Source organism: Juglans microcarpa x Juglans regia, chromosome 5S (genome assembly GCF_004785595.1).
Source record: "Juglans microcarpa x Juglans regia isolate MS1-56 chromosome 5S, Jm3101_v1.0, whole genome shotgun sequence".
NCBI classification, from domain to species: Eukaryota; Viridiplantae; Streptophyta; class Magnoliopsida; order Fagales; family Juglandaceae; genus Juglans; species Juglans microcarpa x Juglans regia.
The window spans coordinates 28401633-28459601 of NC_054603.1; the positions used below are offsets into that span (position 1 = coordinate 28401633).

General features: G+C 38.7%; 4 protein-coding genes, 1 long non-coding RNA gene and 1 pseudogene across 8 annotated transcripts; 1 reads left to right on the top strand and 5 right to left on the bottom strand.

Annotated features, from left to right (window-relative positions):
• Positions 1-4821: 4821 nt before the first annotated feature.
• LOC121267279 lies at positions 4822-6092 on the bottom strand (annotated as a pseudogene).
• Positions 6093-13829: 7737 nt separating this feature from the next.
• LOC121266970 (heat shock cognate 70 kDa protein 2-like) lies at positions 13830-17079 on the top strand. Its single transcript, XM_041170843.1, has 2 exons — positions 13830-14261; positions 15127-17079. The coding sequence occupies exons 1-2, from the start codon at positions 14048-14050 to the stop codon at positions 16866-16868; spliced, it is 1956 nt and encodes a 651-aa protein (XP_041026777.1). The 5' UTR covers positions 13830-14047; the 3' UTR covers positions 16869-17079.
• A 641-nt stretch (positions 17080-17720) lies between these two features.
• On the bottom strand, positions 17721-18343 carry LOC121266984. The gene is made up of 2 exons (XR_005940954.1): positions 18260-18343; positions 17721-18035 (listed from the first exon to the last, which is right to left on the bottom strand). It is a non-coding gene; the product is annotated as an uncharacterized LOC121266984 (long non-coding RNA).
• Positions 18344-18456: 113 nt separating this feature from the next.
• LOC121266971 lies at positions 18457-20913 on the bottom strand. Of its 3 annotated transcripts, none has more exons than XM_041170846.1 (2): positions 20740-20913; positions 18457-20243 (listed from the first exon to the last, which is right to left on the bottom strand). In XM_041170846.1, exon 2 carries the CDS (start codon positions 20206-20208, stop codon positions 18694-18696), a length of 1515 nt encoding a protein of 504 aa, XP_041026780.1. In that variant the 5' UTR covers positions 20209-20243; positions 20740-20913; the 3' UTR covers positions 18457-18693. The 3 variants fall into 3 exon arrangements, with proteins under 3 accessions (XP_041026780.1, XP_041026779.1, XP_041026778.1); XM_041170845.1 differs by having other exon boundaries at positions 18457-20333; positions 20740-20912; XM_041170844.1 differs by having other exon boundaries at positions 18457-20347; positions 20740-20912.
• A 15941-nt stretch (positions 20914-36854) lies between these two features.
• On the bottom strand, positions 36855-37428 carry LOC121266980 (histone H4). The gene has a single exon (XM_041170859.1). The coding sequence runs from the start codon at positions 37321-37323 to the stop codon at positions 37012-37014; it is 312 nt and encodes a 103-aa protein (XP_041026793.1). The 5' UTR covers positions 37324-37428; the 3' UTR covers positions 36855-37011.
• Positions 37429-47992: 10564 nt separating this feature from the next.
• On the bottom strand, positions 47993-53053 carry LOC121266972. Of its 2 annotated transcripts, XM_041170848.1 has the most exons (10): positions 52818-53053; positions 52627-52712; positions 52305-52449; positions 51618-51753; positions 50579-51496; positions 50097-50155; positions 49820-49874; positions 48915-49009; positions 48726-48794; positions 47993-48189 (listed from the first exon to the last, which is right to left on the bottom strand). In XM_041170848.1, the coding sequence occupies exons 1-8, from the start codon at positions 52887-52889 to the stop codon at positions 48972-48974; spliced, it is 1509 nt and encodes a 502-aa protein (XP_041026782.1). In that variant the 5' UTR covers positions 52890-53053; the 3' UTR covers positions 47993-48189; positions 48726-48794; positions 48915-48971. The 2 variants fall into 2 exon arrangements, with proteins under 2 accessions (XP_041026782.1, XP_041026781.1); XM_041170847.1 differs by lacking the exon at positions 48726-48794.
• Between the last annotated feature and the right edge of the window lie 4916 nt (positions 53054-57969).

Below are 57969 nucleotides of genomic sequence, written 5' to 3' on the forward strand. Positions count from 1 at the left end.
AGTCTACCATTCTTTCTGGCGACTGCGAGCATCATCATGTGTGCCGAACCATGACAACGTGTCTCTCGAGATATTAGGTAACTTCTAAGGCACGCCCAGTATTTTAAATGTACTGAAAATATTTATATGAGGTATTTCCAGTATCGTTGAGTTAAACTTGTTTTTAAATGAGACAATTATAATATTTTAAAGAGCTCCAAAATATTATAATTGTCAAAAATCATTTTAATATTAATTATTAAAATGATTCCCGTCATTTGAAATATTATGAGATTTAAATTATGTTGAAGACTTTAATTAATTTAAAGGTTTTATTCTCTTAAAGATATTAAATAAGACTTCATCGTTTTATTAATGATGAAGAAATATTATTTTATAAACTAAAGTTAGTTTAAAATAATATTTACCTTAATTCCTCTGAGTGCTTTTAATTAAGTTAATGTTTACGCATTTTCAAATCAGTATTTTAATATCTTACGTTAGATCGTTTTGTAGACCCAAAGACGAAAGGACTGGGTTAAATACCCAGACCATTCTCTCTTTCCCTCACTTTTTCCCAGCTCTCTCTCTCCTCCCTCCCCTCAAGCGTACGCTGTACGCAGCTCTTCCCACGCCGTAGCTTCCATCGCACAGCCCGTGCCGCCGTGCGCCGCCAGCTCTCACTGCCGGCACCGTCGCACTCCTCTCCCTCCGGCGAGACTCCCCGTGGCAACCTTTCTCCCTCACGCTCTCTCCTTCTCTCCGCTGGAAGTGCAAAGCCCGAATGGGCTTGATGCACGTAGCGCCGCCGTGCGCCGCCCAACGGCGCCACCACTCCCACGATAGCTTCCTCTGCCACCGGCCATCATCCTCCACCGAAGCCAGCCCCTGTTACGCAGCCCTCCTTCTCCTTCCACGGCAAGTACCCGAAATGGGTTTTAACCCATTTCTCCACCGTGCGCCACCGTGCGCCACCGTGCGCGACTCCCACGGCCACAAGGCACCACCGTGGACCTCCCTCTACCTCCCCCTTCCTCTTCCACGTCAACCATGGCCAGTAGCCTCTCCTCCATGCATGGGTTTCCCCCTCACATATGCACGACCTCCCTCACGCACACACAGGTTGCACCTCCTCCACCGTCGTGCACCACCACCCACGGTGGGTAACCACCGTCATTAGCCTCCTCAGGCCACCACCAAGCCAACCCAACCTCCCATGGCCCCGATCTGTCACTCATGCACGCACACTCTCTCTCACTCTCCCACGGCCTCTCACTCACTGTGCGGCCAGATCTGCCGCCGTGAGCCACCTCGATGCCACCACGAGATCCACCGCACCTCCCTTAGCCGAGCCCTAGGGTCAAACCACCACTTTACCTGGTGGGTAATCACTGCACAAGATGGACAGTTACTGAGTGTGACTGACCGCCACTATACACGGTTAGGTACGCTGTGTACCGCCCTTCATAGCCACCATCACGAGGCCTTCACGAGCCCTCCTAAGACCACACTTAGCTATCCAAACGCCCAAACAGTCAACGTATGTGGGTTAGCCGCCACATACGATCTCTCCGACGTCATCGGCTGTGACGATCAGCGAGCAACGCACGGGTTATCCCGTCGATGGTATAACTCTCTATCCCTCGTTAATTATGTTAGATATTGATTAGTTGATTAGGTTGTGGACTGTGTTGTTAGTATTAGGAGAATGACTGTGTTGTATTGAGATGCGCTGTGTAGTGTGCTGTGAAGTGTTGGGCATATCTGTGTAGTGTGGTGATGTGATGTGCCGTGTATGTGAAGTGTTGGGCATTATGTGTTGTGAAGTGTGCAGTGATGTATGATTGTGGAGTTTGTGATGTAATTATGGCGTGGTTGTGCCGTGTAATGCGGTTGTGGAGTATGTGCGGTATTGGTGACGTGACATATTGTGGAATGGGAATAGTACACGCTGAGTGTACTCTGTGCGTGGTGTAGTGTGGGATAAGAAGAGTATGTGTAGAATATACTCTCATGGCGTATGCGGAGTGGGAATAGTACACGCTGAGTGTACTTTGTGTGTGGCGTAGTGTGACATAAAGAGAGTATATGTAGAATATACCCTCCTGGCGTATTGTGGAACGGGATGAGTACTTGTGAAATGTACTCCATATGGTGGAGTAATGCACCATGTGGCGGATATGTCATGATGGTGATATGGCATATGTGAAGGGAGTATACGTGGAGTGTACTCCATAAGGCAGCGACACTCCGTGTGGCGTGTCATAGAGATAAGGATGGTTGTGCAGTTGATGGGCGTAGAACGTGATGAATAGTGTCAGAAATTGTGAAACAATGTCCTGAAGTAGTTATGGTGCAGCCTGTAGTCTGAGGTGACAAGTGTCACCGTGATTGACTTACGGCTGGAAGTATGCGTGAAGTAGCAGAATAAGTGTAAGAGTACGCAGCGGAAGTATGATTGGGCAACGTCACGAAGTGACGTGGTTATTGACAGTCGTGCTTATGATAGATAAGGAGTTAGCTTTGGAATGGCGTAACGGGAACGTGACGAGATGTCACGATGTGACGGGAGTACGTGAGGAACCGTACTCGTGATGAGTAAGAAGTTGGCATAGAAGTGACGTAACAGGATATCAGGTGACGTGACAAAGTCACGGTACAGCTTGAGAGTAGTCTCGAGCTATGTGACGTGACATAAGGCGTAATGGTGAATGGAGTCTTGTCATGTTAAGTGTTGGGATGAACTGTCGATGGGACGGCTAGCATGAAGAGTCGTGCTGGCCGGGTTAAGAGAATGTTGGTATCAGAATATGGCCCTCATCCCTACGAGCAAGTGATCGACATGTTATATGTTGATCTTAGGTGATAAAGGGGTAAGGTACATGTGTAGTCTGGTGAGACACGTGTACCAGACGGATTCACCATATGTAATGGGTAATCTGTCCTGAGCACAGTTACACAGTGTTTAAGCCTCAGAGTTGGCTTAAAGCCATATGGCTTGTATGGATGGGAATGAGGATTAGTATGGGCTAAGATGTATGAAGATAGTGACGAGTGTACTGTCTAAGGAAGGGATGCGTGACTTAGTTGGTCTGAGTCATGCGTCGGAACGTGGTTAATGAGAAGAATGAGACAGAGGTCTTAGTATCTTAATCCTAAGGTGAATCATGGGTTCACTTTAGTGAATGAGCACTCGAGGCAAGACCTGAGTTGGAAGATGCAGTGACCGCAATGGGTCTCCGAAGGTTTTAACGTAGTTAAGGGCACGTAAGTGCATGAGATAGAAGAAGAGTGTTCCAAGTATAGCGTAGTTCTATTTATAGTTAAGTTGCTTATGCACTAGATAGAGAATGACGTTAAGGTTATGTATGCATGTAGGTTGCCAGCTGACACGCGCATGAATGGACTGCATGATATGCAAATAGCATGGAGTCCAGGTAAGTATTACGTTCATGCCCTTCTGGAGTTTTCTAGAAATTACGAAAAGAAAACAAAAAGCTCTTCTCTTTAAGAAAATGTTCACGAAAGAAGATGCCATGCTTTCAAACGTATAAGTACGTACGACCCTTCCATGAAAGCCCCTTTTTACGCACCCAAAGTTATTAATTGTACGCATGCGAGTGAATGACTATAAGATATATCTATTGTATGTATTTTCAAAGAAAACGAACTGATGTAAATGCACGAAAGACGAGCTTGAGCCGACGCCTTCACGGATCCTACGGACCGACGCTGTCGCCAGCGCCGCGAGGTGATGCTCGCGGACGCCGCGAATGCCGACATTCAAGGTGATGCTTACGGATGCCGCAAAAGGTGAAGTTTGAGCCCGTGCTTTATGTTTTATGGACGATACGAACTGATACTTTTGTGAATGCCGCGAGGTGATGCTCGTGGACGTCATGAAAGAGGACGTTCGAGCCCATCCTCACGAAATAATGTTTTCTCACGAAAAGAAATGTTTTCTCATGTTAAATGAAAGAAAGAAATGAATGAAAGCTCCAACTCTTCAGAGCTGGCATGAATGAATGAATGAAAGCATGAAATGTATGAAGATACGTAACGGCCACATGAATAATGAAAGGATACCAATGAATGGGCAGATTGCAATATCGGGTAAGTAGTACTGGTAGTACACCCAATGCTACCCCCTATGATATGGGATTCCCAACCTGTGGCCACGGGCGAAATCTAGGTCAAAGGGCCCTAACCCTAATACATGGGGCGTAACAGTATGTACCGGCCTATGAAAGTGAAAAGAAAGAATGTATATATGTACGTATGTACGCATGCACGAACGCACCTTAAGAAATGAAGGCACTGCACTCTTGCAGAAATGAAGGCACTGACGGGTGAAACGTTTTACGAAAAGAAAGGAAAATCCCGTCCAGTGAAGTTTTCAAATGAACGCACGTACGCACGCATGCATGTATGTATAGTATGTAATGATGAATGCATGAATGAAAACCTACATTGTTATATTTTAACTGCATGAAGTAATGCTTACGAGTCTTCGACTCATTTTAATTTTTATGCATGTCCCTCCCCTCCCCCCCCCCCCCACAGGGAAGGAAATGAAGTATCCGTCGGGACGGACACGGCCCATGGGGAAGAGCACGAAAGTCTAGGCACGAGGTTCAAATGTAAGAGAGGCATTTTATTATTAAAATTGATGTCTTCAGCTGTAAACCTCTTTTATTACAAAAGCACATTCTTATTTTATAAACGTAGAGTCTTGCATCCTGGAAAGAAGCAAAAAGTTTTAAATCGGACGATAATTCTCGTCGTTCTTTCTCAAAATATTTTATAAAATGACCTACCATAAGGACAGGCGTTACACTTGTACTCGGTGTGCACAACTACCTTAGACACTGGAGCCTCCTCTACGTGGGCAAGATCATGGTTTTGAATGATTAGTATTGAAGACACGACGTCATTGCCTGACGAGGCCAGTATGTCTCCAATAGGCCCCAACTCTACATGCTCAGCTTGGCACTTTGCTAATCTAGATTCCATAATTGATGGGAACCGACCTTTGCCTACAATTATCAGATTATATTCCCCACTTTGCCCTATTTTCAAAATTCCCTCAACAATGTTGTCAGCCACCTTCTCAAAATGCTCTACCGTCCCATCCCACTTGCTTTGAAACTCGGCAACAACAATTTCATCTAGCTCCTGTTTTATATAGAAAGTAATTTTATTGCATGTTATAGAATTAATTTGCTATTAAAAATATGACAGTCTTATAGCAAAAAGATAAAAGGAAATTAATTTACCCCTTCCCTCTCATGGTTTATCTCAGCAGTGGAGAAACTATAGTTATGTTCACCACACTTGCTAGTTGATGAGAGTTGCAACATCATGTCAATACTCATCTTCTCATCTTTCTCTACAAACCTTACAACGGTCAATTTAACTGTAGGATGCTCCGCCATCCTACCACCAAACTCCAAGGCCTCACGATCATCAGATCCACCAAAGAAGATTACACAAACTCGTTGCTACGCGATGGCCGTAGGCCCTAGAGTTTGGGACCCACTACCTAATCCACGGTCCACAAGGATAGCCACTTAGCACCGTGCATTATTTATTACCCTCTGATTTACTCCTCTCCAACCATGTCCCACACTCTCCTCTATCTCATTATGCTCACCTCTCCATTGTTTGTGGAATGGTAGGATGATCATCGTCACCCTTTTATCCTCTAACACATGTCAAATATCCTCATGCATTGTAGACAATGTTGAGATTGCCTTTGTTGGTCGAACCCTGACACAACCCAACAGACTATAAGCTTGGAATGCCCCAACTACTCGATCATAACACTCACATTGGCGCATGCGATTGAAGAATGGAAAGCCATTCCTCCGAGCACGTAGGACCATTATAATCGAAGAGGATCATTCTGTAAGTTCAACAAGATGCATAACAAAAAGTTTTATTAGGGACTTCTTAGTTGATCCTCGAGTTAACTCAATAAGGCTAATGAGGGAGGGTACATTTTCGAGACCATGAACACAAGCAAGAACATGTAGCTCATCCTTGAGATTCTGTATGGAGGTCAAGTCACGCAATTTGCAGTGCATGCAGATGGGGATGCCCGTCGACTCCATGATCCACATTAGGCGGTTCCCGAGCCCATCGACTCGTTCCTAAAGGAAACTCACGTGATGCGGTTGTGGAGCTAGGTGGCTCATTCCCGAAGGTAACCTGCTAGCAGTTGTTGTGGCATGAGCATAAACAGAAGATGTTGTGCTTGTATTGTTGTCCGTGTGAAAGACATCGGGTAGTCCAGAGAGCTGCCTGCCTGTTAGGCGACTAGGAGGTTGGGCAGTCCTTGACCTTTCCCGCCTGTTTGCATATAACAATGGAGGTCGGGCAATCCGCGGTCCTTGACCTTTCCCTTTTTCGTGGGCACCATGAGTCTTTGGACTCGTCATTGGTGTTTAAGGGTCACTTAGTCTATTGACCTCAGTGCCCTTTTTTCTTAGCACCGCGAGTCTTTGTACTCGTCTTAAGAGTCGTGTGGTCTATTATCCTCTACGGCCTTTTTTTCTTGGCATCGCGAGTCTTTGTACTCGTCATTGGTGTTTAAGGGTCACGTGGTCTGTCAACCTCCGCGCTCTTTTTCCTCAGCACCACGAGTCTTTGTACTTGTCATTGGTGTTTAAAGGTCGCGTGGTCTATTGACCTTCACGCTCTTTTTCCTTAGCAGCGCTTGTCTTTGTACTCGTCATTAGAGTTTGGGGGATACTCGACCGTACTGTTGTGGCAAGAGGTTGAGTTCGACCGCCTTAAGAGGTTTTCACCAAAAACTAAATAGGTTAGTGTGATACAAGTTACAAGTTTGAGATTTGTAAACCTAAGCCATTCCGCTAGAGTGTCATGAAGGCTGGCGACACATGGGTAATGACCGTGCATAACCATGCTTTAGCATTGATAAAGGCTCAAGATGCCCGTAATACCAAGTGGTCTATTCTGATGCAAACAGATTAAGATGTATGCATGGCACCTAGGAGGGACTTTGTAGCCGGTGTTCCTTGTCATGCTGGCGATTTCCCGTGAAATATATTTGCCAAGTGTGTAGCCACTTAGATTCTCGTGGAACCTCGAGGAGTTTTGGTGGGAGAAATCTCCAAAAATTGAATTTGTTAGTAGAAAAATGAAATTCAAATAGCAAGTTTGAGAGAGACAAACCAGAGCATTTTTCCCCCTACTTTCCATTTTTGCTAACTGGGATTGTTTGCTAATGAATGATTTTTGTACGAAGAAATTGTCAGTCTTTGAGCTCTTTTGTGACGTTGATAATTGTCCATCCATTTCGGAATGAATTGTTTTCTTTTTTTTTTCCGCGTATCCTTTTTGCTCTGCTTGTCTGAATTAGGACTCATGGGTAAGCCTAGACCCCTGGGCAATTAATGTGCACTTTCACCTACTCCTTTCTCTCCATGATCAGTTGCCCGCCATGCTAGGGTTTTTCCCCATGATCAGTTGCCCGTCATGCATCATCGCCCACCATGGGCTATGAACTGCTTGGCGAGATTGTTGCCCGCCACAAGGTGCTTCACGTTAGTTGCCATAGCTTAGCAAGGCAATGCACGGGGTGAGGTTGGAGAGCTATTGATTGCCATGAGGGTGGCAAGGTTGTGCACGTTGGTCGCCAAAGCTTGGTGTGGTGTTGCCAATGCGGCTCCTCTCGGCTATGGAAGAGTCCCAATGCTCACAGTGCACACCCTGCTTTTTTTAAGACAGTCTCATAAGTTGGAGAATCATCCTACTCCCCTTTCTGTTCCAAGAATAAAAATTCGATCCCACAGACAGTGCCAACTGTTAATGCTTTAATTTGCACAACAGACTGGAGGAGGGAAAATAATCATCCCTGGCCCATGATAATGATTCAGGCTTCGATTAGGTGTTCTTCGTGTTCATCCATAATATAAATACTAAATAAGCGAATAAGAGTAAACAAAGAGAGACACAGGGTGTTACGTGATTCGACATAATGTCTACGTCCATGGGTTGTTTGGAGGAGAAATCCATTATAATTGGTGATTTTAAAACCTCTCATGACCTCACATATCTCACAATACAATAGAAAAATTCAGGAAAAATCATTTGGAGTCGCTATGTGTGGTGGAGTTTGGCGCATGAAGCTTCTATGGAGATATTTTGTATAAAGAGCTTGTCGAGAGTTCGTCCGATTTGAGGATCTCCTCCCTATAAAAAATAAAAAAATAAAAAAATAAAAAAATAAAAGAAAGAAGAAGATTTGAGGATCTCCTCCTTATATAGAAGTCTATTTCGTTTGAGTGATTGAGTCCAACTTGTCTTGTGAATCTCTTTCCTTTTAGGAATATGAGTTTCTTTCTTTTTAGGAATCTGAGTTAGTTTATCCTATCTTTTATTGACTTTATCTCTAATTTAAATTATAGGTTGTTAATTCGACCTCTACACTAATAATTAGGGGTGAATAGGAACTGGCCTAACCAACCGTCGCTGATAGAGACCGACCATCGGAGTCAAGAACCGATCGAAATCAGTAGAGAATTGGTCGGCCGGCAGTAGAAAATAACCAGAACTGACGTCAGCCGATTCAATCCTGCCGAACCGGCCGATATAATATATATATATATATATATATATTTATAATACAAAACGACGCCGTTTCACTTGAAACGGCGTCGTCTTTTGACTAGGGTCAAGGATTGAATGAATCCTTCCTCCTCCCCCCTTCTTCTTCTTCTTCTTCTTCTTCTTCTTCTGCTGACTACATTCCTCTCTCAAACTCTTTCCATCTCTAGCAACATCACTCCTCTCTCGTCAGCGAACCCCCACGCCCCACGACAGCTGTGTCACAGCCAAGGCCCAATGCCTCTCTCCTCTTTCAGGCTCTCAGTGGCAGGCCATAGTTCTCAACTTCTCTCTAGCTCAACGCCTCTCTCCTCTCTCATCATCTCTTTCCCTCTCCGACGTCTCTCACGCCGCATGACATCTCCGTCTGGTGAGTGGTGACCTATTTTTTTATGCAAGGTTGAATGATGAATAGTTGATTATCATTTAAGTATCTTTCTTTTCTTTTATTTTCTTTTTGCATTTTATGATTCTTGTGTTGCTGTGAATCGTGATTGTTGTTGTTGGTGACCAGTGATGAAAAACCGATTTCTCAAACCACTGAACCGATCGGTACCGACCATCAAATTTAGACCTATTCTCTTTCTCCCTCACAGCCGGTTTCAATCAAGAATAGGAAATTTTCTCCTTATCGGTGCAGTTTCAATTTTGGATCAAAACTGCACCGATACCTTCGATTTTCAACCATACTAATAATAACTTTAAAGAGATAAATCTATGAGACTGAATAACAGCATCATATTCTTTTCATCCAAGAATGTAAAAAGCACCATATCCTCATTGAATATAAATTATACTAATTTTATTCTTTGTTATTTATAAAAAAAAAAAAAAGAGAGAGCAAGGAACGAGGTCTCTCCACTAGTTTCGTTAAAACTCGAGGGGACCATATTCGTAAAGAATAAGTACGTACGGTTAATCGCTTATAGGTCATTGTCCAACTCCACGGATTCTTCGCCGCCCACCTGTGGCCAGCGAAGTCTTCGGCTCGGCGTGCTTCTTATAAAAATCTTCGCCAATTCGAACTCGTAATTATGCATTTGTGAGCAAACGCCAGACGTGACATATAAAATGACATGGCCACTTTGGATTTTTTCTCTCTTTGCACCCTAAAGTGAACAGAAAGCGTGATGGTAACTTTTTATTATTTTGAGGGAATTTCTATTTTACTAATCAAATTATAATATCATCCTAATATATCAAAACGATTTTTATATATTGACAAAACTTTCGTAGTTTGAGATGCCCATTAAAAAATCATGATAATTCATATAAATATATATATATATATATGTTTAAGGCACTATTTGGATATAAAAATGATTTTATCTTATCATTACAATTTTTTTAAATTCGTACACAAAATATAATAAACAATTCAACTTTTCAAAATTTTAAAACAATAATAATTTTAAAAAATAATATTTAAAAAATATTTTATTTAACTTTTAACTTTCATTTAAAACTATCTCATTTCATGTCACTATACAAACCTAAATTGTTATTAATGTACTCACTAATGTTGTGATATTTCTCGAATTAACTTTTTGATAAAATAATTTTAGTAATAAGAAGAAACTAGGCAATAATGATACGCTAACAAGTTTTTTTTTCCCCTCTAAAAGAGGTCACGATGAATTCAATTTTTAATTAAGGAATTCGGCACTAGAGTCTAGACGGATTAGCATCTTCTTCCCCAATTTCATATATATATAAATATATGCATATATATATATATATATATATATATATATATATATATATATATATCTTCTCTTGTTATATAGAGCAATAAGGAGGTAGAAAGCTTGCATATTACATCATTTATAGTGCATTTAACCCCAAGTTCTATAGCATAGCTTGCAGTGTCAAACAACGTTAAATTTTAATATTCTCTAAAGTTTTTTTTTTTTTTTTTGTATTTTCTTTATTTCAACAAGTAATGAAAGCACGAAACTCAAAATTTTTCTTTTAATTGTAAAATAAATTTTATGCATCAGTACTATTAACGTCATGTTTCGCATATCTTTGAGCTAATACTCGACAACTCAAGTATTCAAAAAGGTCCCTGCGTAAGATAGAAAAGAGTGTGACTTTGAGAGAGCAAACTCGGGGCCCAGTAACCTCCAATACCAAAATTAATAAATATTCTTGAAGTGTAGTAAATAGTAAGAAAGTCTAAGAATCAGAGATATATTATCGTACTTGAGATCTGTTATTTATACTACAAGCATGGAGAGCAAACAACGCCTGCTACCACGACGTCTGTGTTCCCTGTACTATTCATTGTGTCAAAGTTTTTAAATGCGTCGTGGCTCTGCGACACCATTATTAATGTGGTGTGGCTCTACGACGCCATCATTTAAGGTGGCATGTTATCTGGGTGGTAAGCCATTAATGCGGCGTGGTTATCCGATTTTATTCTCTCAGTCTATCTCCCTTATGGTTTGTTCATGTTTTTTCTATCAATAGATCAACGGTTCTCCGTATATCATGTCTGTTATGTGAGCGAGCACAAGACACTACTCGAGAGGCCATCAGATCGATGAGTCTCATCGTCTACAGTACCATCCCTCCACCAGGTCATGTACAGAGGAGCCTTCTAGTGAGCCGGGTTAATGGCTTTTTGCTCTGGGCCGGACTTAATTGGGCATCTTGGGCCTTGAGGGGAAAATCACCTTACAAGTACTATAGGCTGTGATTTGTAATTTTCCTTTTTATAATTCTTTTATTGACCTAACATTTCTCTTTCGACTTTAGATTAGATGTGTGATTAAATTGATACTTATCCAAAAAAACCCAAGTGTTTGGACTTTGGACAAGGGGTTGACATAAAAGGTGGAAAAAAGTATATAAACCTCCTTAAACCGTTATCCAATTTGAAGTCACTTCAAAATTGTCAAGTTCGGCATCCACTCTCTAAAGCTACCGTGATTTAATCTATAAAAATTATATGTGCAGTTATTTTTATATATTCTTTATACATTATTAATGTGATTGACTACGTCATTTTTTTAATATAAAATAACTATTTTGACCAATTATATCAGTAGAGTGTACAAAAAGTACGTAAAAGTGACTCTATATAGCATAACTCTTTAATCTCTCTCTTCCATTAAAATTTTACATAAGAGAAAGTCTACTTTGCCTTTCTAATTTGACACCTCTATTTGACACATAGTCAAAATTTATTTTTTTATTTTATTTTTTTTTTACTTAATAGTTAAGGAAGTGATTTTAAGTGTATTGGTATATTTTTTTAATTTTTTAAATATATTTAAATATGTTAAAAAAATGTGAAAAAAAAAAGAAAAAAAAAAATTATGCTGGACGGTATGCCCAGCGGTCAAAATGGGGCGGCGTAGTAGCCGCCCCTTTACATAAACCCCTTTCCTAAAAGGAATTAAAAATTCAAAAGAATCAAAAAAAGATGAAAAAGACAAATATTAATAGATAAAAGAAATTTAAAAAAGTAAAAACATTAAGGGCATGTTTGGGTTGCATTAGGAGTATTAAAAAAATGTTTAAATAGTCTTAAAAGCTCTTTAATAAAAAAAATTTAGATTGATTGAGTGCATGTTTGGGATTGTGGTAAGAAATATAGCTTATAGTTTTAAATAATAAGTTATATTATTAAAAAGTTATTTAATGTTTGGTAACCATATGTTTAAAGTACTTTTAAACATGTTACATTATTTTAGAAAAAAAAATTTTACAAAAAGTACTTTCTGAGACAGAAATTACGATTATTTGAATTTTTAAAAATTATGATCATATCCTTAAAAGTTTGAAAGTTATAATTATCTTAAAATTATATGGGTATTTTTGTCTATTGACTGCTTTTTTAAAATTCGAATTACGTTTTACATTATCCGAAAAAGTATGTTTAAAGAAAAGTATCAAAAGGGCTTGTTTGGGATTGCGGTAGGAGTCTTAAAAAGTATTGAAATAGCCTTTAAAACTCTTTAATAGAAAAATTAGGTTGTTTGGATATTAGATATTATAACACTTTTAATCTCAAATAAGTTAAAATGTACGTTTGAGGAAAAACATCACTTTGATGCTTTTCCTTAAATGTGTTTTTCCGGATAATCCAGAATGCTATTCAAATTTTAAAAATACAGTCAATAAATGAAAATACACCTACAACTTTATGATAATTACAATTTTTAAATTTTTAAAGATATGATCATAATTTTCAAAAAATAAATGATCGTCATTTCTATTTAGAAAACATTTTTTTAATTTGTTTCCAAACAAATTTAATATGTTTGAAAGTGATTTAACATATGTTTACTAAACAATAAATAACTTTTTAATAATAGAACTTATTACTTAAGCTATAAGTTATAAGTTATTTTTTCTACCGCAATCTCAAACATGCACCAATATTCAAGATCAATATTAAAAAATAAAAAATAAAATAAAAAAATAATGAATATTTTTTCAAACAAGAAAAAAAATAAAAACATAAGAAAATTAAAATTACTTTATTCTATAATTTTGTTTGCGTTAAATAAAGTTAATTCGAATTACTTCAAGCAAAGTGAAATTTCACAAGTCTGGATATTTAGTCTTCTTATAGTCCACGTCAAATTGTTGTAATTGTACACTTACGTCACTTGGTAGGCTATTAGAATCTCTTAAAATAATTATATACTTCAAAATCAAGAGTTTAAGATGGTTGCTCTAAGAAATTATAGAGAGAGGAAAGGTCTTTGTTTATGTGTTTACTCACTTTTTCAACTCTTATATCAATGTAAGTAAGACTCTCATTTAAAAAATAAAAATTTTATATGCAGTCATTTTTGTGTATTCATTTGTATATTTTATTGATGTGATTAGTTGTATTATTTTTTTTAATATAAAATAATTATTTTGATTAATTATATCAATAAAATACGTAAAAAGTATGCAAAAATAACTGTAGTTAGCATTTGCAACAGATCGTTACTTAGTTTTTCAAGAATAAATATTATGATGTTTTAATAAGTTATAAGTAATTGTTAATTGAAGGTATGAGAAAATTTGGATATGTTTGTCCGAAAAATTATTGGAAACGGCAACAAAAGGAAAGTAATTACAATTCGGGAAATGCTTAGTCCACACTGTATACGGACAGGACACGGGAGATCTCACACGGAACTATAGAAGAGAGAGTCAACACTGGTATGAGAAGTATAACAGCAAAATAATCTGAAGCCGTCCGATTTCATCTTTCATTTGAGATCCAACGGCTGCACAACTTCGAAATGTTAGAACATTCTCGAATCCTTAACCCTAACGCTGTATATGTATATAAGCTGCGCTTAACCCTGCTCTCCTCCTTCACTTCGAAAACCTAGCAGCTCCCGTCTTTCTTTTTCAATTTTCAGATCTCCCTCTTCTTCCTTCCTTTTGTTCCTTTTCGTCGGCCGTACTTAGAAAGAATCATACAATGGCCGGAAAAGGAGAAGGTCCAGCGATCGGGATCGATCTCGGTACCACATACTCTTGTGTGGGCGTGTGGCAACACGATCGGGTCGAAATCATCGCCAATGACCAGGGTAACAGAACCACGCCGTCCTATGTTGGTTTCACCGATACGGAGCGTTTGATCGGTGATGCGGCTAAGAACCAGGTTGCCATGAACCCCATCAACACTGTCTTCGGTGAGATCTGAGCTCCTCTGAACTCGTTTCTTTAGCTGATTTTTAGATCTGAATGGTTGTGCTTGTTTTTATTTTAATCTGCTTTATATTGTTGCATATAGGTTGTACTTTCGTTGTAAGTGTTAAATCTAAGTTCTTTTACGGTTTTAAGGTATCGTTTATCTTAGAATATATGTTGTTTCTATTTACATGTTCAGATCCTTGTTGCTGAGTTTGTATTGACGTTGTTTTGCCATATAGAACTCCAGACTAGCACTGCAACTTATATGCAGAATTTTTAACCGTATTTCATGTTGACGTGTTGTATGAAAAAGCTATTTACTCAAACAATCAGTCTTATTTATACCTGTGTTTTGACTCCAGGATTAACTTATGTTTATCTCATATCAGTTTTTTTGCTTTTACCTATAAAAAGAAAGTTGTTATTTAGTGTCTTTGAAGATGATTTATACATTATTTCTTGTGAGAGGAGTAGATTTTTCAGGCATAGCTTCCTCCAAATATTTAACTGCAGAATTGTGGAGAATCTTGATTTATGCCTGTGTTTTGATTCCGGGATTAACTCATGTTTATCTCATTTCATTTTTTTGCTTTTTTACCTATAAAAAGAAAGTCTGTTATATAGTGGCTTTGAAAATGATTTATACATTATTATTTCTTGTGAGAGGAGTAGATTTTTCAGGCATAGCTTCCTCCAAATATTTAACTGCAGAACGGAAGGACTTGTTCTGTTCCTGAAATTATAAGTGCGTGATGGATGTTATGGATGTTTGTGTATGTCGTGCATGTCTTCTTCCTTTGTTAAATAATCAACTTCGGTTCATTTAGATTCTAACGTATGGTACACACATGCCTATCTCTGCAGATGCTAAGAGGCTGATTGGCCGCAGATTCAGTGATGCTTCTGTTCAGAGTGACATTAAATTGTGGCCATTCAAGGTCATTCCTGGACCTGGTGATAAGCCCATGATTGTGGTCAGTTACAAGGGTGAGGATAAGCAATTTGCTGCTGAAGAAATCTCTTCCATGGTTCTTATAAAGATGCGTGAGATTGCTGAGGCTTATCTTGGCTCCACAATAAAAAATGCTGTGGTCACTGTCCCTGCTTACTTCAATGACTCTCAGCGTCAGGCTACAAAGGATGCTGGTGTCATTGCTGGTCTCAATGTTATGCGTATCATCAATGAGCCCACTGCTGCGGCCATTGCTTATGGTCTTGACAAGAAGGCAACTAGCGTTGGAGAGAAGAATGTCTTGATTTTTGATCTTGGAGGTGGTACCTTTGATGTGTCTCTTCTCACTATTGAAGAGGGTATCTTTGAGGTGAAAGCAACAGCTGGTGACACTCACCTTGGTGGTGAAGATTTTGATAACAGAATGGTGAACCACTTCGTACAGGAGTTTAAGAGGAAGAACAAAAAGGATATAAGTGGCAACCCAAGGGCTCTCAGGAGGTTGAGGACATCATGCGAGAGAGCTAAGAGAACTCTCTCTTCCACTGCCCAAACTACCATTGAAATTGATTCTTTATATGAAGGTATTGATTTCTACTCAACCATTACTCGTGCAAGATTTGAGGAGCTCAACATGGATCTATTTAGAAAGTGTATGGAACCTGTTGAGAAGTGTTTGAGGGATGCTAAGATGGACAAGAGCACTATACATGATGTTGTGCTCGTTGGTGGCTCTACCAGAATTCCCAAGGTCCAGCAGCTTTTGCAGGACTTCTTTAACGGAAAGGAGCTCTGCAAGAGCATCAATCCTGATGAGGCCGTTGCCTATGGTGCCGCAGTCCAGGCTGCTATTTTGAGCGGTGAGGGTAATGAGAAGGTGCAGGATCTGCTGCTTTTGGATGTCACACCTCTCTCCCTTGGTCTTGAAACAGCTGGTGGTGTCATGACTGTGCTGATTCCCAGGAACACAACCATTCCCACTAAGAAGGAGCAGGTGTTCTCTACCTATTCTGACAACCAGCCTGGTGTCTTGATCCAGGTGTACGAGGGTGAGAGAACAAGGACCAGGGATAATAACTTGCTTGGTAAATTTGAGCTTTCAGGAATCCCTCCTGCCCCCAGGGGTGTACCTCAGATCACAGTGTGCTTTGACATCGATGCCAATGGTATTTTGAATGTGTCTGCCGAGGACAAGACTACTGGTCAAAAGAACAAGATCACCATTACCAATGACAAGGGTAGGCTCTCTAAGGACGAGATCGAGAAGATGGTTCAAGAGGCAGAGAAGTACAAGTCTGAGGACGAGGAGCACAAGAAGAAGGTTGAGGCCAAGAATGCCTTGGAGAATTATGCATACAACATGAGGAACACGATCAAGGATGAGAAGATTGGAGCCAAGCTTTCTCCAGATGATAAGAAGAAGATTGAGGACGCCATTGAGCAGGCCATTCAATGGCTGGAAAGCAACCAGCTCGGTGAGGCAGATGAGTTCGAGGATAAGATGAAGGAATTGGAGAGCATCTGCAACCCAATCATTGCCAAGATGTACCAAGGTGCTGGTGCTGACATGGGCGGTGGAGTCGAGGAAGATGGTCCCGGTCATGCTCATGCTGGAGGAAGTGGTGCTGGCCCCAAGATCGAGGAAGTTGACTAAATTTCTCTTAGCTGCTTTTCGTAGTTTTATGGTGCTTTTTTGATGGAGGACTAAAATGGGGCTTTGAAATTTATCCCTTTTTTGGTTCAAAGCCGAATTATTATATGTTTTGTATTCCGTCGTTGTTTTGGATATTGTTTGCCTGGGAAAGTCTTGCCAGGCAAATTTTATTTTCCTGAATTATGCTAGTGTTTACTTTTAGAGACTTCAATTTACATCTCTTTAATATATAATGGATTGCTCATTCTAGGTTAGGCTTCTGCATGCTCAACATTGACTTATCCAACAGTCAAGTTAGGATGAACAGGAAAGTTACGAATCGTATAGGTAAATGTCCGGACAATTTTTTTTTTAAGCAAATTAATTTCGTTAAACTAAGAAAGTGAAGGGGTGGGGTTTTTCAACAATCCTCTAAAAAGTAATAGAAAATAGAAAACAATGTAAAGTGGTTAACAAAATCGTTCTTTAGTAATTTACCAAAAATCATCAATTGAAGCAAATCTCTCTTGTACATATCTATGAGATGTGATATTAGGGGGGTGATGTAATTTCAACTAAATGGATAGATTTCCATTTTAGTGACTTCAAACATTCAGTAAGGAGAAAACACTCTCCAAATATGTCGACATGTTGCAATGGAAAACAATTAAGGGTCAACTTTGTTATAAATTCTATATAGAAGTTGGTGTGCAAACACACACTATTTTATTGACATGGTAAGACTTAATCAAGTCTGTCAATAAAATGGAAGGTATGTTTTGTGCAGTGCTTCCATACTTCAAGAATACAAATATCTTTTCTTTTTTTTTTTCTTTTTTTTTGTAATCTCATGTAGGAGGGCTGCTTCATTTATAATTCATGGTTCTAATTTCAAAGTTGCAATTAAACAAGTGGAAAGGGTGAAAGTTAGTAAAAGACAATTCATGAATTGACAAGAAAATATCATACACGCCGACGCCATCCTTGACTCACAAAAAAGACAATAACCGTTGACTCAGTGTCACCGGCACACTTTCTCCGAACCTTCAAATGTTAGATTCGAAGAAGACGTTTGCCCAACTCAACTATATCTACAACTGTCTACATGCAAACCACCGTGCCCCTGCATCTTCACGCTGGTTTAAATACCCAAAGCAGCGCCCGATTTCAAGAGCTGAAACTTCCTGGCTGAGAATAAAAACCATTTAAATTAAAAAAGAATGTATTATCTTAATCTTGAAATAGATGATGAAAGGATAATGATTACCATTTATTTATTTACTCTTGAAAACAGAAGGTGAAGTATACAGGGAAGACGAAAGAAAAGTAATAATAAAATTTTGAGACAGTAATATTGATGCCAACAACCTATATACCAGTGATTTGAAAATAACTGAATATACAAAACTCACTGTATAATCCTTTCAAATGGAAACCGTCCCGCTCCAACAAGTGTTTTTATAGATTACAGTACCTTTGAAGCTCCATAAGGTAATTTAGCCATGAAGACAGGTTTACACCCAAAATATATATATATATATATGTGTGTGTGTGTGTGTGTATCCTAGCCATGCCATGCAAGAACGTAATTTAGATGAGAATGTAATAATTTCTAGGTAATTAGAATCAATTATAAGTTCAAAAATCAAGAATCGTTACAAAAAAAAAAAAAAAAAATACTGACCCGATTCATGGACACAACAAATACCATAACAGTTGTTGGTGAACAAAACTTGCTCAAGAAAAGTGTGAGACACATTTCGTTTCATAGAATACACTGTATGGTACAGAGTTAGTAAGACGATGGAGCACCAACCCATAGAATTCTCAATAAACGATCATCATCTCAAGTCAACATAAGATCATTGCCTCCTAGGTGAGGGCGAAGGCAAACGCGAACCTCATGTTCTTCAGGCCCCACACGTAGTTTTGGCACCAAAATCTCAAGCACAGATCCCGGCCCATCATAATAAGCTTCTATATTTGCATCTTCAGGAATTCGGGTTGAAAGTGGGATTTCTCTAACAAATTCCCCAGGAGGACAGTGTTCAGAAGATGGATCTGTGAGCTTGAAAGTCCTGTCATGTCGCTTGGTGAATGGCATGCAAGATACGCTAATACAAGAGACCTTTATGATACCATGAGTGAGAGTATTTCTCCAAGAAACCTTCACCCTCTGGAGATCCACTAAGGGCAAGCTGATAATGATCAGATATCCTTCTTTATCCTCATAGATTGTTTTCGCAGCAGTGACAGGTCCATAGACATTCTTCATTACGCCGCTAAAGTCATTCAACCAGTTTGGTTCATTAGGGTGGATCTCTATATCTGTAATTCGATCAGAGGGAGGATTTACAGTCAAGAAACCATCATCATCATTCCCATGAGGGAAAAAATCCTTCCTCCTCTTGTTGCTGACAGGTGATAGATCCATTCCATCGCCGTTGGTATGGTTAGATGGCTGAGTTGACAAGTTCAGGCCAGAACCATTAAGCAATTTCTTTGAGTGGGAATTCAAGGCACTCTTTATTGGAGGAGCTGGCCTCTCAAGCTCAAAATCTGTGTTGGGAAGGCTTCTCCATGAACTAAAAGCACTTGCTTCTAGTGGAATTGTTAAGTTCATGTCCCGACCTGTGAGCTCCATCCACCTCTTGCGCTCTTCCTCATCAAGACCCATGAGATTAGGTGATGGAACAACCTCAATCCCATGCACACACTGGGGGTTCGACAGACCCCTATACTGCTTTCGTTGCATCTTGTGAGATCGTACGAAACCCTTATCAACACTAAATGGGAATGGACGCTCTCCCTGACGAGAATGCCCATTCATGTAACTCCTAAGCTGCATCTTACCCAATGCATTCTCTGGCCTCTCCTTGAAAACCCACATGTACATATTCTCCAGGTCATGCTGAACCATGAAAACATCAAGATTGAGATCAGATTTGTCAAACCCTGACACTCCATTGCTGTCCCTGATAATCTTTGCCTTTGATTTCTCATTCATCGCAGGTTTAAAGTAAAAGCTGAAGAAAAACCAGGCACCCCAGATAGTATCAACCCGCTTGGCGCATTTCCTTCCAGCTGCGGGTATGGTAAGAAAACTCTCGGTCTCATAAACTTGTGGACCAAGCCCAACATCTAAAATATCACAGGGGTCCAGATTCCATGGCTGTGGAGGTGGAGGTGGACTGCGCTCTGCCGACAAGGGTAAATTGATATCCGGCGGACGGTGAAGAATGATTTGCCGATTCATCTCCAAATCCAAATCGTCGTGTGAGGAGGCGCTGGAATCCATGGACAAGAGCGTGGACGGGTGGTGATTCTCCATTGAAAGGGCCGTGAGGAGAGAATCTCCCATTTCTCAGCTAATCTCCCTGGTAATGGTTTTTGTTGCTGGTGGGTTTGTATATTTTGTCATTCCCAATACAAACAATTCAATTACAAACATCTTCAAGCAAATGAATCAATCCCCAGTCTATCTCCCTTCCATCAAAGCCCTAGATTTATCAGTAAGATAACAAATTCCTCACAAACCCACATCAATAATCAACAAAATTATTCAATAAAACAAATTCAAAGAAAAAAAGGACAAAAATTGAGATTATATAAAATTAAAAAAAAACCAAAAAAAAAAAAAAAAAATCCTCCGTTCAATCTCTACCTAGACCAGGGAAAAGATAAAGGAAACGCTAAGGAAAGACTATAACTAATCCTAGTCCCAGAATCTCCCGAAATCCTCCGAACACAGGTGGGAAACAATGAATCAAAACCATCAAACCGAAGCCTTGTTGTCTTCTCACTTACACGGACACAACATACATAACAGTACAAAAAGTAAAGCTAAAAATCCAGAGACCCAAGAATGAGATTGGGGATCTTCAAGGAGTACCTTTTGGTATAGGCATCAGGGAATCGAGCAGAAAGAAAAAGAAGAAGAAGCTCTAGAGGCGGCCATGGTGCTTATCTTTTGCCCCACCCTTTTTTTTTTTTTTTTCGCCCGTCAAAAGAAGTAGAGAAGGTTTTTGGGTAAGTGAAGTTTGAACGCCTGCTGCTATAAGAGCACTCACGTTGGTTTCCTAAAATTTTTGTGGAATTTTACTTAAAAATTCATTTTTTCCAATTTTAACTACTATATATATATATATATATTTCCTAAAATTTTTATTTTTTTTAACTTTGTACTAATTATCTCCAAACACTCATATTTTTTTTTTTTTTATTCTTTTAAAACTTATTGAATTCTTCTACACATCATTATTATACCACACATTTAATAAGAGAAAAAAATGACGTGTGATGTGTGTAGATGATGAATATAATTTTTCTATTTTTTTAGGTCTCACTCTCTATTCTATTAAAGCAATTATTTTTTTATTCTTATTTTAACTCATTTATTTTCACAGTTTTTACCTACTCAATTATTTTCTTACTTACATTTTCGACAATTCATCTTTAATGAAATCGTAAAAAACTTTTAAACAATTTATCTTTTACAAATGGTAAAGTTAACAAATGATAACAAGATTTGACATTTTTAGCCGTAACATTTTATTTCATTTCCTAACCGTCGCATTTTCAACTCTTAACAATTTTATTCACTTTCTAATGGTCAAACTTTTCCAAATACGTGAACTTGCTCTTCTCATCGCAATTTAGTTTATTTGTATTTATATAAATTTATTGAGGGTTAATAAAATAATAATATAAATAGGTTTTGGGGAGCTACAGTAATGAGCAAATTTAGATTACAAACTTAGAATTATTTCCTATTTTACTCTAGGGGTGCTACCCGACATATATGGGGGAGTGGCCACCATCCCACAACCCATCCTCATATGGACAAGGTAACTAAATCTATCTCTGCATCCCGTCCCCTCCTAAACGAGGTGATCATTCGCATTTGCTTGGTAGACGAGCGAATTGGCGTCACCACTGTCCAGCCACCTTGTCCAACAACACATTTTTCAAGAAAAAAAGTCCAACAAAATCACATATAATCATAAAAATCTCACAAACCAAACTAAATAGTAATTGCACAAATCTTCAGATTTGTGCACAAACCCACATGCCACCGCCACTATCATGGGTCATAAAGATCTATGCACAGATCTTCAAAGATCTATAGGAAGATCTTTATGGCCCATGGTCGCAGTTGTGGGGTCATAAAACTTCTAGACCCATGACTGTGGTCATGGATCTTTAACTTATAAATCCATGACTGCAAAATCTCAAACATGGCTCTGATACCAACTGTAATGTCTCGTTCCTGAGAGTCCGGAGAGTTAACTCAAATTACCTGATAATCAACTCCAACATTGCTAATACTCTTCCAAAAGCTCCAAATCCAACGTAAACACTTCAAATTTAATTAACCACACATACTCGTATATAAAATCCTCAGTACAGTAACCCCCAAAATTTCCAACTTCCCTACATGTCACTTAAACTCACATTTCAACAATATAATTATCAAAAATCACCGATACTCATCGAAATCTTTTTATTCTTAATCCACTATTACTAAGTCATCTCACCCAATTCTTCATAGTCTTGATCCTCAGCTGAAATATCCAAAACTCATCTGAAAATATTGGAGATAAGAGGGGGTGAGTTATCAACAACTAAGTAAGCAAAGAACATATACTAACGTGCAAACATGAGCCTTTTCAGAAAGTTCAGTATGCAGAAACAAAACATTATATTTTTATATACAGATCTCAGAAACGTGTTATCAGAAAATCAGAGCGACTTTTCAATCTTTTCATACTCCAAAAGAGTCAACTGTTCATATTTAAAGATCCATTTCATATTCAAAAATACTTTGGCATAGCATAACCTGAGCATCTTCGTCATATCAAAACAGAGCATTTTACAGAGCAGAGACCATGTTTCACCCCCGTGGTAGGATTGTGCTATCCCCGGTAGCCAAACCGAGCAGAGACAGAGGTGAAATCTTTTCCTTATTCTTCTCGGAGTCCCGAGTGTGCACACAAGAAAGACCACAATAAAACTATTTTATTTCCAAAGTGGGTGCACTCAGAGACAGAGAAGTTGGTACCAAACCAAACAAAGCAGAGCAGAGCAGAAACAGAATCAAATACAAAATCAGTACACCATGCCAAAGGTTTTCAGATGCCATATCAAAATAAAACAGAGTACCAAAACATAATCAGATCATTCTCACATACTGAAATTAAAAGTCGGAGCATCTTTCTAAATAAATGCGCAATTTTTCATATTTTCAATATCGCTCTTTTTCAGATTTCAGAGGCAACATGACAAAATTTAGCTCATGTCTACACAATGCATGTCAGAAAATATTTTCTCTTTTTCATACAAATTTCATGAGTAATACAAATAAGCGACGGAGGTTGGTTTTTTCCAAGTTCTCATTTCATCACAAAAATATGCAAAGTTTTCAGAAAGTCAACCTCAGTCTCAATAATTCGTGTAAGGTCTAGAATATAAACCCCGCTTACCTTGAATTCTTAGCTTTTCCAGAATTTTCTTCAAAAATATCGAATCGACTATAAATCGTCACCTATAAAAATAATCACGTAATTTCTGTAAGTTTCCAATCAATCACATATTTCGATATTTGAGCCTAAACTTCTAAAATAACCTATTTTAATTCTCCAAAACTTAAAACCCTCATAATTCCAAAATGTATCATTACTTCTAAAATCATCAATATCCACCGTAACCAACGTCAAACTCAAAACACCAATATTTAAACCCGAAACCGTCAATAGATCTCACATCATATACCAATCACACAAACAACTCCATAATCCAATCCAACCGACCCCTTTACTCCTCAGACTCAGTCCGGCACAACCAACCAATTCACAGTAAATATGAGTTAGCGCAAAATACATTTAAATCTCAAAATTTCTTTGAGAAAATACTTACAATGCTATAATATAATTTTTGAAAAATCACAGAGGTGCTAGAAGTGGCTGCACAGCAACAGAACAGTGCAACATGCACTGTGGCCATGGGTCTCAAAAATCCACTTTTGAACGGGGACAAACCAAGACCCGAGATTGATAGGGTAGGGCTTAGTGATGTCGATGAAGCCAATGGCGGTGGTGGTTGGCCGTGGGTGGTGGCGTAGAGGGCGGTTTAAGGCCAAAATGTCCAAAACGGAAAATGTTGATAGTGGAGTTTCACCGGTGGCAGATCGAAGATTGGGATGGGTGGGTTAGGTTAATAGGAGGTCGAGGATGAAGTGGTGAAGAGATGGGGGTCGGAGGTGGCGCGACGGCGGCGCGCGAGCTCAAGATGTGCCGCGGCTATGAGGGGTTCGTGGGGGCAAACGACGGCGCCAAAGGGGCTGAGAATGGAGGGGGGTGGTCGCCGGAAAGAGGGGAAGAAGGTGGGCCAGGCGGTGAGGTGCACTGCGGCGCTGCAGCTGCGGGCTGGGGAGAAGAAAAAATCGCAAGGGGGAGAGAGGGAGAGCAGCGCGCGGGAGAGGAGAGAGAGAGAGAGAGAAGAAATGAAGAAAGAAAAAAAGGGAAGGGAAAAGAAAAATGAAAAGGAAAAATGGAAGGAAAGAAATGAGGTCCAATCCTCACATCTTGGGTTACAAAAATGATCCAACGAAAAAAATTTCAAAACAATTAAAATAATTTAAACGTAATGATAAAATGAAGATAAAATAATTAAATCCCACAATAAATTAATTTAAACAAAAATAGAGAACAATTTAAAAGCATGACAATAATTAATATTAAGGAATATATCAAATTTAATTTTTCACAAATTAAAAATTATAAAAATAAACCCACTAAAAAAATCTGACAATTTTAAAACAAGAGAATAAATTTTTGAATTATTAAAAATAATCATTCAATAAAAATACACTAAAATACGAAGTGTTACACACACGGCCAAGCTGTGGTCTTACTGTTATAGATTGTGGCTTGGTCGTGACCCACGACAATGGAGTGGAGCTAGCTTAAAGGAGGAGGAGAATAGGGGGAAGAAGGGATGGTGAACCCACTGAACGACCACTAAGGCATGAAATGAAGGGAGAGAAGAGAAGAGGGAGGAGAGAAATGAGAGGAGAGAGAGAAAGAGAGAAAAATATAATATTTATAGTTAGGGTTTTTTTTTTAGTATATATGATATATATTATTATATATATTGGGTCAGGCAGACGGGTGAAATATGAGCAGGCCCAAGGCCTAGCCCGACACTCGCCTCCTGGCATTTCGAAGTTTAAACTGACTACAATTTGCCCGTCGTATGCAAGAGGATGCCCCAGTTGTCTAGGCGGGTGCCATATGTGGAATGATTTTTGCCTAAATTAAATCAATTTTCCTCGTATTTTGGCAAAACAGTGCTTATGCTAAGCCAGATGTAAATGCTGTAAGGATGTTGTGAACACCTTTAAACCACATGTTACCACTTAATAGTTATTCGCTTTTTTAAACAAACTAGATAAACATTATTACTACAATTTAAAATAGTGAGTTTCAACACCAAAATAATTAATCCTGAAAAAATATTTAGACCTCCTTCTATTATCAAATGATCGAGGTAGTCACAAACACCATCAACTTGACTCTCCTAAGCAGCTGTCAAAATTTTACTAATGCCGCCAGATCTAACTAAAATAGGGTCAAATTCGACATATCCAACCAAGTGAATGGTAGGATTTGGCTAACCAAATTTAGAACAGTGACCGAATACAGCTATTCCACCATTATTATGGTGATTCTACCATTGTTATGGCCTGATTAATGGTCGAATCCAACTATATTAGGCCAAAAAGTTGACGTCTCATGCCAAATAATGTCTAATATGGCCGCATCAAGCCACTCCGGCATCGAGTTAATTTTCTGGGCATTGTTTGGAGTCGGGCCAAATAGACTTATTTTATTATTTAGTGTATGTAATCTAGTGTGAGTGCGGGGGTGGACCCTTGGGGTGGGCCCCCCATCTATGTGCCGAGGTGTGGAGGCGAACCCCTAGTCCATCTGCCCCTCTGTCCACCCAGCTGTCACATCTAGAAAAACAAAGCAAAAAAATTTAAAGAAAATAGAAAACAACCAACAAAGAAGTTAAACAACAACTCTAGTGGGAAATCAAAAACTAAAATACACTAATACAAATTCACAGAACTCGACGTCTAGATTCAAGAAGAAAAATAAAAAACTTAAAATAGGAAAATGAGAGGAAGATGAGGAGGAGAGAAAGAAGAACTCGTGGAGAGAGAGAGAGAGAGAGAGAGAGAAATGATTTAGGGTTAGGGTTTTTAGATTTTATACTTAAGGACCTAAGTATAAAACGATATACTTAGAAATTATATATATATATATATATATATATATATGTATATGTATATATATATATATGGTTATATATATGAAATTGGGCTGGGGCGAAGTAGGCTGGGGTAAATGCAGGCGGGCCTGGGCCTAACCTACCCACTACCCCCGCACCCTTTTTTCCCTGCGAATAGGGGGCCCCTGCCCCCACATGGTGTGGGCGAGGTAGTGGACACAAGGTGGCGAGGAACGGTGCCCCGCCGCCCATCCCTACCGATTAGTAGTCAGTTATAATTGTTGAGATATTTATTTTAATTAAGCAATGAATCATATACACTTCATTGTATTTTGATGTAAGTGAGAAACTGATAACAATGTATAATATTACTTGGAAATAAATGATAATCACATATGGGTATTACTAATGAATGATGATTTTCTTACTTGTACAAGCCTCTTGTATATTTAATGTCTCGTTTGGTTATACTGATGAGATGAGATAAAAGTTGAATAAAATATTGTTAAAATATAAATTTTTAATATAATTTTTATTTCAGAATTTGAAAATGTTAAATTGTTTACTGTATTTTGTGTGGAAGGTGGAGAAAGTTGTAATTATTATATAAGATGAGATGGAATGGTTTGTATAACCAAACGAGGCCTAGTCTTTGACTAATCTCTTTATTTATTCTGATGAAGTATTTACATATATATATATATATATATATTTCTTAGATGTGTACTCAATTCGAGAGTGCACACTTAGTCCCGAGTAAGATCGAGGGTGTTGCCAACTGATTGGTACCCATGGTACTACATATACTTGTCGGGAACGTTATAGAGGAATGAGGGTGCCACAATGTAAGTACTTCATTAAGTGTGTTACCCACACTAACTTATAAATAAAAAATTTCATACATACATATATATATATATATATATATATATATATTGAATTTGAGATTACAAGTAAAGATGATACTGGTTGGCAAAAGACATGAAGAAACTTATAAAGGTTTAATATTCAAAGATAATCCAACGCAAGACATCTAGAAAATCATACACAAATCATTAGCGTTTTTTATACAAACCGTTGCCCAATTTTTTGGAGCACTAAGGTTAGGTTTGGATAGTAAGTTGAGATAAGATAAACTAAGATGAAAGTTGAAAATTGAATAAAATATTGTTAGAATATTTTTTTTAATATTATAATTGTTTTGGGATTTGAAAAAAGTTGAATTGTTTATTATATTTTGTGTGAAAATTTATAAAAATTGTAATAATGAAATGAGATGGGTTAAGAGCCCCTCTCAATCCAAATTGAGTAGATTTTCATCTTCTTCAATACCAAAAGTTGTAATTTTTCCCCTTCAAACCTCCAAAGAAAAGAGAAAAGCACAAAATTGAAATTTGGATCTCTTCATCCCATCAACCATTTACAAAGTCCAGAATCAACATGATATTTACAATTTCGGAAGAATTGATTGGAACTGATTTCAAAGAACCATTAGTACAAAAAGAAAAAAAAAACCCATTATAAGAAACAATGGTCATGGAAGCCAAATCAACTCAGAAACTATTTTGCTTGGACAACACAAAGACAGACTACATCACCCAGGTCAGAAAGTCAACTCACACAGTGAGCAAAATCCAAGTCTCATTTGAACTCTCCATGGCGGAGGGCTGTCAGCGACAATTGTGATAACGGGAGTGGGCGATGGGAAAAATGCCTCTATCTTGTTTGGGGGTGGGTGGGGGCTCTGGGTCGAGAAAGGGGGCTGAGGGAATTGTTATGAGGCGTAAGACAAAACCCTAGCTTTTAGGGGTTGTTTGAAGGGTTGGGCTAGATCAGCCCATTTTGTTGTTTTATTTTAGTCATGCTGGTTGAATCCGTAGGGTAGTGGGCCAAGATGGCATTATGGGTCTGTAGCGTAGTGGGAGGTTATTTTGTTATGGATTATTTTGTTATGGGTCAGTTAATTAAATAGTGAGAAGTTATTTGTTTAAGTCTATGGGTCATCACTTGACCAAGTCTAATTGTAATGCTTATAAGTATTGTTTTCTGTTGTGAATGAAGTAATCAATTTCCAGAAATCTAAGTATTACAAATTGGAGGACCAGGCCCTCAAAGTGCTTACAATATTTACTTAACAATTATCAGCTACCATAACAGTGGTATCACAGCCGCGTTCCTGCAACATGGTTGCGGGTACACACCATGCTCAATTGGCGGAAGCAGTATTCATGCTGAAGAGAGAGACAGTGCACCTGCATGAAGAACAAGACAAGCAAAAACATATGTTGTAAGTAGTGTTACAACAATTGAATAATTTGGCAGCTTCATATGAGCAGTTAGCAATGATAAAAAGAAATCAACAAATGGGAGAAGGGTCTTCTAATCAGAGAGGTCAGGTCAGTAATAATCCTTTATTTTAGGGAATAGGAGAATTCATGCTAGGACCTTAAGATTGGATTTTCCAAAATTTAATGGGTCTGAACCCATGGAGTAGATCCTTAAAGCACAACAATTCTTTGCTTATTTTAATACTCCTAAAGACCAAAAACCGCAAACAGTCTTTTTCCATATGGAAAAGAATGCTCTTTCTTGATATTGTTGATTGATGGATTCGAGGCCTATTGGAGGATGGGAGGAGTTTGTCTCTACATTTAAGGTGCGTTCTGGACCCGCAACCTATGAGGATTCAGTAGGGATGTTCACTACATTAAGACAAGCTGCCACTGTTGAGGAATACCAAACAGATTTTGAGTCCCTATCAAATAAAATTAGTGGACTAACGGAGGAGTTCCGTATTAGCATTTTCATTAGTGGATTAAGGGATAATTTGAAGATAATGGTAACCATGCTTAAACCTAACACCATTTCAGCTGCTTTTGGTTTAGCTAAACTGCAGGAGGAGGAGGTTGCTAGAAGAAATAAAGGGGGGACCAGCAGAAACCAAAACCCAACTCAAACTACATTTCCCTACCTACCAAAACTACCTGCACCTGCACCCTTAATGAGACTACCACCACCACTGTGAGATCCCTATTTTTATGGGTTTTAAATTTTTTAAAAAAATTATAATATTGGGTTAATTTATTATTTTTAATTAATTAGGTATATTGGGATTTTAATTTCTTTATTTATTATTTTATAATATGTTAGTAATTTTTGTAAAAGTATTATTATTTGGGCTATGTGTGTGTGTGTGTGTGTATTTTTGCTGTGGGCCGTGGGTGTGTGTGTGTTGGTGACCCGGTTCCAGCCCAGCCCAGCAAGGGGCCCAGGCCATGTGCGAAACGCGGCCCAGCCTTGCGGCCCGTGAGACTCAGCTCTCACTTTCCGAAACGACGCCGTTTTGGTCAGGGGCTAGGGCTCCATCGTTTCTCCTTTGCGCCGCTCGACTTCTTCCTTCCTCTTCTTATTTATTCTTCTTCCTTCTTCTTCCTGCAACTTACTCTCCACGCAACTGCTGTCGACGCCACTTCGGGATTTCAATCCGCAAGTCAGCCGCAAGCCGCCACCTCCACCTTGCTTCTTTCACTCCGTGTCTTTCGGTAGTGACTTCGAACCTTGCTGTCGAGCTGCCGATCCCCACGCCACCACCTCATTCTTCCATAGCATCTTGGTGGCGTTAGGCATGGGCTCCGAATGAGCTGTCGTCACCGCCGCTCCACACGTCCGCGCGAATTCATCTCAGTCCTCCACGGCTTGATGCCGTTTTCATTTTTCTCTACCCGTGCGACACATAGCTCTTCAAAACCGCCATTGTTGGTCTATTTATAGTCCACGGATTTCCTCATATTTATTTTGGAGATCCTCATCCTCTTTCAAGCCATTTCACCTCTTTCTAATTGTGTGTTGATTTGTGAATTTTGGGGATGAACCCGAGTGTTGTTTGGATTGAATTCGAGAGATGCAAACCAAGAATTCGTGAGTTTGGGTAATTGAATCCGAGAGTTTGAATTTTTGTTGTACTTGGTTTTGTTTAATTGAGGGAAAAATTATCTGTTGGGTTATTATTGCCGTGTAATAAAACCAATTTTTGGGCACTATTCCATTGAGCCGCCTCCTTGACCATCGTCCTTGAGTGATCTTTCAGAAATACCCTTCATCGTATGTATATAATTTTCCATCAAAAATTCAAGTGATTTAAATTGACTTTATGACTGTTGTTCATTGTAAATTATTGAACTGTTGGTTTGTTGAAAATTGGGCCTTGAGCCATTGAAGTGTTGGGTCTCTTTAAATTGGAGATTGGATTTGGGCCTTGGGCCGGATCGATGAACGGGAATATGCGTGTATTTGTGATACTCTATAATTGTAAATGGAGGTTTATTTTTTTAAATGAAATATTTAATATTTATTCCAATAAACTGTTGCAATGCATATTTATAGTTTATAATAGTGCTATGACGTCATGTTGTCTGTTGAAATTGAGACTATTGTTATTAATGGCATGGGTGCGTGTGTATCACGACCCCAAGCCGAGATGAGGCATTATCTCGGTGGAGCTCCTCTGGTCACTCGGGAGCGTAACAGACTGACGTGACGTCCTCTGAGTTGTCGCAGGGCGACGACGGGAACGGACAAGACGGTAACGCTCTCGTACCGATTCCGTGACCTTTGGCTGGCGAGGTTAGAGGATGCTTGGCCATGTACGCGCTGGGCGCGGAACTGGGCATCGCTCATTATGAAGTCTCATGCATGGACGTTACCCGTGATGTGACGAAGAGAGCCAGGGTGTGTGGACGGTCCATAGAGGAGACCGTGGTCCATGCGTAAATTTCATAATAAATATGATTGGGACAAAAATGGGATTTTTGGTGTAAGTATAAAAATGGTATTTTTTGGGAAAAATGAATGTGGGTTGTTATTCTGTCCATATGGGAACACGTATTTGTATAAATGTGTTTTAAATCTCTTGGATGTTGTTTGGTTAATTACTTGCTGAAATGTCATAATCTCATAGTGGTGTTTACCCTACGATTCCGTTTTATGGTGCCGTAGAGTTTGACGCAGAGCCCGAGTATGAACCTGAAGGACCGACTCCGCCAGAAGCTTAAGTCGTTGTTATGTTGTTCAGCGTTTTGGGACTTGTTTCCCTTATGTTATTTGTTTTCTTTAAATTATCTGACGGAAGACTGTAAAATATTTGTAAAGTTATTTTACTATTTTTTGAACAATTTTGGTACTTAATAAAGAAAGACCCTTTTATTTTTCTCCACTGTGAATAATATACTGTACATTTATTGTATGTTGTACACGTTTTGAGCATTGATCGTTGGGGTGCGTGATCTGTGTGGTCATCATCCCGGTGTCACGAACTCCACAAAAATAACACGTGGGGGTCAAGGGCACCACAACCACCATCCAGACTAGAAAACCGAGGCAATTCCAATCCCTACAACCCAAACAGAAAACCTACCATACCCATAAAAAGAATAATATCAACCCAAATGCAAGAAATGAGAGACAAGGGCTTATCTTACTATTGTGAAGAAAAATTTTATTTAGGCATAAGTGTAGTAGGCCCAAGTTATTTCTGTTGGAAGGGTTAGAGGAGGAGGAAGAAGAAGAAACGGAGATTAATGCAGGAAGATTGGCAATCATTCAATTAGATGAGACTGTGGGTGAAGAAAAGGAGATAGGGGAACTGTGGGCATATCATTGCATGCCATGGCAAGATCTATATCACCTAAGACTATGAGAGTCGAGGGTTTTATTAATCATCACAAGATTTTAATTCTTATTCATACAGGTAGTACTCACAGCTTTGTAGATCTATATGTAGCAAGGAGGTCGAGACTGCCAATGGGAGAAAGCCAGTTGATAGTCAAAGTGGCTAATGAAGATATCCTGCCTTGCCAAGGTTATTGTAGGGGCAGTTCCTATTCAACTACAGAATCTAAGGCTTAAGGCTAATCTTTATTTGTTGACTTTGGAGGATGTGATATGGTATTAGGAGTAGATTGGTTAAGAAATCTCGGGTCCATTCTATGAAATTTTACTGATTTAACCATGCAGTTTAATTTCAGGGGAGTGGAGATTAAATTATAGGGGTTGTAACCACCTTGAGAGACTTTAGAGGAGGAAGAGCATGTCCCTAAGTTAAACAAAGGGACTGCAAAAGGGATATGGCTGCATTTAATTGGAGGAGAATTGAAGGAATCAAAAGGGGAAGGTGTGCCAGCTGTTTTGAGAATAGTGAAGGACTTCAAACCTGTTTTTTCTGAACCTCATGGTCTGCCTCCACCTCGGAGTCATGACCATAAAATTGAGCTACAGGAGGGCTCAAAACCAACCTGTGTTCGACCTTACAGGTATCCATATTATCAAAAAGTAGAAATAGAGCGTTGGGTGGCTGAGATGTTAAGGAGTGACATTATAAGAGGGCGTCAAAGCCTTTATTCTTTCCCGGTGTTGCTAGTTAGGAAGGCAGATGGGAGTTGGAGAATGTTTGTGAATTATCGTGCTCTTAACAAAGACACGGTAAAAGATAAGTATCCTATCCCTAACTTCGATGAATTATTAGATGAACTTTATGGGGTTGAAATTTTTTCAAAATTGGACTTGCACTCTGGTTATCACCAAATCAGAATGCAAGAGAAGGATATACTCAACACAACTTTTAGGACACATGAGGGTCACTACGAGTTTTTGGTTATACCCTTTGCACTTACCAATGCCCCATCCACGTTTCAAGGATTAATGAATGAAGTATTTAAACCCTATCTAAGCAAGTTTGTTTTTTGATGATTTATTAATTTACAACAAGTCAGTAGAAGATAATTTGCATCACATGAAGGTTGTGTTAGAAACATTGAGGTCTCATCAATTGTTTGCAAAACAATCTAAATGTGTATTTGGCAGTAGTAAGGTGAAGTATCTCAGGCACTTGATTAGTAAGAAAGGTGTAAAAGCTGACTCTCAGAAAATTACAGCTATGCAAAGTTGGCCACCGCCCAAAAATTTGAAGGCCATAAAGGGATTCTTAGGCCTCACTGGCTATTATCGCAAGTTTGTGCATGGATATGGTGCAATAGCAGCACCCCTAACAGCTCTACTCAGAAAAAATTCTTTCATTTGGTCTGACAAACTCAAGCAACCTTTGAAAGACTCAAATAAGCAATGGTTAGCCCCCCTGTTTTAAAATTACATGATTTTACTAAGATTTTTGTGGTGGAATGTAAAGCTTCAGGTGAAGGGTTGGGAGCTGTATAAATGCAAAAAGGCAGGCCTATTGCTTATCTAAGTCAAGGGTTGAAAGGAAGGAGTCTCATGCTGTCTACATATGAGAATGACTTATTGGCCTTGGTGATGGCCATAAGGAAATGGCGGCACTACTTGGTGGGACATAATTTCAAGGTCCATACTGATCAACACGCCTTGAAATATCTGTTGGAGCAACGGGTTGGAACCCCTGCACAGCAAAAATGGATCTCAAAGTTGTTGGGGTTATGATTTTTCTGTGGAGTATAAAAGTGGGAAGACAAATAAGGTGGCAAATGCACTATCCAGGTTACCCTTCACTAAAAAACTAGAACCAACAACCAACCCAAACACCAAACCAGGACCAACAACCAACCCAAACACCATACCAGAACCCAAGACTTCCACACCATCAAAACACAAACAACCAATCTCCATCCTCCATAAAACCCAAACCAGCCAACCACATATACAAGCCATAAGCCACATGCAAACCAAATGGATAGAAAAATTAAAGAAGACTTACCACCAAGATTCCCAGTTGCAGGAGCTAATAAGCCACTATCATCAAGGAATCCTGGACCAATCTCAGTACCAGATCTACAATGGCCTACTCTTTTATAAGGGCAGGGTACATCTTGGAAATTTGGTGCCATTCCAGTAAGAGATACTGCAGCAACTCCCTAACAGTCCATTAGGGGGCCACACGAGTGTGTATCAAACATATGCTCGAATAAAAAATGAATTTTATTGGCCTGGTTTGAGGAGGGATGTTCGAGCTTTCATTTGTGCATGTGATACTTGTCAAAGAAATAAGGTGAAAATAATTCAACCCACAGGCCTACTCCAGCCTTTACCAATTCCTACACGGAACTGAGAAAATATTAGTATGGATTTCATTGACGGGCTGCCACCTTCAGGAGGGCGTATAGTGATCATGGTGGTGATAGAAAAATTAAGCAAATATGTTCATTTCATGTCCCTCTCCCATCCATACATAACAATAACAGTAGCACATATTTTTCTTGACAATGTATTTAAATTACGCAGTTTTCCACTAACCATTATTAGTGACAGGTATCCAATGTTCACAAGTCAGTTCTGGAAGGAATTGTTTCGAATCAGTGGCACGGAGCTACTACTTAACTCTGCATACCACCCACAGACTAACGGCCAAACAGAGGCGATGAACAAAGGGGTAGAAGGTTACTTGCGATGCTTCTCGGGAGGCAGACCACATGATTGGGCACGGTGGCTATCGCTAGCTGAGTATGCTTATAACACATCAGAGCATACTTCAACTAGGGTTTCACCATATGAGGTGGTATATGGGCAATCACCCCTACGGATGTTGCCATATGAAACAGGGTCCACAAAAGTACAAGTAGTAGACGAAGAACTCAGAAACAGAGCATTTATTCACAAGTTAGTTCAAAAAAATTTGAAGGATGCACAAGAAAAGAGGAAGATCTATGCCGATCGAAAGCGAACAGACAAAGTTCCAAGTTGGAGATCGAGTTTACCTACGGCTTCAACCTTACCGTCATATGTCAGTTGCGTTAAGGAGAAACCTCAAGCTATCGTCGAGGTAATATGGGACGTATACGGTGATACAATGAATCGAGAAAATCGCATACAGGTTAGATCTAATACTAGAATCTCATATTTACCCAATTTTTCACGTTTCTTGCTTTAAAAAGACAATGGGGGGAACACAAAACCACTTACAAAATTGCCGAAAGTAATGATGGAGGGAACCCTCCAACCAGAACCAGAAAAGATACTAAACAGGCGATTAGTCAAGAAGAGACGACGGGTTGGAGTGAAAATGTTAGTTCAATGGAATGGAATGATAGAAGAAGACACGACATGGAAGGATTGCGAAAAACTATAGCAACGCTTCCCTAAGAGCACTCCCAATGGGTTTTGTAAAATTCATTTTTATATAAAATTTAAAGAAAAGTAACTCAAAATTACCTCCAATGGATCATGTATTTTTAAATGTATTTTTTATTTTACTACAGTGTTCAACTACATATAGCGTGAACTGTACACAAATGTAAAAATATTTTATTTATTTATTCTCTTTTCATATACTTTATCTTTCACAATAGTTTCTCTTTCCTTGTACTTTTTTTCTAACAAACTATTAAATAATATAATATAAAAAAATAGATAAACTAATATATAGTATATTATAAAAATCAATATGTAAAATAAAAAAAATAAATTTTAATGATGTATTTTAAATAATAAAATATATAAACTATTAAGAATGCTCTAACCTTAAAAGTAAGATCTCCTTAAGGGAAAAGATATGTTATAAGGCGCAAGACAAACCCTAGCTTTTAGGGAGCTGTTTAAAGGGCTGGGCTGAGTCAGCCCATTTTGTTGTTTTATTTTAGTCATGATTGTTGAGTCCGTAGGGTATTGGGTCACAATGACCTTGTGGGTCTGTAGCGTAGTGGGAGATTATTTTGTTATGGGTCAATTAAATAGTGGGTAGTTATTTTGTTTTAATGAAGTAATCAATTTTCAGAAATCTAAGTATTACAAAGTGGAGGACCAGCCCTTGAAGTGCTTACAATATTTACTTTAACAATTATCAAATACCATAACAGGATTTGGCGCGCAGGGCATAAAGAGATAAAAGAAACTTAACTCGAGTAATGCTAAAAAGAAGTTATTATAACAATACATATTTTATACTCATTATATGACTGCTTCTAATTGATTAATCACAACACTTACTTAGAAAGATATTATGATCTAAATGACTTTACACTCATTGTATAATTGTTTCTAATTGATTAATCCCAACACTTACTTAGAAAGATATTATGATCTAAATAATATCACATCATGTATACAAAATGATACTCCTAATAATAACTTGTATGTATATTTATTCTTCGTGAAACCCCGAACACCCTATCTACAAATCTCTGGCATCAAATTCATGTCAAAACTTCCACCGACTACTACGCATCACCGTTTCCATCGAAACTGTCGAATTTGATCTAACAATCCAACTTCCCAAATGCACAACAATTTATTCACAGCGAAGATTTCCACAAGTAGATTTGTTTAGGAAAATTCTGAATGAAAATTTCATGCAGCCTTCAATATGTTTAAAGATATAATGTAGCCCTCGGCATTGTATCAAGAATTACAAATGCACTTTTTTATTCGAATTTTTTTAATATAATTATTTTATAAACATTTAAAAAAAATCATCTCTTTTATGATTTAGACATGATCTCTACTCTAATATTAATTGTTAAAGATCTAATCATTAATCTAAAAACTAATAGACTAATAACTACTAATTTGATTAAACCTGATCATAACTCAATCTAATCACTTAATTCCATATAGCTAACAGTATACGATTGAAATTTCACAAGTATTTTGAGTGAGAAAATCATAAATATCCGGCAACAAACCACGATCTAGGAAATTGGATATGGCTAATTCACTTAACAGTTTGATAAAAAAATTTCGCAAAACGTTCAGTTACGATCCATCCAGCTTTCATTTCAAACAAAATCCAAATCACATGCGAAAAGGAGTAGCCTAGAGTCATGAAACTCTACAACTACAACAGGCATCACGACTACCACAGGGATGATTAACGAATTTACAGCTCTGGCAGATTAAACAAGAACGCAACTCAACCACCGAATCCATACAAGGTCCTGCCCTGTCTCTTAAGCGCGTAGACCACATCCATAGCGGTCACTGTCTTCCTCCGGGCGTGCTCCGTGTAGGTCACGGCGTCGCGGATAACGTTCTCGAGGAAGATCTTGAGAACGCCACGGGTCTCCTCGTAGATGAGACCGCTGATCCTCTTGACACCGCCTCTCCTCGCCAGACGCCGAATCGCAGGCTTGGTGATGCCCTGAATGTTGTCCCGAAGCACCTTCCTGTGCCTCTTAGCTCCTCCTTTGCCCAATCCCTTGCCACCCTTACCACGACCCGACATTTCCGCTGAGAGAGAGAGATCTAGGGTTTCGAATTTGGGATTTCTTTGGTTTGTGTAGAATATCGTGCATATGAATCAGAGGATAGCCAGTTTATATGGGGAGACATGGTGGCGGGTGAGATCTCTGTTTTCGGTAGATTTTAACTGTTGGATCCTGGAATTATCGACGGCTAACAATGGCAATCCGCATCATTTACTCTTGACACATTTACACCGTCGATATAATTTCAATCAACGGTTTAAAGTGCTTTCTAGCGGATTGCTGATGTGGCATGTATTTTCATGAAGATGATCGGTCGGTTTTGTGTTTCTCGACGGAGGGATGGAAGAGCGCAAATTTGGACCGTGAGATTAATGCGTTATCCATGGCTGAGGGTGCCGATCCGTGGCTCGTAGCTTTGTTTATTTTGGCCCGTCTATAGACTAGTGTTTGAATCGAGCCACGATATCTTAAGGCCTTGTTTTTGTTACACAAATCAATTCATCTCATTTCGTTTAAGAGTTATTTGGATTAAAAGAGTTTCTTAATTCATTTTATCTCATCTCGTCTAATCAATATAAATTTTTCAAACTCTTATACGAAATATAATAAATAATATTTTATTTAATTTTTATTTTATCTCATTTTATCTCAATTCACTATCTCAATCTCTTTTTAAGAGTCATTTAAATTAAGAAATACTCTCAATTCATCTCATCTTATTATTATAATTTTTTTTAAAATTTTCACACAAAATATAATAAACAATTCAACTGTTTCAAATTTTAAAACAATAAAAATATTAAAAAATTATATTTTAATAATATTTTATTTAATTATTAACTTTTATTTAAAATTATCTTATCTCATCTTATTATCTAAATAATTTCTTAATAATTTTTAATTTTTTAAATTTTTATTTAAAATATAATAAATAATTTATTTTTTTTAATATTAAAATAAAAATTATATTTTAAAAATATTTTATTTAACTTTCATCTCATTAAAAAGCCGAGAATTTTTCCCGTTATTTGTATGGAAAATGATGCCCCCACCCTCCGAAAACAAAGTTATCTGTCATTATTATTTTTGTTCTAAGTATCTGTGTGTTTATTTTTTTAGTATTTTTTTAAATACACACAAATGATTTAAAAATAATAATAACACTAATCGATACCCTGCATGTAGTCCTATTTATTTTGAATAATACTATTTTGATATCTTATTTTGATACCTTATTTTGACATTTTATGTATTTTATGTTTTTTTCTTTACTTAATAATTAAATAATTGACTTTTAGTGTATTGATATTTGTTTAAATTTTTTAAAAATATTTTAAAATAATAAAAAAATTTTAAAAAATAAAAAATTGATTTTGGCCTAGCAATACCTTGCAGCAAGTAGGCCTGTGCAAATAACCCGTGTAACACCCCGTATTTTAGTGTATTTTTACTGAATGAATTATTTTTATGTACTTAAAATAATTTCTCTTATTTTAAAATTGGTTGGATTTTAGTGAGTTTATTTCTATGATTTTTATTTGGTGAAAATTATTTTTATGTGCTTTCTTAATATTTATTTATTGTTATGCATTTAAATTGCTTTTAATATTTATTTAATTACTGTGGAATTTAATTATTTCAATTTGACTTTACCATTACGTTTAAATTATTTTATTTAACTTGTGGTTTTAAAATCGTTTCCGTTGGATCATTTTTGTGACCCAAGTTATGAGGATTGGACCTCATTTCTTTTTCCCTCTTTTTCTTTCCTCTCCTTTTCTTTTCCTCTTTTTTCTTTTTCTCCTTATTCTTTTTCCTCTCCCACGCGATCTCTCTCTCTCCTCTCCTCTCCTCCGCCCGTTTCCCTAGTCCACTCCCAGCGCCGCCGTCCGCCGGCGGTGGTCGTCACCGCCCAGCCCATTTGACTCCCCAGCCGCCGGCCGTCCTACCCCACCAGTATCACCGCCGTTCGTGCCGCCGTTAGCCTCCACGAAACCCACGACGCCGCGGCACATTTTCCTCCATTGCGCCGCCGTCGCGCCACCTCCGGCCACCATCTTCCTACCACTTCATCCCCGGCCTCTTGGCAACCCATTGGACCCAACCCCAGCTCCGATCCGTCACCGGTGAAGCCCCACCAAGTCCATCTCCGATTTGCACTTTTTTGGCCTAAAACCACCCCTTGCGCCGCCACCCACGGCAAACCACCACCACCACTAGCTTCACCGACCTCCCTAGGCCCTACCCTATCAATCTTGGGTCTTCGTTTGTCCTCGTTGAAAAGTTGGTAATTGTGACCCACGGCCACAGTGTATTTTACACTGTGGTGTTGCTCAAACGTCGCCTTTTTCAACTTCGCGATCCTCGGAAAATTATTATATTGCACTGTAAGTATTTCTCCAAAGAATTTTCGTAATTTAAATGTATTTTTGCACTAACCCATTTCACTGTGTTTTTTTGGCATGCCGGACTGAGTCCGAGAAGTTCGGGGGTCGGATGGATTTGTGATTGGAGTTGTTGGTTGGATTTGATTGGATTGGTATCTGTTGGTTTGGACTTTGTGTTGGTACATGTGCATTTCATTATTTCATGCATGATCATGTTTGTAAAAGAAAACTGGGTTTTCGTGTATTGCATTCATGTTCATGTGCTTTGAAAAGCTATGATTTTATGTGTTAATATTTTTGGTGCGTGTGTATCACGACCCCAAGCCGAGATGGGGCATTAACTCGGTGGAGCTCCTCTGGTTACTCGGGAGCGGAATATACTGAGTAACGTCCCCTGGATTGTCGCCGGGCGACAATGGAATCGGACGAGATGGTCTCGTGCCGACTCCGTGGTCCTTCTGCTGGCGGGGACTAGAGGATGTCTGGCCACGTACGCGCTGGGCGCGGAACTGGGCATCGCTCGTTGCGTAGTGTGAGTGCTTGGCCACGTACGCGCTGGGCGCGGAACTGAGCACCGCTGCGAAGCCAGGACGTGCGGATGGTCCATAGGGGAGACCATGGTGCATATGGAAATAATGCATGGTGCATTTGGTATTAATGCACTATTTTCTGGGAAAATAGTGCGAGTTGATTTTTGGGTAAATCATTTTCTGGGAAAATGTTTTACGGATAATTCGGACCAAAATGAGATTTTGGTGTGTGTTGGAAATTTATCATTTTCGGGGAAAATGATGTTTTGTGGAAAAATGCATGTTTTCATGTACATGCATGTTAGTTGCATTTAATGCATTTTGTATTACGTCGTTGTTTGGGTTATACTTACCTGCGAGACCATTTTGTGGTGTCGCAGATTTTGATGCTGATGAGGAGGAGGAGGGCGAGCCTGAGGAGACGGCTCCGCCTGAGGAGTGATCTGGGATCACTCGTTTGTAGCTTTTAAAACTATTGTAAATTATTTTATGGATGACTGTATAACTGCTTTTTAAATCTTTACTGATGTTTGATTGTAATTAAATTCTGGTACTTAGTTGACTATCCGCTGCGTTATTTTATTTGAACACTGTTGCATGTACACACACTGGCACTTCGTTGGGATGCGTGACCGTGTTGTCACCATCCTGGCGTCTCGATCCCTGTGTATTTTTATAAGGGGGATTGGGGGCGCCACAACCCGTGAACCCGGTGAACCCGTTTAAATCGACTCGACCCGACCCATATTTTAACGGATTATGATATGATCGGGTTGCAACCCGACTAATTAACGGGTTTATATCTTGATTTCAACCCTTCCGTATATGTATTAAGCTAGCGGACGAAGCTGGAGAAGTTGTGTTTGAAATAGTTAGGCAGCAAATCCTTGGCGAAATATGCAGTCTTCCACACTACAAAATACCCCACGATATCACTTCGTCCGTGCCCGAATCATCCATTTTGTCCTTTGTGCCATTTTGTCCTCCAGATTTTTCTCGTCACCGACCTACCTTTGAAATGACTTAACCCAAAACAAAAAGAAAACAAAAAAAAAAAAGATGCAAATCTGGAAAGGATGAATAAAATGAAAATGAGAACCATCAGATCGGTTTCCTACCACAGAGATTAATTTTGAATTTTTCAGCAACTGAAAAGCAGGAGAGCGGTCAAGAACTCCCAGCCCCAGCAGTAGAAACCTGATCAGAGAAAGAACCGAGAGTGAACCGGATTGTTGCTGCAATTAGATTCCATTGGTGATTGGTCATGAGTGTTGAGGAGTTGGCACCTGTTGTAGCCGAACAACGCCGTAAGGGCCAGAGCATCATGTCTGAGCAACGAATCCAGTTCTTGGCGTTGATGATTAGTTGAGAAAAATACAATAACTCCAGAAAAAGCTCGGAGGTAATATTCTTCTTCAAAGTTCCGAGGGAGCTACACTTTTATAATAGGAGAGAGAAGGGGAAAAGAAGATGTGGGTTCTAGACATCTTGAGAAACAACATTAGAAGAAAGACAAAAGTCAAAGAAATTGAATTTTCAAAGAAACTGGAAGAGAGAGAAGAGAATTCTGAAATGGGAATTGATTGAATTTTCTACACCTTCAGCCACATGGGAAGATTCCAATAAATTTCAAAAATGAATTTGGGGACGAGTGTTATTTGAATTTTGAACGCCTGTGGTGCACCGTTTTTACTTTTTCGCGAAGAAGAAGAAAGAGTGGTTGGTCGGGTCATATGGGCCAACCCGGTTTGATTTTGATTGGGTCAGATCGGATCGGGTTGGACTTTACCATCTCGCTTTACGGGTCGGGTCGGCCATAAACTAGACTATTTCAAGTCGGGTTGTAGCCCTAGCAGCAGGCATGCTCAAGCAGCATAGTAGTACCACTCATTTATTTTACTTCTAGACCTACTAATACTAGAATTTTATTTGAAAGGTTCCAAACATTTTTTCAATATATTGAAATAGTCGTCATTACTCGTAGCACCCTACTTGTGATATTTCTTGTGATATTTGTATAACATCGTTGATATGGTAATAGTAATGTATATCTATCACTCTAATAATAATAAAATAATGATTATCTATTGCAAGTGAATTTTTTTAAAGGAAATAGATTTTGTTTAAATATTGACTAAATCCTTATATAACCCAACAATGATCATAGCCTTCCTGCCTTTCCCTTCGATGCAAGCCCTCTCCGCCCCCAACCTCGCTTGGATGAGGTCGCTTAATGCCATCCCACTCCTTGCACCCGCCTTAGAGAAAGGTTGTTTGTCCCCATCGTATAGGCGGGCGGATGGAGGGCGAGAATTGGCCGCTCCTCCGTTTCCAAACAACAAAAATTCATAAAAAAAAAATCTATTTTCTCCGCCATGCCCTCTGCAGCACATTCCACCTCCAAACAACCAACCAAAATTGAATGAAAATTAAACAAAAATCGATTCAAGATAATAATAATAATAATAATAATAATAAAGACAACACCATGGGTCCCTAGTTTGCAACTAGAGAACGATGGCATCGTTCTATGATTCGTCACCAGAGATCCATGGCGTCATTCTCTAGTTCACAACAAGGAGAATGATCTATTTTACTTCCTAAGACCCACGACAGCAAAGAAGAAGAAGTGAGGAGAGGAGGAAGAAGATCAAGAGTGTAGAGGGGAGGCTCGAAGAAGAAAAAAAAAAAAAGGAAGAGGAAGAAGGCAAAAAAAGAAAAGAGAAGATGAGAGGCTCAAAGAAGAAGAAAGATCCGAGAGGTAAAGAGAGAAGGATAAAGAAGAATGAAGAGACAAGAGGAGAGCAAATGAAGAAGGAGAAGAAGGAAGAGACGACGAGGGGGTTTGATCTTAGAATTAAAAGTATTTTTTTTTAAATATATATGTGGGGTGGGCAGGTGGATATACTACCCGCAACTCACACTACCTTATTAAAACAAAAATTAAACATATTCCCACCCGCTCGATAATTCAGACAAATTTTTTGCCAATGTCAAGCTAGCCAAGTGGGATGCATTGGAGGGGGAGGGGGGGGGGGGGAGGAGGGACGGGCCCTCATTGCCCACCTATCATACTCCCTACCCAAAGCCGAAATCAATTGGGAGGCGGAGAAGCTTCTCATACATTTTTTGTTACTATTCTTATATTTAGGGGAGGTTTGGATTCAAAACTCGTTTCAACTCGTCTCATTTAATCATTACAACTTTCACAAAGTTTCATACAAAATATAATAAAAAATTTAAATTTTTCAAATACCAAAACAATAATAATAATAATAATAATATTATTATTATTATTTTGAGATTTGAAAAAATTGAATTGTTTATTATATTTTGTGTGAAAAATTGGAAAAACTATAACGATTAGAAGAGATGAGTTAAAATGAGTTGGAGGGGACTTTTGTATCCAAACTGGGCGTCTTTTTTCTCTTTCTCCGTCTATTGCTTTCATTGCTACCAACAAGATTAGGGTGCATTTAGGTAGTGAGATAATCTCATATATTCTATGAATAATAGTGAAAAAAATAAAAAAAATATTAAATAGTAGTGAAAAGTATGTGAAAAATAATAATAAAATAATAAATATTAGTCCACTACCCAAACGGAGCCCTAATCTATCACTTTTCACTTCTTTTTAACTTGCAAAACCACCACCACTAGATTCATCTTCTTCAGATCTATCTATAAACACCAGAAGCAAGCAATTTGTGTTGGCACGTAAGGCACAGGGCCTCCAAACAGGTCTTTAAGGGACAAAATATCAAGGCCCAGCTCACCAGGCCATCACTAGGAGAGAAGACGAAAAGTAGGAAGGTAAGAGAGAAGAATGTGTTAGGAGGTAAGGGGGACAGTGTCAAGAGGCAAGGGGGTAGTCTCAGGAGAAAGTAGAAAGGGAGATGTGGTCAGACATGCAAAGTGGACGTCCATCACCACTATCGAGGCACACGTGAGAAGATGGTCATAAATAGCAAGCAGCCAAACTATTGGGGGACTTTGACTTCTTCTTCAACCTCTCGAAGAGGAGTTCCAGCGAGGGGGTCTTCTCCAACAAGTATATTCAAGATCTCCATTGTACAGTAAAAAATTATAGGTTATGAGAGATTGTAAACAAGCATATTATAGTGAATTTCTCCTCCCCAAACGCCACATCCGAGTTTCGTGCTCACATCTGATGCGATCAAGGGCACCTCCTGCCTAATTTCACCCTCAAAAGTATTTACCGCTCAAAGTAAGCAGAACGGAGAACCAAGGACCCACTTCCGAAACTTATTTTGTCACAGATCATTACGTGTTGTCTCTGTCGTATATTTTATCTTGAAGATCCTCAAGGCCTTCTTTCGGAGAGAATCGACTTTAAGAATTGCGAGCAAATGTAGGGGACAAAATAGCCAGGCCCAAGACCAAGCCCAGCCCACCAAGCCACCACTAGGAGACAAGAGGAAAAGCAGGAAGATAAGGGAGAAGAGTGTATTAGGAGGTAAGGGGGACAGTGTCAGGAGAAAGTGGGAAGGGAGAGATGGTGTGAGATCCCTAGTTTTATGTGTTTTATTTATTTATTAGTTAGTCGTGTTATTTTATTAATGTTATTTTAATTACTTTTTGGTTGGGCTTGTGTGTAGTTAGTTGTAGTATTTTATTTGTTTTGATGGGATGTGCGTGTGTGTGTTTTAATTGGGCCGTGTGTGAAGTGAAATGGCCCAACTCGTGTAAAGGAAGAGCCCAGCCCTCCCTTGAAGTTAAACGGTGTCGTTTTGGAGAGGAACTCTAGGGTTCCATCTCTTCCCTCATGCGCCGCACCATCTTCTTCCTCCTCATTCTTCTTTTCTTCTTCTTTCTTCCAGTTTCTTCTTGTTCCACCTGTTGCCGACGCCAATTCCTCCTCCAATCGGACCGAGGCCACGCAATGCATCCTGCTTCAAGCCATCACCTCCTTTTCTCAACCTCCTTCTTCCATGTGCTACTCCGTGTCGTTCAGCAATGGACTCCGAAATGCACTATCAAGCCATCACTCCACACAGCCACCACCACCTTCCACCTTGAGCTTCCATGGCTATCCCCGTGTCGATCGACAGTGCCTTCTGCATCATGCACCAACCCACGTCTCCTCTATTACATGTGAATCATATTATTCATCTACAACCAAACCGCCATACTCGGCCTATAAATAGGTCGAACCTCCCCACTTTCAAATCATTCCAAAAATCGAGCCTCTCTCTCTCTTCTAAGTTAATTTTTTTGTGTTTTCCGAATGTTTTAGAGAAAATCCATAGTGCGCTGCCTTATGCTTCGCCACAACCCACCATAGCAAAACTCCCTCCTTGACCCATTTACCCCTAGACCAAAATTCCCTTGTGAGAGACTCACCAAAACTGCTGTTGTTTTGACCTTGAACCACCATTGTCGCCACTGTGCCGCCACCTTGGGCAACACCTCCACACATGATCTTCTAGATTATTATCCGAAAATGTGTAAGTAATTTCCAACACGATTCATGAGTTTTAAAATAGCATTATTATAATTGACGTTATTTTATAGAGTGTTGGTTTGAGATGGACCTTGAGCCGTTGAAGTGTTGAGATTAAATTGTAGTTGTGGTTAGATTTGGGCCTTGAGCCGGATTGGAAGATGGGATTACGTGTATAGTTGGTTGTGAATATGTGTATTTGTAATTATTGTGATATTATATAAATGAGCAATTTACTATATCATCCAATATTTGTTGTCATGCATATTTATCGTCTTTAATTAATTGTGTTATGAAGTCACGTTGTCTGTTTGGAAATTGAGACTGATGGTGTTAATTATGTGGGTGCGTGTGTATCATGACCCCAAGCCGAGATGGGGCATTATCTCAGTGGAGCTCTTTTGGTCACTCAGGAGCGTAACAGACTGACGTGACGTCCCCTGAATTGTCGCAGTTGCAGAGCGATTACGGGAACGGACGAGACAGTAACACTTTCGTACCAATTCCGTGACCTTTCACTAGTGGGGTTAGATGATGCTTGGTCATGTATGCGCCGGGCACAGAACTGGACATCGCTCATTACGAAGTCTCATGCAAGGACATTACCCGTGGTGTAACGATAAGAGCCATGGTGTTCAGATGGTCCATAAAGGAGACCGTTGTGCATGCATAATAAAATAAATGGATATATTTGGGCCAAATGAGATTTTTGGCGTGAGTGATCAAAAGTGTATTTTGGGAAAAAGAAATGGATTTGTTCCTATATTTTTACTGGATGACTGTAGACATGTTGATTGTAATAATATGTTTTAAATTATTAGATGTGGTTTTGGTTAATTATTTGCTGAGATGTCATAATTTCATTATAGTGTATTACCCTACGGTTCCGTTTTATGGTACCGTAGACTTTGGCGCAGAGACTAAGTATGAGCCTGAGGGACCGGCTCCACCGAAGGCATGACTTGCTGATATGTTGTTCTGCAATATGGAATTTGTTTCCCTTATGTTATGTTGTCTTTGTTTTATTTTAATTACTTGTCGGATGATTGCATAATCCTTTTGGGAAATATAATTTATGAGTTGTAAGATTTTTTTTTAAACTTTCTGGTACTTAATAGAAATGCCTCTTATCCCACTGCGATTATTATATTATACACATATTACATGTACACACTATGAGCACTTGTCGTTGGGGTGCGTGATATGTGTGGTCATCATCCCGATATCACAAACTTTACTAAAATAACACATGGGGTCGAGGGCACCACAGATGGTTAGACATGCAAAGTGGATATTCCTTACCATTACCGAAATGCACGCGAGAAGATGGTCAGATAAAAAGCAAGCGGCCAGACAACTAGGGAACTTTGACTTCTTCTCAACTTCTCAACCTCTCAAAGGGGAACTCCAGAGAGGGGGTCTTTTCCAGCAAATATATTCAAGATCTCTATTGTAAAGTGAGAAATGAGAGATTATGAGAGATTGTAAACAAACATATCATAGTGAATTTTTACTTTCCAAACTCTTGTAGACATAAACATTATGCCGAACCACATATATCTCTATTTCTCAATCTCTTACTTTTCTTGCATTTGTTTTCTATGCACCGTCATTGATGTACGCACTGCCATAATTTGTTTTGAAGTTAAACTTTTGAGTCAAAGGGATCAAGATTTTATTAAAACAGTTTAGTTTTTAAACATAATTTCACTGGTTTTTAAGGAATCAGTGAAATTTTTTAGATTTGTTACATTTATGGGCTTACTATGAATTTTTTTCGACAAAATAAATAAAAAGCTGGTACATAGAAGCTCAAAGCTGATAGAACCAATTTTTTCAGGTTCCTATAACCGTTCTTGGCCAATGGCCTATTGTGCAACTAGAATAATTCTGTTTAGCCTTCCACACCACACATCACACATCTTTTAATGTTTTTTTTTTCTTTTTTTCATAACAAATATATGGTGTATAGATAATAAGTAATACTCAATTAGTTTAGCATGAATAAAATAAATAACAAAATATAAAATTTAAAATATGGACAATATGTGGTGTGGGATAATGAGTAACATAACCCTATTCAACATAGGGTTATTATCACCCTACTTGACAAAAGAATACGCCCCTGGTATAGTCACAAAAAAGATTTTATAAAATTAAACTCACAAACTAACATGACTTTATGTGATACGTATTTACTTAACAATAAAAGTAATTTTGGCATACCACATAAAGCCACATCAATTTAAGTTTATTTTAATAAAACTTCTTTGTGACAAACATTTTTCTAAACAAATACACAACATACAGGAATTAATTCATTTTTAGGTTAACATCAGTAGGTGTCGTCTTATATTACAACCGCTACAGAGTAGACACCATGATATTCAAGTTTATATCATACATCAAAACATCATATAACATTCGGAAAATGAAAACCTCAAGGAAGTCCACTCCTATTCACCATATAAATCTAGCTCCACTTCATGTGATTTTCAGGACCTGCGAAACATTAAACAGTAAGGTTGGAACAAAGATAATCAAGCAACTGACTTAGGCCTCATTTGGTTAAATAGATGAGATGAGATGAAAGTTAAAAGTTGAATAAAATATTGTTAGAATATAAATTTTTTAATGTTATTTTTGTTTTGAGATTTGAAAAAGTTGAATTGTTTATTGTATTTTGATTGAAAGTTTAAAAAAATTGTAATGATTAGATGATATGAGATGGTTTGTGAAAATAAACTAGACCTTAATCTCAATACACAACATTTTCATAAACAGAAGTCACTTTTTTTTATGACGAGGAATCCTAGAGACTGTGAAAACGCACCATGTCTTTTACCCGGTTAAATAGCAGTCATTTATGCAAACATGTTTCTATATTCTATAATGAGAAACACGTCTATGAATTTCAATTTACATGGTGCTAAAAGTAATGGCTATTTAAATATCATTATTAGAAACACAATAAATACCATAGCTACGACAGGTAAAGTTTTCTAAGAGAGCATTTCTGACTAGTTATGAATTCGCACCTTTTTAAACATGGTGAACCCCAAAAGCTGTCCAAATTTATAACATTTCAGTAACTTTGACTCTATACCCTGGTTTCCAAAGAGACTAAAAATCTTAATAATTGTCCATTTTCATTTATGAATATCTATACAGATCATAGCCCTTATTTAACAATATCAATTTCTATACTAAGAATTAGTAAAAATTACCTTCTTAAGTTCCTTAATTTCAACAGCAAGTGCTAAAGCTGCCCGTGAAATTAACTTCTACTGCCTTCTCTTTTTCTGAGGCTCCAATATACTCCCTAACAACACAGTGAGGCCAGCCCATCAGCCGCAGATATATACAGCTTAAACAGCAGTGACAACTGGTAGAGGAAACTATCAATCGGAGAGAGGAATAGAAAACATAGTTACGATTCATTAAGGCCTGGTTTGGATAGCAGAGTTCTCCCAACTCATTTCATCTCATTTTATCTTATCTCAATATTCAAACATCACAAACACAAACATTATTCAATTTCAAATCTTCAACTTTTTCATCTAATCATTAACTAATGAATACAACTTTCCCAAACTTCTAAACAAAATACAAAAAATAATTCAAAATTTTCAAATCTTAAAATAAAAATTATATTATAATAATATTTTATTTTTATAATATTTTTATTCAACCTTTTCTCTCTCCTCTTCCAAAACCCCATAAAACATATTAACTCAAACTATTTCACTACTATTCACAAATTATTTTACTACTATTCATTGATTATCTCATTTCACTATCCAAACGAGCCCTAATCCAAAACTAGAACCAGTATATAGTGGGGCTTTAATAGTAAAATTAAAATAGGATGAATGATGCCAAACTAAAAGGTTGGCGTGACAAATTGAACATAAATGGTAATTATGTGTCAGTGACCAAAAGCTCACCAAGTTTTAATTATTATAGCACCGAATATGAATAAATGAGTAATGTCTTCAATCGCAGCTGTCTGGGAAGGGGGGAGAGAGAGAGAGAGAGAGAGAGAGAGAGAGAGAGAGACGGAGTAAAAAATAAAAATGCTGAGAGACAAATGGAAAATAAATTTGCTTAATAGTTAAACAAGGAAACAAACCTCTAGACTGTCCTATCACAATCAACTCATCCTTAATTCCAGTCATTTTGCGATCCTGTATACATAAACAAATCATGAGAAAGAATAAATCACACATGACTGGATGTACACATCACCCCCCCCCCCCCCCCCCCCTTTCCTTTGACAATTGAGAGCTACTTTTATTGACAAAAAATCCGATGATTAAGTTTAACAGAATTCATTAATGAGTATGTTATGAGTGAAAGCAGGCACTATTTGAGGTTAAGCCACCATGGTTGAGCCAGAAAAAACGAACCGAATCATAAACTGGCAATTGATTGCGCCAGAATTCCAATGTAGGAACCAGTGGTCTCCCTGCAACATAGGCAAGTCAATTAAATGGGAGAGAGTAGAACCTGGAAATAATAATACTGACAATTTATGGGGAATTCAACCATTCCAAGAAAAAAATAAAAACACTATTAATTCTGTGTTTGCCTTAGATATGAGGTTTACTACATGCTATGGTTTGATTCAATGCAATAACTTCAATTTTTCCAAAAGATGACATAGGAAATCTCCTTTCAAATTAATTTAATTCTTTTTGGAAAAAATTCAGGCATCCTACTTCCCTATGGCTATGGAGCCACCACAGATACAGCTAATAAAGAATAAACAAGTCCTATTTAATTGCAATGATACTACTATCCAAAAAGAGAATTACAGAGAGAGAGAGAGAGAGAGAGAGAGAGAGAGAGAGAGAGAGTGAGTGAGAAGCATTTTAAGCGGCAGACTTGCCTGACCTTGATCTTCCAAAACTCAAAGACTCTGGAGAATAAATAAAATCTCTCTTACTGCACATGCTTTCTTCCTTAGCATTGTTTTCTCCTTCCTTTGCATTCTTCAAGTCCTTTGTACGATGCAAAATGGGAGACCTAGCTGAATTATTGTTCCTTGTCTTCAAATCACCTTGAGTCATATTGTTTCCACAGTTTAGCGGATGTTTCACATTGGATTTCTGCTGAGAACCATCTCCAGCACATTCAGCATCAACTTTTCTAAGGACAGTCTGATGCATTGGGTCTTGAACTTCATCAGCAGACGGGCTAGATGCCCCAATGCCCTCAAATTCACAGTTATTATTCTGTACAATATTGCTCAGATCATCATAAACAAAGGGAATGGAATTCATCTTATTTCTTTTACTTTTTGACCCATTGACTGCCATTTTCTCTTCTTTCCGTTTGCTTCTTACATCCGCGGACAAATTTCCAAAAACTTGGCCCATAGAATTTCCAGGAAGGCTGTCTGATATGTCCATTCTCCCCTCAGATTGAATGGTGGTCCTTGACGAACTATTCATTTTTGCTCCATCAGTGTTTTCAAATGCATCTAATGTGGGACTCAAGTTTTTGTTTCTATGCTTCACAGAATACCTAGATTCTGGGTTATCATGCAAATTGCCTTTCAGATTCTTCAATCTAGCGGAACTCCTACTCCGAAAATCACAAGTCGTGACATTCACTTCTGTTCCATCCTTGGTCGCATGCTTACACAACTTAGAACCATTTGAAGCATCAATGGTGATATTCTCAGAAACAGTATGAAAACGACTTTTTAAAGGTTCAATATCATGCTTATTTTCATGAACGAACAGCTGGTGATTTTTTGGAGTTTGTTTTGTGGCTGGACTAGAATTTTTCTTGCCTACAACCACTGCATATTCCAACCACATGGAGAGAGAAATAAAAGAATCCAATAGACAAAGTTAGTTAAGAAACTTACAGAATTATCAGGTATGGGGGACAATTTTACAAACTAGAGTTGCATATATTACATCCTGGATGAGTGGCAAACTCATCTGGTGCAGAAATATTTCCTGAATGAACACAAGTGGTAGAATCTCCTTCCAAGAGCTTTGCAGCATATTCTTCCCAGTTGGGAGGAAAGCCAAACACAAAATGACTAAAAACCTGCGTCCAGTGAAGATATAAGCTTCAATTAGTGGCAGTGTCAACTATATGTTGGGAGAGAACTTGATAATCTAGCAAATTGAATACCATTAGCAACTGTACACAGGGTCACTACGCCTTTGGCCAATGGCAATACTAAAATTTAGAGGAAGTTACATGGATAAGCAGAGCTATCACCTGATCTTATGCCACTGACAGCTTAATGAACTCAGACATAGATACAATGCCTGCTTAGAGTGCACTTTCTTCTGTGCTTGAAAGAGAGATACAAAATGATACAATGTGCTTCATTACTTCTAAATGGCATCAATATCAAACCATGTCTCCCTAACGTCAAAACCATAATTTTGGCATTTTCTTGGATAATTGAAATATATATTTTTCCAAATTCGTTTCCCGGAGACATGTTAGTTTCCAGAACCTCTACAAACGCCGATGCATCAAAGAATCCAATTACAGCATTAATCCAAAAATCGTACTTAATGCAGCAGTAACGACTCTCCAAACTATACCTTGCAAGAAAGGAACAGAACAGAAATAAATCACGCTACCTCGGAAGGAAACCCATTATCGCTAGTCCGCTGCTTGTTAATGAATCCTTTAATAAAAACACAAATCCCGTCAGCTGTCTCCAGGGTAAACATATCGTATCTTTTGAGTACTGGTGCAGATGAAAACACACGCACTGCTTGTTGCCTAAACAAAAACATACAAAGTAAGACCTAGAAGGGGAAAATTTAATCACATTTGACCGCCCCACCATGTCAAATTACATCTTGAACTATGAATTAGTAAACAACAGAAATCAACCGGAAACCAAACAAAACCCTATACCGAAACCCAGAAAGAGAGAGAGAGAGAGAGAGATCTTACTCTCGCGAGGTGAAGCCCGCAACGGCTAGTCGTTTCCCTTCAAAGTCCTCTTCAGCTTTGATTAACCACCAATCGTGCAAGCATACCTTGTAAAACGAGAAAAGCATGTTGTTCGACAGAAAGAAAAGTAGAGAAATTTGAAGCCTCGAATTAGTTGTTTTGGACTGAGAAAGAAGAGAGAAACACTGAACTGTTTTCTGGAAGTAAGATGATGAACCATCATCGTAGGACTCGTTTTGGTCCAGACCAGTTGTAGAAGCCATGAGAATCAACCCGTCGCTCGAAATCTGAAGGTTCTATTACCCCGTTCCCGCCCAAACTCGTGCTCCCGGTGGTTATACCTCTGGTCCGTGAATACGGAATATGTGCCAATCCCAAACAAAACCAAACGGGATAATTAATAGGGCTGCGCTGGGGGCCCTTGGAATCAGGTCCGGCTTTCCAATTCACCCGGCCCGTAACGATAACAAACATAAAAATATACCGTTCTTTCTATATACAGTCGTCTCGTGCAGATGTTATGCAGTCGTCAGCTGATATTTGTTAAAAAATAAAATTTGAAGACGAATTAAATTAGAAAACAGAGATGAAAACCATTTCGTTTGGCCAGCTGCAGCAGTGAAGCATATTACAAGGAACTACTTTTTCAAGTAAAATGATAATGTTTTTCCCACTTAAAATGCAGCATTGAAAATCTATAAAAAAGAGGAAAAAAAATGTTTATCCTCTTGTAGGTCTTTCTACCGTGTGAGAAGCCCCTTTGCTTGAAGCTTTCGTATTGATCTTCTTCGTCTTTTACTTTTTCTTTTGTTTCAAAGAGATAGGGTTTTTACCATATACTGTTTGAAGCTTGCTTTGACGTTTGGCCTGGATGAGTTTCCTTATCTCTGTCTAACGTTTTTAAAAGATAAATTTGGGTATGAATGGTGTTTGTGAGTAATGGTACTTTTATTTGGTGAGGTACTTTACCTTTAATATTCGATCTTAGAGTAGGTTTCTAATATGAGTTTTTTTTTCCACATCTTTTCTCTTAAAGTTCTGTTTTTTTTTTAAGCGTGATTTTGTTGTGATTTTAGGGTTCTTTTCTGCATGGTAAAGCTTGCAACCTGTTGCATTTGAGCACTCGTTTTTCTTTGAGAAAGCATTCTGGAGAACTTGACTTTCTAATTTTAAGTGCGGCACGAGGATGGAATAGTATCTCAAATGAATCTTCGAGATGTTTTTTGGCCGGACGGACGGAAGAGGCAGCTGGGGAGAGAAAGGGGGAGAGAGATTAAAAAACACAACGATGTCTCAGGGAAGGAGAAACACAGAAGAATGGTCAAAATTGGAGAGAAGGAGGGAGGGCTGGGGAAATGGGGCAAACTTAATAAAATTAAAAAGGCATCGTTTTTCTTTTTTCCATGTCAATGCCGTTTGCCCAGCGCTTACACCAATCGACTGCCTCTAACGTTTTTCTAAAATATACTCACACAATATCTCAAGCGGGCGGAGTTAGTGGATGGATTTTCTAAAGAGTGCAACAAAATTTTAATGTATATAACTCATTTTATAGTTTTATTTTAAAATTTAAATTTTGAATATTAAATTTCATAATTTTCAATATATTAATATTTAACATGTGGAAAATTAAATCTTTTATAAATTTTTCTTAAATATATTTAACATTTTTCTTTTCTAAAAAATTAAAAACAAATGGACGAGATATATATATATATATATATATATATTAAAAAACTCTAAATATAGTGATATTAATACTAACATATGAAGTTAACTATACTATTATACATATATTATGCTATAAGCCTCAGAGTTGGCTTAGAGCCGTGTAGCTTGTATGGATGAGAATGAGGTTTTAACGTAGTAAATGGCACGTAAGTACACGGGATAGAAGGATAGTGTTCCAAGTATAGTGTATTTCTATTTCTAGTTCAGTTGCTTATGCATTAGATAGAGAATGACGTTAAGGTGATGTATACATGTAGGTTGCCAGCTGACACGTGCATGAATGGACTGCATGGTATGAAAGTAGCATGGAGTCTAGATAAGTATTACGTTCATGCCCTTCTAGAGTTTTCTAGAAATTACGAAACGAAAATGAAAAGCTTTTATCCTTAAGAAAATGCTTACGAAAGAAGATGTCATGCTTTCAAATGTATATGTACGTACGGCCCCTCTATGAAAGCCTCTTTTACGCACCTAAAGTTATTAATTGTACGCATGCGAATGGATGATTATAAGATGTATCTATTGTATGTATTTTCAAAAAAACGAACTGATGAAAATGCACGAAAGAAGAGCTTGAGCTGACGCCTTTGTGGATCCTACGGACCGACGCTGTCGCGAGCGGCGCGAGGTGATGCTCGCGGACGCCGCGAAGGCCGACGTTCAAGGTGATGCTTACGGATGCAGCGAAAAGCGAAGTTTGAGCCCGTGTTTTATATTTTATAGACGGTGCGAACTAACACTTTCGTGAAGGCCGCGAGGTGATGCTCATGTACGTCATGAAAGAGGACGTTCGAGCCCATGCTCACGAAATGATGTTTTCTTACGAAAAGATTATTAAGGACTCTCTTACATTTGAACCTCGTGCCTAGACTTCCATGCTCTTCCCCATGGGCCGTGTCCGTCCCGACGCGTACTTCATTTCCTTCCCTGTGGGGGGAGGGATGTACATAAAAACTAAAATGAGTCGAAGACTCATAAGCATTACTTCATGCAGTTAAAATATAACAACATAGGTTTTCATTCATGCATTCATCATTTGTACATACTATACTTACATACATGCGTGCATACGTGCGTTCATTTGAAAACGTCACTGGACGGGATTTTTCTTTCTTTTCGTAAAACGTTTCACCCGTCAGTGCCTTCATTTCTACAAGAGTGCAGTGCCTTCATTTCTTAAAGTGCGTTCGTGCATGTGTACATACGTACATACATACATTCTTTCTTTTCACTTTCATAGATCGGTACACACTGTTACGCCCCGTGTGTTAGGGTTAGCGGCCCTATGACCTGGATTCCGCCTGTGGCCACAGGTTGGGAATCCCTTTCATAGGGGGTAGCACTGGGTGCACTACCAGTACTACTTACCCGGCATTGCAATCTGCCCATTCATTGATACCCTTTCATTCATTCATTCATGTGGCCGTTACGTGTCTTCATACATTTCATGCTTTCATTCATTCATTCATTCTTTCATGCCAGCTCTGAAGAGCTGGAGCTTCATTCATTCATGCCAGCTCTGAAGAGCTGGAGCTTTCATTTAGTTCTTTCTTTCATTTAACATGAGAAAATATTTTTTTTCGTGAGAAAACATCGTTTCGTGAGCATGGGTTCAAACGTCCTCTTTCATGACGTCCACAAGCATCACCTCGCGGCATTCACAAAAGTATCGGTTCGTACAGTCCATAAAACATAAAGCATGGGCTCAAACTTCGCCTTTCGCGGCATCCGTAAGCATCACCTTGAATGTCGGCCTTCGCGACGTCCACGAGCATCACCTCACGGGGCTCGCGACAACGTCGGTCCGTAGGATCCACGAAGGCATCGGCTCAAGCTCGTCTTTCGTGCATTTATATTTGTTCGTTTTCTTTGAAAATACATACAATAGATACATCTTATAGTCATCCATTCGCATGCACACAATTAATAACTTTGGGTGCGTAAAAATGGGCTTTCATGGAGGGGCCGTATGTACATATACGTTTGAAAACATGGCATCTTCTTTCGTGAACATTTTCTTAAAGAGAAGAGCTTTTCGTTTTCATTTCGTAATTTCTAGAAAACTCCAGAAGGGCATGAACGTAATACTTACCTGGACTCCATGCTACTTTCATACCATGCAGTCCATTCATGCGCATGTCAGTTGGCAACCTACATGTATACATAACCTTAACGTCATTCTCTATCTAATGCATGAGCAACTTAAACTATAAATAGAACTACGCTATATTTGGAACACTCTCCTTCTATCCCGTGCACTTACATGCCCTTTACTACGTTAAAACCTCATTCCCATCCATACAAGCCGCACGGCTCTAAGCCAACTCTAAGGCTTAAGCACAGTGCAACTATACTGTGGACAGATTACCCATTACATATAGTGAATCCGTCTGGTACACATGTCTAATCAGATTACACATATAACATGTTGATCACCTACTCGTAGGGATGAGGGCCATATTCTGATACCAACATTCTCTTAACCCAGCTAGCATGACTTTTCATGCTAGCCGTCCCTTCTTACAGTTCATCCCAACACTTAGTTCGACAAGGCTCCATTCACAACTACGCCTTGCGTCACGTCACATAGCTCGAGACTACTCTCAAGCTACACCGTGACATTGTCACGTCACCTGACATCCCACTACGTCACTTCTACGCCAACTTCTTACTCATCACGAGTACGGTTCCTCACGTACTCCCGTCACATCGTGACATCTCGTCACGTTCCTGTTACGTCATTCCAAAGCTAACTCCTTATCCATCATAAGCATGACTGTCAATAACCACGTCACTTCGTGACGTTGCCCAATCATGCTTCCGCTGCGTACTCTTACATTTGTTCTGCTACTACACCCATACTTCAGGCCGTAAGTCAATTACAGTGACACTTGTCGCCTCAGACTACAGGCTACGCCATAACTAATTCGAGACACTGTTCCATAGTTCCCAACACTACTCACCACGTTCTACGCCCATCAACTGCACAACCATTCTTATCTCCGCGACATGTCACACGGAGTGTCGCTACCTCGTGGAGTACACTCTACGTATACTCCATTTCCACACGCTACAACCTATCATCAATATGGCATACCTGCCATACGATGCATCATTCCACCACATGGAGTACACTCCGCGTATACTTCATTCATACACGCTACGCTACATCACCACTACGGCATACCCGCCGTATAGTGCGTCACTCCATTACATGGAGTATATTCCACATGTACTCCCTTCATACCCGCTACAACCCATCATCAATATGGCATACCCGCCATACGATGCATCACTCCACCACATAGAGTACACTCCGCGTGTACTCCCTTCATACACGCCATGACCCATCACCGTTATGGCATACTTGCCATATGGTGCATCTCTCCACCACATTGAGTACATTTCACAAGTACTCCCTTCATACCCATCACGCCACATCACCATTATAGCATATCCGCCACATGGTGCATTACTCAACCACATGGAGTACACTCCACATGTGCTCATCCCGTTTCACAATACGCCAGGAGGGTATATTTTACATATACTCTCCTTATCTCACACTACGCCACACACAGAGTACACTCAGCGTGTACTCTTCCCATTCCA

What these genes read in the sequence shown, in the direction of transcription:
- LOC121266970 (XM_041170843.1), top strand. Translation starts at nt 14,048, where the DNA reads ATGGCCGGAAAAGGAGAAGGTCCAGCGATCGGGATCGATCTCGGTACC. An exon ending in CCCCATCAACACTGTCTTCG is followed by an intron (nt 14,262 to 15,126) that starts GTGAGATCTGAG and finishes CTATCTCTGCAG; the next exon opens with ATGCTAAGAGGCTGATTGGC.
- LOC121266971 (XM_041170846.1), bottom strand. Translation starts at nt 20,208, where the DNA reads ATGGGAGATTCTCTCCTCACGGCCCTTTCAATGGAGAATCACCACCCG.
- LOC121266980 (XM_041170859.1), bottom strand. Translation starts at nt 37,323, where the DNA reads ATGTCGGGTCGTGGTAAGGGTGGCAAGGGATTGGGCAAAGGAGGAGCT.
- LOC121266972 (XM_041170847.1), bottom strand. Translation starts at nt 52,889, where the DNA reads ATGGCTTCTACAACTGGTCTGGACCAAAACGAGTCCTACGATGATGGT. An exon ending in GCGGGCTTCACCTCGCGAGA is followed by an intron (nt 52,450 to 52,626) that starts GTAAGATCTCTC and finishes GTTTTTGTTTAG; the next exon opens with GCAACAAGCAGTGCGTGTGT. An exon ending in TTTTGGAAGATCAAGGTCAG is followed by an intron (nt 50,156 to 50,578) that starts GCAAGTCTGCCG and finishes CCTATGTTGCAG; the next exon opens with GGAGACCACTGGTTCCTACA.